The following is a 56685-nucleotide window of genomic DNA, read 5'->3' as shown; positions in this document are numbered from 1 at the left end:
TATTATTACTATTATATATTATGTATATTACTTGTGTTTCATCCAGACCCCTCCACTTCTATTGTTATTATTACTATTATTAGTGAATATATATATATATATATATATATATATATATATATACTGCATTTCTATACCACTCTTCTCAGCCCTCAGGGTGACTCAGAGCGGTTCACAACAACAATACAATACATAAAACATAATAAAAACAGTGAATATATATATACACATACATACATACATTCTATTATTATTATGTATATTACTTCTGTCTTATGTTTCAGTTAGGCCCTCTTCTATTATTATTATTACTATTATTATTACATATATATATATATATATATATATATACTGTATATGTTATGTATATTACTTCTGTCCTGTTTCATCCAGGCCCCTCCACTTCTATTATTATTATTATTATTATTATTATTATTATTATTATTATTATTATATGTATTATTTGTATTTTTCTCTGCCAAAGAAGTGGCAAAGAACAAAAACCACGACAATGTGGAAATTCAAACCTGCAGGCTTTAGAATATTCAATGAGTTTTTACACATTATAATTATCACCATCGTAGCTATGGCTTTAAGGCAGGCATGGGCCAACTTGGGCCTTCCCTCCAGGTGTTTTGGACTACAACTCCCACCATTCCTAACAGCCTACCGGCTGTTAGGAATGGTGGGAGTTGTAGTCCAAAACACCTGGAGGGAAGGCCCAAGTTGGCCCATGCCTGCTTCAAAGCATCTTGGATGGATTCCTACTTGTGGGTGTCAGAATTGGGGTTGGACTAGATGTCCTTTGGGGGTTCCTTCCCACATTTTCATTTATTTATTTATTTATTTATTTTCATTTATTATTCCCACCCACCCAAAGACCCATGGACCCAATTGTGTGGCCACTCCACCCACCCAAAGACCCCTCCCAAGACCCCCACCCACCCAAAGACCCAAGGACCCAATTGTGTGGCCACTCCACCCACTCAAAGATCCTTTCCCAAGACCCCCACCCACCCACAGACCCAATTGTGTGGCCATTCCACCCACCCAAAGATCCCAAGACCCCCACCCACTCACCCAAAGACCCAAGGACCCAATTGTGTGGCCACTCCACCCACTCAAAGACCCCCTCCCAAGACACCCACCCACCCAAAGACCCAATTGTGTGGCCATTCCACCCACCCAAAGATCCCAAGACCCCCACCCACCCAAAGACCCAAGGACTCAATTGTGTGGCTACCCACCCACCCAAAGACCCCCTCCCAAGACCCCCACCCACCCAAAGACCCAAACACCCAATTGTGTGGCCACTCCACCCACCCAAAGACCCCCTCCCAAGACCCCCACCCACCCAAAGACCCAAGGACTCAATTGTGTGGCTACCCACCCACCCAAAGACCCCCTCCCAAGACCCCCACCCACCCAAAGACCCAAGGACTCAATTGTGTGGCTACCCACCCACCCAAAGACCCCCTCCCAAGACCCCCACCCACCCAAAGACCCAAGGACTCAATTGTGTGGCTACCCACCCACCCAAAGACCCCTTCCCAAAAACCCCACCCACCCAAAGACCCAATTGTGTGGCCATTCCACCCACCCAAAGATCCCAAGACCCCCACCCACCCAAAGACCCAAGGACTCAATTGTGTGGCTACCCACCCACCCAAAGACCCCCTCCCAAGACCCCCACCCACCCAAAGACCCAAGGACCCAATTGTGTGGCCACTCCACCCACTCAAAGACCCTTTCCCAAGACCCCCACCCACCCAAAGACCCAAGGACTCAATTGTGTGGCTACCCACCCACCCAAAAAACCCCTCCCAAGACCCCCACCCACCCAAAGACCCAAGGACCCAATTGTGTGGCCACCCACCCACTCAAAGACCCCTTCCCAAAAACCCCACCCACCCAAAGACCCAATTGTGTGGCCATTCCACCCACCCAAAGATCCCAAGACCCCCACCCACCCAAAGACCCAATTGTGTGGCCACCCAAGACCCCCACCCTTCTTCCCACCCACCCACCCAAAGACCCCCTCCCACCCTTCCTTCCTCCCTCCCTCCCTTTTTCCCCTTGTGCTTACCAGGAAAGAGTCGCAGGATGCGGGGGGGCCACTCCAAGGCGGTGGTGGGGGGCGACCCCAGGAGGAAGAGCAGGAGGAAGAGGAGGAAGGCTGCTTCCCCCATCTCAACAGAGAGGAGAAGAGAGAAGACCCAGCCTGCTGCTTCTGCTGCTGCTCCCTCCGTTGCTCCTTCTTCTCCTCCTCCTCCAAGCCCCGCCCACAGCCAGGTGGGGCAGTGACGTCACTGGCCGCTCCTTTCCCCCTCCCTCCCTCCTTTTCTCTCTCTCCCAAGCCCCGCCCACTTGGCCACCCACACACACAGGTAGCCCTGGCCCCGCCCACTGATTGAGACAAGTAAATAGAGGATTGGCTTTCCTTCCAGGCAGGTGGGAAAGGGGAGGGGGGCTTCTCCTAAGGGAGGGGGGATTAGCAGCTTAAGCCCAAGCATTTCCGCTTAGCATAGAGTTGGGAAGCAGGGGGAAATTGCATTCAAAGCACTCCCGACAGATGGCCATCCAGCCCTTGTTGGAAAGCTTCCAAAGAAGGAACCTCCACCACACTCCCTCCAAGGCAGAGAGAGAGGGAAAGAGAGAGAGTTCCTGGTTGTTAGAATCCTAGAGTTGGAAGAGACCTCATAGGCCACCATCCAGTCCAACCCCATTCTGCCCAGAAGCAGGAATATTGCATTCAAAGCACCCCCGACAGATGGCCATCCAGCCTCTGCTTCAAAGCCTCCAAAGAAGGAGCCTCCACCACACTCCGGGGCAGAGAGTTCCACTGCTGAACGGCTCTCACAGTCAGGAAGTTATAGAATCCTAGAATCAAAGAGTTGGAGGAGACTTCATAGGCCATCATCCAGTCCAACCCCATTCTGCCAAGAAGCAGGAATATTGCATTCAAAGCACCCCCGACAGATGGCCATCCAGCCTCTGTTTCAAAGCCTCCAAAGAAGGAGCCTCCACCACACTCCAGGGCAGAGAGTTCCACTGCTGAACATAGAATCCTAGAGTTGGAAGAGGCCTCCTGGGCCATCATCCAGTCCAACCCCATTCTGCCAAGAAGCAGGAATATTGCATTCAAAGCACCCCCGACAGATGGCCATCCAGCCTCTGCTTCAAAGCCTCCAAAGAAGGAGCCTCCACCGCACTCCGGGGCAGAGAGTTCCACTGCTGAACATAGAATCCTATAGTTGGAAGAGGCCTCCTGGGCCATCATCCAGTCCAACCCTATTTTGCCAAGAAACAGGAATATTGCATTCAAATCACCCCTGACAGATGGCCATCCAGCCTCTGTTTAAAAGCTTCCAAAGAAGGAGCCTCCAACACACTCCCTCCGGAGCAGAGAGTTCCACTGCTGAACATAGAATCCTAGAGTTGGAAGAGACCTCCTGGGCCATCCTCCAGTCCAACCCCATTCTGCCAAGAAGCAGGAATATTGCATTCAAATCACCCCTGACAGATGGCCATCCAGCCTCTGTTTAAACGCTTCCAAAGAAGGAGCCTCCACCACACTCCGGGGCAGAGAGTTCCACTACTGAATGGCTCTCACAGTCAGGAAGTTCTTCCTCATGTTCAGATGGCATCTCCTCTCTTGACAGATGATCTTGACAGATTACAGAGATGGGCCAAAACTAACAAAATGAAGTTCAACAGGGACAAATGCAAGATACTCCACTTTGGCAGGAAAAACGATATGCAAAGATACAGAATGGGGGACGATGAGGCCTGGCTCGAGAGCAGGACGTGTGGAAAAGATCTTGGAGTCCTCGTAGACAGGAAGGTAAACATGAGCCAACAATGTCATGCAATGGCAAAAAAAGCAAATGGGATTTTGTCCTGCATCAAGAGGAGCATAGTGTCTAGGTCCAGGGAAGTAATGGTACCCATTCTCTATTCCGCCTTGGTTAGACCACACCTGGAATATTGCGTCCAATTCTGGACACCACAATTCAAGAGAGATATTGACTCTAAGCTGGAATGTGTCCAGAGGAGGGCGACTAAAATGATCCAGGGTCTGGAGAACAAGCCCTATGAGGAGCGGCTTAAGGAGCTGGACATGTTTAGCCTGAAGAAGAGAAGGCTGAGAGGAGACAGGATAGCCATGTATAAATATCTGAGAGGAAGCCACGGGGAGGAGGAGGGAGCAAGCTTGTTTTCTGCTTCCCTGGACACTAGGACGCAATGGAACAACGGCTTCAAACTACAAGAGAGGAGATTCCATCTGAACATGAGGAAGAACTTCCTGTGAGAGCCGTTCAGCAGTGGAACTCTCTGCCCCGGAGTGTGGTGGAGGCTCCTTCTTTGGAAGCTTTGAAACAGAGGCTGGATGGCCATCTGTCAGGGGTGATTTGAATGCAATATTCCTGCTTCTTGGCAGAAGGGGGTTGGACTGGATGGCCCATGAGGTCTCTTCCAACTCTTTGATTCTATGATTCTTGTAGTTTGAAGCCCTTGTTCCATTGCGTCCTAGTCTCCAGGGCAGCAGAAAACAAGTTCTCTCCCTCCTCCCTGTGGCTTCCTCTCACATATTTATACATGGCTATCATGTCTTCTCTCATCCTTCTCTTCTTCAGGCTAAACATGCCCAGCTCTTTAAGCCGCTCCTCATAGGGTTTGTTCTCCAGACCCTTGATCCTTTGAGTCGCCCTCTTCCTCTGGACACATTCCTGCTTGTCAACTCTCACATATGTATACATGGCTATCATATCTCCTCTCAGCCTTCTCTTCTTCAGGCTAAACACGCCCAGCTCCTTAAGCCACTCCTCATAGGGCTTGTTCTCCAGACCCTTGATCCTTTGAGTCGCCCTCTTCCTCTGGACACATTCCAGCTTGTCAGCTCTCACATATGTATACATGGCCCTCATCCTGTCTCCTCTCAGCCTTCTCTTCTTCAGGCTAAACACGCCCAGCTCCTTAAGCCGCTCCTCATAGGGCTTGTTCTCCAGACCCTTGATCATTTTAGTCGCCCTCTTCCTCTGGACACATTCCAGCTTGTCAACTCTCACATATGAATACATGGCCCTCATCCTGTCTCCTCTCAGCCTTCTCTTCTTCAGGCTAAACACGCCCAGCTCCTTAAGCCGCTCCTCATAGAGCTTGTTCTCCAGACCCTTGATCATTTTAGTCGCCCTCCTCTGGACACATTCCAGTATCAACCTGAGGCTGACAAGGTTTGGGTCGTCCATTTTTGAATCTAGATAAGGACCACATTGGTCCTCCTCCAATCTGTTGGGACTTCTCCTGAGGTTCCGACATAACTTCCGCTAGTTCCTTCAATACTCTTGGATGTAATTGATTTGGCCCTTGGGACTTGGATTCGTTTAGAGCGGACGACTTGCTTCCCAATTTGGGGTTGGATTCCCCCTATTCCTTCGTCCACTCCATGTTGTCGTGGTTGAGGACGTCTTCCCTTTTGTGAGAAGACCGAGGCAAAGAAGGCATTGAGTAGTTCTGCCTTTTCCCTGTCTGTCAGCATTACTCCATTTTCTCCTCACAGAGATCCTCTCGCAGGCCTGGGCCAACTCTGGCCCTCCCTCCAGGTGTTTTGGACTTCAACTCCCACAATTCCTAACAGCCAACTCGAATTCTGCAGCACTGCTGGTTACAGCTGACCTCCAGCTGGAGCGCTCAAGGGCCAGGGCTTCCCAGTTCTCAGTGTCTATGCCAGAGATTTTAAGGTTGGCTTTGAGCCCATCTTTCAATCTCTTTTCCTGTCCACCAAAGTTCCGTTTTCCGTTCTTAAGTTTGGAGTAGAGGTGGTGGTCAGGCATCCGGACAACATGGCCGGCCCAGCAGAGTTGATGGCAGAGGACCATCGCTTCAGTGCTGGTGGTCTTTGCTTCTTCCAGCACGCTGACGTTTGTCCGCTTGTCTTCCCAGGAGATTTGCAGGATTTTCCGGAGGCAGCGCTGATGGAATCGTTCCAGGAGTTGCATGTGACGTCTGTAGACAGTCCACGTTTCCCAGGCGTACAGCAGGGTTAGGAGGACAATGGCTTTATAAACAAGCCCCTTGGTCTCCTTACGGGTGTCCTGGTCCTCAAACACTTTCTGCTTCATTCCGAAAAATGCTGTACTCACAGAGCTCAGGCGGTGTTGTATTTCAATGTCAATATTGACATCTGTAGACAGTCCACGTCTCGCAGGCATATAGCAGGGTTAGGAGGACAATAGCTTGATAAACAAGCCCCTTGGTCTCCCTACGGATGTCCCAGTCCTCAAACACTCTCTGCTTCATTTGGAAGAATGCTGCACTCGCAGAGCTCAGGCGGTGTTGTATTTCAATGTCAATATTGACATCTGTAGACAGTCCACGTCTCGCAGGAATATAGCAGGGTTAGGAGGACAATAGCTTGATAAACAAGCCCCTTGGTCTCCCTACGGATGTCCCAGTCCTCAAACACTCTCTGCTTCATTTGGAAGAATGCTGCACTCGCAGAGCTCAGGCGGTGTTGTATTTCAGTGTCAATGTTGACATCTGTAGACAGTCCACGTCTCGCAGGCATATAGCAGGGTTAGGAGGACAATAGCTTGATAAACAAGCCCCTTGGTCTCCCTACGGATGTCCCAGTCCTCAAACACTCTCTGCTTCATTTGGAAGAATGCTGCACTCGCAGAGCTCAGGCGGTGTTGTATTTCAGTGTCAATGTTGACATCTGTAGACAGTCCACGTCTCGCAGGCATATAGCAGGGTTAGGAGGGCAATAGTTTGATAAACAAGCCCCTTGGTCTCCCTACGGATGTCCCAGTCCTCAAACACTCTCTGCTTCATTTGGAAGAATGCTGCACTCACAGAGCTCAGGCGGTGTTGTATTTCAATGTCAATATTGACATCTGTAGACAGTCCACGTCTCGCAGGTGTAGAGCAGGGTTAGGAGGACAATAGCTTGATAAACAAGCCCCTTGGTCTCCCTACGGATGTCCCGGTCCTCAAACACTCTCTGCTTCATTTGGAAGAATGCTGCACTCGCAGAGCTCAGGCGGTGTTGTATTTCAGTGTCAATGTTGACATCTGTAGACAGTCCACGTCTCGCAGGTGTAGAGCAAGTTTGGGGGGACCATAGCTTTATAGACAAGCCCCTTGGTCTCCGTACGGATGTCCTCAAACACTCTCTGCTTCATTTGGGAAAATGCTGCACTCGCAGAGCTCAGGCGGTGTTGTATTTCAGTGTCAATGTTGACATCTGTAGACAGTCCACGTCTCGCAGGTGTAGAGCAAGTGTTGTATTTCAGTGTCAATGTTGACTTTTGTGGAGGGGTGCCTGCCAAGGGAGCGGAAATGGTCCACATTTTCTAATGTTACACCATTAAGCTGTATCTCTGGCATTGGAGAGGGATTGGATGGTGACTGCTGGAAGACAACAACAACAACAACAACAACAACAACAACAACAACAGTGTGCCAGGCATGTCAAAGGAGGAAGGAAGCCATGGTCTGAATCAGGAGCGTAGTGCCTAGGCCAGGCCTGGGCCAACTTTGGTCCTCCCTCCAGGTGTTTTGGACTTCAACTCCCACAATTCCTAACAGCCTGCCGGCTGTTAGGAATTGTGGGAGTTGAAGTCCAAAACACCTGGAGGGAGGACCAAAGTTGGCCCAGGCCAAAGCCTTTCCTAGCAGTGCTCCTTCAGAGGTCTAGCTGGCACAAGTAGGCCCACTAACCACACATCTCCATGGTGAGAAGGCCTCAAGAGATGTGGGTTGGTTTTGTGATGGGAAACAACAGATTTGTGGGGACAAATCTCAAGTCCAAAAGGGCTTTCAAGGCCTTACAGGGACTGCTTTGCAAGTTGGCCCAAAACAAGGTGCACATGGCAATGGCCGCCTGCTTGGAATTGCTTGGTGTGAAGGCACCAAAGGTTCCCACCTATCGATGCTTCCCCAGCTTCTTTTGAGCATGAATTTTAATGTTGTGTTGTGCTTTAATCTCTATTTAGTGTATTTGAATATGTAATTTTAGAACTATGTTATAATATGTGTATTTGTAGAATGTTTATGCAATGTTTGTGTGTTTTAGTTTGAGTTTTTCTTGTGTAGACAAAAAGCGGGGTGTAAATAAACATAAAAAAACATAAGAAGAAGCATAATAATTACCTAATAAAATTAATAATAAGCATTATTATTGTTATTAATAATAATATTTCAGCATTATTAATAATAAATAATTTAATATTATTATTAATTTATTATTAATTAATTAATTAATTAATTTTCTTTGCTTATATACCGCTGTATCTCAAGCCCGAAGGCGACTCACAGCGGTTCACAAACAGTAAAATGTTAATATTGTTGTTAATAATAAATATTGTTATTAATAATTATTATTAATAATAATTAATAACAAGTATGGGGTGTAAATAAACATAAAGAACATAAGAAGAAGCATAATAATTACCTAATAATATTAATAATACGCATTAATAATAATAACAACAATATTTCAACATTATTAATAATAATAAATTTATTATTATTAATTTATTATTAATTTAATATTGTTGTCAATAATAAATATTGTTATTAACAATTAATAATAATTAATAATAAGTATGGATTAATAATAAGTATGGGTTGTAAATAAACATAAAGAAAATAAGAATAAGAAGAATAATTACCTAATAATATTAATAATAAGCATTATTATTGTTATTAATAATATTTCAACATTATTAATAATAAATAATTTTAATATTATTATTAATTTATTGTTAATTTTAATATTGTTGTTAATAATAAATATTGTTATTAATAATAATTATTAATAATAATTAATAATAAGTATAGATTAATAATAAGTATGGGGTGTAAATAAACATAAAGAACATAAGAAGAAGCATAATAATTACCTAATAATATTAATAATACGCATTAATAATAATAACAACAATATTTCAACATTATTAATAATAATAAATTTATTATTATTAATTTATTATTAATTTAATATTGTTGTCAATAATAAATATTGTTATTAACAATTAATAATAATTAATAATAAGTATGGATTAATAATAAGTATGGGTTGTAAATAAACATAAAGAAAATAAGAATAAGAAGAATAATTACCTAATAATATTAATAATAAGCATTATTATTGTTATTAATAATATTTCAACATTATTAATAATAAATAATTTTAATATTATTATTAATTTATTGTTAATTTTAATATTGTTGTTAATAATAAATATTGTTATTAATAATAATTATTAATAATAATTAATAATAAGTATAGATTAATAATAAGTATGGGGTGTAAATAAACATAAAGAACATAAGAAGAAGCATAATAATTACCTAATAAAATTAATAATAAGCATTATTATTGTTATTAATAATAATATTTCAGCATTATTAATAATAAATAATTTTAATATTATTATTAATTTATTATTAATGTTAATATTGTTGTTAATAATAAATATTGTTATTAATAATTATTATTAATAATAATTAATAATAATTAATAATAAGTATGGGGTGTAAATAAACATAAAGAACATAAGAAGAAGCATAATAATTACCTAATAATATTAATAATAAGCATTAATAATAATAATAACAATATTTCAACATTATTAATAATAATAAAAAAATTATTATTATTAATTTATTATTAATTTAATATTGTTGTTAATAATAAATATTGTTATTAACAATTAATAATAATTAATAATAAGTATGGATTAATAATAAGTATGGGTTGTAAATAAACATAAAGGACATAAGAAGAAGCATAATAATTACTTAATAATATTAATAAGTATGGGATGTAAATAAACATAAAGAATATAAGAAGAAGCATAATGTGTTTATGTGTTTAAATTGTTCTGTAACCTGCCTCGAGCTATGAGGAACGGCGGGTAAGAAATAAAATTTATTATTATTATTATTATTACTGATATTATTATTAACCCCCTTCTGTAACCCGCCTCGAGCCATGAGGAACGGTGGGTAAGAAATAAAATAATAATAATAATAATTTATTATTATTATTATTATTGATATTATTATTAATCCTCTTCTGCTTGCCTCCTAGGTCTGCGCTGGAGTCTTTGTCACCACCAAAGAGGTAGCCCGCCATTATCAGAAACCCACTAATTGAGGAGAAAGGCCTGGAGCCCAGGTAAAGCAATGCCTGCCACACCTGGGGAGCAGGTACAGATCCCCCACAGAGTGGGAAGACCTCTTCCTCTGGAGGAGCAATCTATATCACTCAGGCCTGGCCATGGGAAGACTCTCCTGCATTGCTGGTGCAAATTTATGGGTCCAAAGGGGTTTCACAACAACCTCCAATGTCCCAAACAGAGCACACAACATACAGAGACAGTAGCAAACACAGTAGGCAATACAGTCCCTCCATCCCTGTACCTGTGAATCCACCACCTGGACTTCCATCCCTGCTCACTATAATATCTATACTCTTTAATACCTTTCCATATAAATTCCTTAAATTGTTCCCCTTGCAGCATCCTTAGTGTCAACTTTTGACTTCTTTTCAAGATACGTGAAGGCCAGGTGCCATTTGTTTACAAATTATTATTTTTACCTCAAAGTCAGCTTGACCATTTGTATGTAAGCTATTAATTTTTAGGTTGTTGTAGATTTTTTCGGGCTATATGGCCATGGTCTAGAGGCATTCTCTCCTGACGTTTCGCCTGCATCTATGGCAAGCATCCTCAGAGGTTGTGAGGTTAATTTTTCTCTCCAATCTGTCTTGAATAGTCTCTTTTTCTTTTCCGTGGTGTCACTATAACTATTCTTGCTGCAACAAAGCTGTATTTCTTTATCTTCCTAATTAATACCCTCTCTGAATAGACCTAGAAGGCACGTTCCTGGGCTTTTCTTTACTATATTGGTGAGCATGTTATTTGTTTCCATATCTACCACTTTCCAAAATTGTCATACTATTGGACATGACCACCAGGAATAGAAAAAAGTGTGCTTTTGTTTTTGACATCCTCAGCAATCCCTTCTGTGGGTTTTATCAATTTTAGATAATAACTCTGAGGTTTTTTTATTTATTTATCGTATCAGAATCGGGTTGAGGGTACAATATTAACGTGTCAGGAGCAAACCAAACGGTTGTATTGCATTTTTAACAAACAAACAAAACACAGAGTTTGCAAGCTTGGTAGTTGATTAAATGTCCTTTGTCCAGTAGCTGGCCACTTCGAGTGCCTCTGGTGTCTCTGTGAGAAGGTCCTCCATTGTGGATGTGGCAGGACTCAGGTTGCATTGCAGTAGGTGGTCTGTGGTTTGCTCTTCTTCACACTCACATGTCATGGACTCCCCTTTGTGGCCCCTATTTCTTAAGGTTAGCTATGCATCTTGTGGTGCCCGAGCACAATCTGTTCAGCACCTTCCAGGTTGCCCAGCCTTCTGTGTGCCCAGAAGGAGTTTCTCATTCAATCTCAGCCACTGATTAAGGTTTTAGCCTGCCACTTTTGGACTCTCACTTGCTGAGGTATTCCTGAGGGTATCTCTGTAGATCTTCAGAAGCTATTTCTTGATTTAAGGCATTGGCACGCTGGCTGATATCCAAACAGGATGGGCTGGAAATGTCACTGCCTTGGTCCTTTCATTGCTGTCTGCTTCTTTCTAGCGGATGTCAGGTGGTGCAATACCAGCTAAAGAGTATAATTTCACCATTGATGTGGGACATAGACATCCTGTGATAGTGCGACATGTCTCATTAAGAGCCACATCCACTGTTTTAACATGACATGTGTTCCACACTGGGCATGCATACTCAGTAGCAGAGTAGCCAAGCACAAGGGCAGATGTCTTCACTGTGTCTCATTGTGATCCCCAGGTTGTGCCAGTCAGCTTTCATACAACATTATTTCTGGTGCCCACTCTAAGGTTATATAACCTTAGAGTGGGCACCAGAAATAATGTTGTATGAGGGGTGAATGAAAAGTAACGCCTCCAGCTTCGTAATTCCTCAACAGAGGGCAGTACTGGTATGCGGCAGGTACTGGCTTGTTCAGTAGACTCTCCTCTACAGTTCCATTTTGGCAGGTAACTTTTGTAAAGCATTTTGTGTGAGTCGCCTACTTTATTTTATTTTGGCTCTTTGCCTTTGTCCCTGCCTTGCAATCCCCATCATAGAATCAGAGAGTTGGGAGAGATCCCCAGAGGCCATCCAGTCCACCCCCTGCCATGCAGGAAAAACACAATCAAAGCACCCCCCAAGAGATGGCCACCCAATCTCTGCTTAAAAGTCTCCAAAGAAGGAGCTGCCACCCCCTAGGGCAGACATGGGCAAACTTGAGCCCTCTGGGTGTTTTGAACTCCAACTCCCACCATTCCTTAAGAGGCTGAGGGGGAAAAGGAAAGGGCCTGAAGCTGCTAGGAATGGTTGGAATTGGAGTCCAAAACACCAGAGGGCTCAAGTTTGCCCATGCCTGCCATAGGGCCTGCAATTAATGGGGTAAAGGGACAGGAATCACACCAACACTGTATGGTTCCTTGAGCAGCAACTCTCTATGATGTGTGATCTGTTTGCCTTACTCCAAGGTACGTTCATGAGTCTGGCATGTTGGGGACCCCCATGTAACCCCTTTGCTGCCTCCACATTACAAATATCATCAGAATTGAGTCTCCTTGCCCCATAGCGATCCATTGACAAGAGTTCCTTGCCCCACAGCCTCTCTAATTCTTATTGGCAGGAGGACTCACACTCAATCGCTTCCTCTAGTGAGTCCCCCAAGACCTGATACCATTGGTTTCCCAGAAATAAGAATGCCTAAACGCCACAGCAGTGTTTCCTTGCCAGCCGCTGCCTGTCTCTCACCAGCCTCGTTCCTTAATTGTTTTCTGGCTGCCACAGCAGGAATCATCCTTGGAAAGCTCCACGCGCCTCATTCCTCGCACAAGGCGTTCCCAGCCCAGAGGGCATCCCCTCCTGGTAGCTGTCAGCCTGGTGCAGTTATCTTGTCTTTTCCTTCTTAGACCGAGGAAAACGTGGGGAAGCAGTAGAGGCACATAAGCAATGAATATGTTGGCAGACTTACTTACTTACTTAGGTAATCCCTCGTTGTCCGAGTAGATCAGTGTCATAGTGTGTCCGTAGGTGATTGTGGAGCCCTATTCTTGACCTGCATGTTCTCCCACAGTGAGGGCATTGCTTTCCTGGTGGAAGGTGATCTCAGTTGGGGTTGGCTTAATGTGCCCTCCGCTTGGCACGTTTCTCCCTTTTGCCCTCCATTTGTGCCTCGTCAAATTCTACAGCACTGCTGGTCACAGCTGACCTCCACCTGGCGCGCTCAAGGGCCAGGGATTCCACAGTTTTTAAGGTTGGCTTTGAGCCCATCTTTCAATCTCTTTTCCTGCCCTCCAATATTCCATTTTCCGTTCTTGAGTTCAGAGTAGAGCAACTGCTTTGGGAGACGGTGGTCGGGCATTCGGACAACGTGGCCGGTCCAGTGGAGTTGATGGCAGAGGACCATCGCTTCAATGCTGGTGGTTTTTTATTCTTCCAGCACACTGACATTTGTCTGCTTGTCTTCCCAAGAGATTTGCAGGATTTTCTGAAGGCAGCGCTGATGGAATCGTTCCAGGAGTTCCATGTGACGTCTGTAGACAGTCCACGTTTCGCAGGCGTAGAGCAGGGTAGGGAAGACAATAGCTTTATAAACAAGCCCCATGGTTTCCCTGCAGATGTCCCGGTCTTCAAACACTCTCTGCTTCATTCAGGAAAATGCTGCACTCGCAGAGCTCAGGCGGCGTTGTATTTCAGTGTCAATGTTGATTTTTGTGGAGAGCTGGCTGCCAAGTTAGCGGAAATGATCAACGTTTTCTAATGTGGCTCGAGGCGGGTTACAACATAACTAAAAGCCAGAATTGAAAAGTCGACTACAGATTCCAAGCGTAGACTCTGCAAGGAAGCAGACGAAATGATGGATCCCATCCTCAGCTGCTTCAAGAAGATTGTGCAGACAGACTACAAGCAGAGGCACGACACCATTGCTCAGATGATCCACTGGAACTTGTGCCACAAATAACATCTGCCTGCGACAAAGAACTGGTGGGATCACAAGCCTGAAAAGGTTACGAAAAATGAATGCGTCAAACTACTCTGAGACTTCCAAAGTCAGACTGACAGAGTTTTGGAGCACATGACTCCTGACCTCATGATTGTGGGAAAAAAAACAAAGTTTGGATTGTCGATGTTGCAATCCCAGGTGACAGCAGATTGACAAGAAGCAATTGGAAAAGTTGACCTGATACGATGAATTAAAAATCGAACTGCAAAGACTTTGGCACGAGCCAGTCAAGGTTTTTTTTGTTTTTTTGTGGTGTCAGGAGGGACTTGAGAAACTGCAAGTCGCTTCTGGTGTGAGAGAATTGTCCATCTGCAAGGACGTTGCAAGGAGCGCAGTGAGTCAAACCCCTGTGCCAGCAGGACTGAAGACCGACAGGTCGCAGGTTCGAATCTGGGGAGAGGCAGATGAGCTCCCTCTGTCAGCTCCAGCTCCCCAAGCGGGGACATGAGAGAAGCCTCCCACAAGGATGATAAAAACATCAGATCGTCCGGGCGTCCCCTGGGCAACGTCCTTGCAGATGGCTAGTCAAGGTGGGTCTCAGTGGTTGCAGTACCTTGAGACCTTGGTCTGCACTTAAAAACAATCTGCGCTGACAAAATGTTGCGCTTTATCTCACAATTCAGCAGCAGATCAGTTGCACAACTTCAGTGCTTTCCAGTAGCTTCTTCCTGCACAGTATTTTCAGTCAACTGCTCCCACAGACTGCAGTCACTCTGGAACTCTCCACAGGCACTTGAGCACATGCCCGGCCATTGTCAGTTTTACTATTGTTTCCCCCTCAATCTAGATGACACTACAAACTTACCACAGCACAGTTATACCTTGTCTTAGCAGACAGGTTCCTTTAATAAATTACACAGAGCCTTCGGCAAACAGCATCACAGCACAAGGAGAGAGAATACACTGTACATGACTTCCTTATATACAATTCTGTACATTTACACATAGCAATCTCTGATTGGTTCCCAACTCATTGACTTAACTCAAACCCAGGATTGCATCATTCACAATCACCTGGACTAGGCCAGAACACATTCCCCAAATGATTCCCTATATACAGTTAATGCATGACTCAGCATTTCCAATAGAAGCCTATTAGCAGTGCATGACCCAGCTATATTACATTACAATACATTGTAAAACCTGACACAAAATTACCACCTTTCCGCTGCAAAAGGCCACCTTACTGGGATCTGCACGCATTATTCGCCGATACATCACACAGTCCTAGACACTTGGGAAGTGTCTGACGTGTGATCCAATTCAACAGCCAGCAGAGTGTCTGCTGTGGACTCATCTTGTTGTGTTTCAAATAATAATAATAATAATAAATTGACAAAATCACGATCTGTCAACTGCAAAAGGCTACCTGACTTGGATCTGAGCACGTCATTCGAAAATACATCACACGCTTGGGAAGTGTTCAACTTGTGATTTTGTGATACGAAATCCAGATCTCGTTGGCTGTGGCTTTGTGTCAGTAAAATAATAATAATAATAATAATAATAATAATAATAATAATAATAATAATAATAAAAGCCACCTGACTTGGATCTGAGCACGTCATTCGAAAATACATCACACGCTTGGGAAGTGTTCAACTTGTGATTTTGTGATACGAAATCCAGGATAGAGATCTCGTTGGCTGTGGCTTTGTGTCAGTAAAATAATAATAATAATACTAATACTAATACTAATAATAATAATAATAATAATAATAATAATAATAAAAGCCACCTGACTTGGATCTGAGCACGTCATTCGAAAATACATCACACGCTTGGGAAGTGTTCAACTTGTGATTTTGTGATACGAAACCTAGATCTCGTTGGCTGTGGCTTTGTGTCAGTAAAATAATAATAATAATAATAATAATAATAATAATAATAATAATAATAATAAAAGCCACCTGACTTGGATCTGAGCACGTCATTCGAAAATACATCACACGCTTGGGAAGTGTTCAACTTGTGATTTTGTGATACGAAATCTAGATCTCGTTGGCTGTGGCTTTGTGTCAGTAAAATAATAATAATAATAATAATAATAATAATAATAATAATAATAATAATAATAAAAGCCACCTGACTTGGATCTGAGCACGTCATTCGAAAATACATCACACGCTTGGGAAGTGTTCAACTTGTGATTTTGTGATACGAAATCTAGATCTCGTTGGCTGTGGCTTTGTGTCAGTAAAATAATAATAATAATAATAATAATAATAATAATAATAATAAAAGCCACCTGACTTGGATCTGAGCACGTCATTCGAAAATACATCACACGCTTGGGAAGTGTTCAACTTGTGATTTTGTGATACGAAATCCAGATCTCGTTGGCTGTGGCTTTGTGTCAGTAAAATAATAATAATAATAATAATAATAATAATAATAATAATAATAAAAGCCACCTGACTTGGATCTGAGCACGTCATTCGAAAATACATCACACACTTGGGAAGTGTTCAACTTGTGATTTTGTGATACGAAATCCAGATCTCGTTGGCTGTGGCTTTGTGTCAGTAAAATAACAACAACAACAACAACAATAATAATAATAATAATAATAATAGCCACCTGACTTGGATCTGAGCACGTCATTCGAAAATACATCACACGCTTGGGAAGTGTTCAACTTGTGATTTTGTGATACGAAATCCAGATCTCGTTGGCTGTGGCTTTGTGTCAGTAAAATAACAACAACAACAACAACAATAATAATAATAATAATAGCCACCTGACTTGGATCTGAGCACGTCATTCGAAAATACATCACACGCTTGGGAAGTGTTCAACTTGTGATTTTGTGATACGAAATCCAGGATAGAGATCTCGTTGGCTGTGGCTTTGTGTCAGAATAATAATAATAATAATAATAATAATAATAGTCGTGTCTGCCCTCGTGCTCTGCAAGGATGCTCTGCTGGCGCTACTCTTCTCTAGGCCGACAGAAGGCTGACAGGAGTGGGGAAGAGTCCCATTCCTCTGGATCACTCAGGCAGGAGAGGAGAACGTACCTGGAGAGCTGCCAGCTCCCTGCCGTTCTAATGAAGCCACTTAGAGCGAGCCTAATCCCACCCCCTCGCCTGCGGTATCACTCTCCCTCTTCCCTTCCAAGCAGCACTCCATTACGTCCGGGCACTCCCCCATCCCATTAGGGTCAGATGGTCAGCCCATCGTTATTAGATCGAATAGGCCAGAACATCCTGTGGTTTCCTTACCACAGCACAGGCAATTTCCCCAACAGAGATTGGTGCATCCGTCTCTCTTTCTTGCACACTCCACTCCCTGTGCCTGTCTGGGTGCATTTGTGGAGTGAGTGGAGAAGAGGGCTCCAGTGCATGACAGGGCACTTATGGAGTGCGGAGGGGTTAAGCGCCGTGTGTGTTTATGCGGGCAGGAGGGAGCTGGTCCTGAGCCGCTGGCACACAGCTGACCAGAGATTGCTGTCAAGCCGGGTGATGAACTAACTGGCCGATGCAGGAGCCTCCAGCGACGGCTGGGCCACTCTCCGCATTGAGATATATATTGGTTCGTACCGTTCTTCCAGCAGTCACTGGCCAATCCCTCTCCAATGCCAGAAATACAGCTTAATGGTGTAACATTAGAAAATGTTGACAATTTCTACTCTCTTGGCAGACACCTCTCCACAAAAGTCTTCATTAACACTGGAATACAACACTGCCTGAGCTCTGCAAGTGCAGCATTCCTCCGAATGAAGCAGAGTATTGTCGAAGGCTTTCATGGCCGGAATCACTGGGTTGTTGTAGGTTTTTTCAGGCTATATGGCCATGTTCTAGAGCCATTCTCTCCCAACATTTCGCCTGCATCTATGGCAAACATCCTCAGAGGTTGTGAGGTCTGTTGGAACTACACAAAGTCTACATTGACACTGGAATACAACAACGCCTGAGCTCTGCAAGTGCAGCATGTTTCCGAATGAAGCACAGAGAGTTTGATGATCGGGACATTCGTAGGGGACCAAGGGGCTTGTTTATAAAGCCATTATCCTCCCAACCCTGCTCTACGCCTGCGAGACGTGGACTGTCTACAGACGTCACATGCAACTCTTAGAACGATTCCATTACGTTGCCTCCGAAAAATCCTGCAAATCTCCTGGGAAGACAGGCGGACAAATGTCAGCATGTTGGAAGAAGCAAAGACCACCAGCATTGAAGCGATGTTCCTCCACCAGGCATATAGCCGGGGGAGGGGGGGGCTTGAGGGGCTTCACACCCCCACACCCCCAAAATTCTCATGGTGGTCCACGAGAAGGCCTTACTGGTACATTATTTAAACTGTTATGTTTATTCCGGCCATCATGATCTGATCACCATGCTCAATATATCCCATATGCATGGGGGTATTGGGGTAACGATACAAAAGGTTTGCTAGGCTAGACCCTCTTTCACTCAGACTCAGCCCCCCCCCCCGAATCAAACGTAGCCCCCCCCCCCCCCCGAATCAAAATCCTGGCTACGGGCCTGCTTGGAACGATTCCATCAGCGCTGCCTCCGTAAAATCCTGCAAATCTCTTGGGAAGACAAGCGGACAAATGTCAGTGTGCTGGAAGAAGCAAAGACCACCAGCACTGAAGCAATAGTCCGCCGCCATCAACTCCGCTGGACCGGCCACATTGTCCAAATGCCCGATCACTGTCTCCCAAAGCAACTGCTCTATTCCGAACTCAAGAATAGAAAATGGAATGTTGGAGGGCAGGAAAAGAGATTGAAAGATGGGCTTAAATCTAACCTCAAAAACTGTGGCATAGACACTGAGAACTGGGAAGCCCTGGCCCTTGAGCGCCCCAGTTGGAGGTTAGCTGTGACCAGCAGTGCTGCGGAATTCAAAGAGGCATGAATGGAGGACAAAAGGGAGAAATGTGCCAAGAGGAAGGCATGTCAAGCCAACCCTGACTGGGAGCACCTTCCATCTGGAAACATGTCCTCACTGCAGGAGAACATGTGGATCAAGAATAGGGCTCTACAGCCACCTAGAGACCCACCTCCAAGACACCACATCTGGAAGACATTCATACTCAAGTATCACACTGTTGGCTCCTGTTCAACTTGTGATCAGCTAAGACTCCTAAGTCTCTTTCACAAGGACTGTTCTCAAGCTAGACGTCTCTCATCCTATATCTGCATTTCTCACTGTTGACCTTTACTTGATGAGTTTGGGCCCACCTCCCTTCTTTCCCTTCTTTTTTCCTTCCTTCTGCAGGCATCCTCCTTTGGACCATGAGCTCAGGGGCCAGGCGCACTGGGGACACGGGGGATCCCGCTGGTGCCAAACCAGCCCTGCACTCCCAGCCTCCGCAGCCGCCACGGATCCTGGTTGTGGACGCCCGTCCTCCGCATTGGGCCCAGACCCGGCCCAAGCTCTGCAAAGCCCTGGAGCACGTCTTCTGCCTGGCCTGCAGCTTGGGCGGCCCTCCTCGCATCCCCCTCTTCAGCCTCTACGTGGCCCAGAACCAGCACGAGTGCCTCCTGCCCTTCGTGGTGAGTGGGGTTCATTGGGGTGAAATCATGGAGGAATTTAAAAGGGCCTGGTCCCAAAGGAGAGACCTCACCAAAGTTGAAGGAAGCGCCACCAAGATGATTTTATGGCGATTTAGCTGAAAAGGATGCAAAGCAGCAATATTTCGCCAAGCTAAGCATACAGTGTACAAAAATAAAGGCCTTTTTATACATAAAACAGAGCTGCCAGGTTTGAATCTCCCATTCCCTGCCCCCCTGCCGGCTCAACTATGATTGGCTGGCGCTCTTCAGCTGGGAGGAGGCTTGGCCTTCTCCTGAGCGCCAGGGCCAATCGATGGGCTTCTGCTGCCTCGGCTTCCTGACGAATCAGGAGAGAGGGAGGCGGGACGAGAGGAAACAATGCATTCTTGAGTGGATTATGGAGATTAGGAAATGTCCAAGTGACCAGCGAGTCCTAAGGGCCTGCGAGCCAATCTGGCTATTTTCACTGAGGGGTTGCAATAAACATTGAATCCGGATTTTTCCAGTGCTGAGACATAGGAACAATGGGGGAACTTTGGTGGAAGTTTCGATGAGAAAAAAAGTTGAATGGGTGACAGATTAGGACGGGGTGCGGCTTTCCGAAGGCCTCCTCTGTCCTATTGAGATATGATCAAAATACCAAGTGACCGCTTCCTCTGGGGGGCCAACTCCGAGGCCAGAGGTCACGATCCTTTGTTATTGTCCATGCAAATAGTGTCTTTTGATAAGGGTACTTTCCAACTGAGGACTTCCTCCTTTCCAGGGTCACAGGGGTGGCTTCTTATATTTTTATACATCTTTTCAATAAAGGGGGATTGGGTCAAAGGGGTCAGGAAAAGGTCAGATACACAGGGAGGAATATAGAAATATAGAAATCATGTTATAGAAAACATACTCACTTATCCCTCCCACCAGAGTCCCATAGAAGTTCAAGAGAGCACATAAGTGGAAAGGGAGGTGGTTTCTCAGTAATAAATGTGCTACCTTCTGCTATCTATGAAACCTAGGGCATAAAACCTTGATTAAATGTACACACTATCTGTTCTGTCGCGCACTGGGCTTGAAACGAATTGCTTTTAAGACAGGACGTGCAACTTTAGCCCAGCGGGAAGCCAGGGGTTTCCCTTAAGAAATTCTTAAGGATTTTCACCATAAACAGTCTTTAGAGGGCTTGTGAAATATAACAAAGTCTTTTATTGGTGAGCAATCAACAGAAACTTCTTTTGTCTTCAAAAGTTAAACAAATGCTTCCAGGCTTTGTGCTACTGGTGGCTTCTGTTACTTTACTCTAAAAGAAAATCCCTTTCCAAACTTCTCTCAGGCTAACTGTGAACCTAAACCTAACCGATGTGGGATCCACTACCAGGTTGAACTGCGTCTCAAAGCACTGAGTGGACCTACCAGTAGGCCTGGACATCTAAGAACTCCAGCTGGAGTTCTTAGATGTCCAAAGCTGTTTTTCCCTCCAAAGTTCCTCAGAGCTTTAGGGCTGTTTCCCTGGGAATCTTTGGGAATCCTTTTGCTCTTAAGACTGGTCTCCCCCGGGAGGTCTTAAGGGTTGAAACCTTTGTACAGGAGAAGTCTGTATACGTCCTGTACATTGACTTTCCCTGCTGAGACTGACTGAAAATGGCTCTCTTCCCTTCACAATTGTCCTGAACAGGGGGCGGAACCAAACTTAACGATGATGGACAGGGGGCCTGCCCTATAACTGCAAACTTTAACAGGAAGCCACCCTTCTGCTGCAAGCAAACACTTAATACAAGGCAAATAAAGTGGGAGCTTCTGGTACAGCTGTACCAGCACACTATCTAACATGGGAAGGGTCCTTGTTGTTAGTGTCTTGGCAAATTGACCAAGGCTTAACCCTTATTATCCAGTCTGGTGTCCTTGTCCTTAGCAAAACTATAAGTTACTATCTTTTATAAGAGGGGGGTCATGTTCGACTTCAGGGGGAGTTCCTTTGCTGGCTACCAGAGCCAAGGAGACCCCACTGCTGAGGAGCTTGCTCTGTCCCAGGAGCCTCCCCTTCCTCCAAAATGGTTCAGAGGGACCTCTCCCTCGCTGATGCTCCTTCCAGGGCTTTGGGATGTAGGTGGGTCACTTTTGGAAGCCAAGGAGCACCAGAAGCATTATGGTTTTGTGGTGCAGTGGCTCCTGATGTTCTGCTTCTGTTTTTACTGTCTTCCACGCAGCCTTCTCCCCTCTTTCTCTGAGAAGCACTGGTTGCCACGTGGCAGCTCTTCCTCCTGGTTGCCTAGAGACCAGAGGGATGGACGGGTGCCACAGGTAGGCCACAGAATGTGGGTCAGGAGGAGAGAGAAACCAGGTGGTTCTGTGCTCAGCATTCAAGGTGGTCCTGTTTTGCATGAGTATGCAAAGCCGCTCTCATCGCCTCTACTCCTTGCCTTACCTCCCTCATTTCCATGCTCTCCCCCACAGCCTGCCCATTCTCACCAAAGCAAAGCAGCACCTGAATCTATGTTGAAGGCTTTCACGGCTGGAATGAATTTTTTGGCTTGCATCAGTAGGATTATACTGTCTAGATCCAGGGAAGTCATGCTCCCCATGCTCTATTCTGCCTTGGTTAGACCACACCTGAAATCACACTGTGTACCATTCTGGGCACCACAATTGAAGGGAAATGTTGATAAGCTGGAATGCATCCAGAGGAGGGCGACTCAAAGGATCCAGGGACTAGAGAACAAGCCCTATGAGGAGCGGCTTAAAGAGCTGGGCATGTTTAGCCTGCAGAAGAGAAGGTTGAGAGGAGACATGATTTATTTATTTATTTATTGTGTCATCCGCAACCAGAACATTGTATTACATTTCTAACAGAACAAAACAAACAGATAAAAAAAACCCCCCACAAATTTTGCAAACTTGGTAGCTGATTAAATGTCCTTTGACCAGTATCTGGCTCCTTGGAGTGCCGCTGGTGTTGCCGCAAGAAGGTCCTCCCTTGTGCATGTGGCAGGGCTCAGGCTGCATTGCAGCAGGTGATCAGTGGTTTGCTCTTCTCCGCACTCGCATTTTGTGGATTCCACTTTGTGGCCCCATTTCTGAAGGTTGGCTCTGCATCTCGTGGTACCAGAGCGCAGTCTGTTCAGCGCCTTCCAAGTCGCCCCGTCTTCTGTGTGCCCAGAGGGGAGTCTCTCATTTGGTATCAGCTATTGATTGAGGTTCTGGATTTGAGCCTGCCACTTTTGGACTCTCGCTTGCTGAGGTGTTCCAGCGAGTGTCTCTGTAGATCTTAGAAAACTATTTCTAGATTTAAGTCGTTGATGTGCTGGCTGATACCCAAACAGGGGATGAACTGGAGATGTCTCTGCCTTGGTCCTTTCACTATTGGCTGCTACTTCCCGGCGAATGTCAGGTGGTGCGATACCGGCTAGACAGTGTAATTTCTCCAGTGGTGGAGGGCGCAGACACCCCGTGATAATGCGGCATGTCTCATTAAGAGGCACATGTTCTGTTGTAGTGTGGTGAGATGTGTTCCACGCTGGGCATGCATACTCAGCAGCAGAGTAGCTGAGTGGGCACGCCCAGTAGGAGACATGATAGTCATGTATAAATATGTGAGAGGAAGTCCTAGGGAGGAAGGAGCAAGCTTGTTTTCTGCTGCCCTGGAAACTAGGACGCAATGGAACCATGGCTTCAAACTACAGGAAAGGAGATGCCACCTGAACATGAGGAAGAACTTCCTGAGTGTGAGAGCTGTTCAGCAGTGGAACTGTCTGCCCCGGAGTATGGTGGAGGCTCCTTCTATGGAGGCATTCAAACAGAGGTTGGATGGCCATCTGTCGGGGGTGCTTTGAATGCGATTTTCCTGCTACTTCACAGGGGGTTGGGCTGGATGACCCATGAGGTCTCTTCCAAATCTATGATGGTATGATTCTTCTGAAAGAGAGGAGGGGTGTCGATGACCTAATTTCCCCGGGGAGTGAATTCCACAGGTGAGGAGCCACCACCGGGAAGGCCCTGCTCCTCGTCCCCACCAATCTCACTTGTGATAGAGGTGGGATCGAGAGCAGGGCCTCCTCAGATGATCTCAAACTCCGGGGTGGGACGTAGAGGGAGATGCGTTCGGACAGATACGCTGGGCCGGAGCCGTATAGGGTTTTGTAGGTCAAAACAAGCACTTTGAATTGTGCTTGGAACTGGATCGGCAGCCAGTAGAGCTGACATAACAGAGGGGTGGTATGCTCCCTCTATGACGCTCCGGTGACTAATCTGGCTGCCGCCCGCTGGACTAATTGAAGTTTCTGAACAGTCTTCAAAGGCAAGCCCACGTAGAGTGCGTTGCAGTAATCTATTCGGGATGTAACAAGAGCGTGGACCACTGCGACCAGATCTGACTTCCCAAGGTACGGCAATCCTCTCAACCTATGAGGATGCCTGCTATATATATATATATATATATATATATAGGTGAAATGTCTGGAGAGAATGCTTCTGGAACATGGCTAGACAGCCCAGAAAACTCACAGCAACCCAGGAACTTAATCTCTTCCCCGAAGGCTGCTGGTCAGCAAATGGTGCGGCTGGAATGAAGCAGAAGGTCCTGGGGGACTGGACCGTTCTGCAAGAGAGGCCCGCCCTTCCTTTTCTCGCTTGGAGGTGCAGTGCCCAGGTGTTGCTGCAGCCATGCATTCTTAATGACAGCGCCAGCCCAGCCCTCAGGCAGCAGATTTGGGCGGCTCTAAAAATAAGGTGTTTCTAGGTTGTTTTGTCTGTTTCAAGAGCTGTGGATGGGAGGGTGGCTCTGCTGGCTTTCGTGCCTCCTGATGCACGGATCCCCTCTAGGCTCTGCGTCAGGGACAGTGTGGAGTCTTAGGTTGGCTCGTACTCCAAGCCCATCGAGGTGAGTCATATGTGGCCCCTAAGAAATATGCCAATTAGTAATTCAAAGATCAGCCTGTATTAGTAATACAGTTGTGGTTTTCTGTATTCATAGAATCCTAGAGTTGGAAGAGACCTGATGGGCCATCCAGTCCAACTCCTTTTTGTCAAGAAGCAGGAAAATCGCATTCAAAGCACCCCCAACAGATGGCCATCCAGCCTCTGCTTGAAAGCCTCCAACAAAGGAGCCTCCACCACACTCTGCAGCAGAGAGTTCCACTGCTGAACAGCTCTCTCTCACAGTCAGGAAGTTCTTCCTCATGTTCAGGTGGAATCTCCTTTCTTTCTTGTAGTTTGAAGCCATTGCTCCATTGTGTCCTAGTCTCCAGGGCAGCAGAAAGAAAGCCTGCTCCCTCCTCCCTATAACTTGAGCGGCTGAGTGGGGAAAGGAAGGGCCTGAGGCTGTTAGGAATTGTGGGAGTTGAAGTCCAAAACACCTGGAGGGAGGGCCGAAATTTGACCTTGCCTTGTCTAGACACTAGACTTCTCTTGATGCAGCCCAGAATCACATTGGCTTAAAATGAAGTAAAAAATAGCAGGTTTTAAAAAGATGTACTTGATTCAGAGTATGTGGGGGATTAATATGATATTGAAACAGAATTTTGCTTGAAGAAAAGGTAAATGCATGGCAATTCTAGTTGTATCAGAAAGAGTTCTGTGTGAGGGGTGCACTCTCTCGTATCAGAAAGAGTTCTGTGTAAGGGGTGCACTCTCTCAGCCTTTCATAGCTCATTGAGATAGATGTTGGGAAGGGATCTACCAATGACAACAAGAGAAACTTCAACTGTGGGGTTATGCAAACCAAGTTATTTTGGGTGCTAGATGGTTCTGGAGTGTTTACAATGGACATTTTTTGAGTCTTCACATGTTCAGAGGACATTCAGCATGATTTAAGCAGTGGTTCTGAACCTGGGGTCCCCAGATGTGTTTGGCCTACAACTCCCAGAAGTCCCAGCCAGTTTACCAGCTGTTAGGATTTCTGGGAGTTGAAGGCCAAAAACATTTGGGGACCCCAGGTTGAGAACCTGGGGTCCTAGTCCTCCTCCTGGTCCTCCTCTCCCACTAAGTGGGGCTCCAAATCCCTCTTGTGACCCCTCTCCCTTCCTCCTCTGCAGGTGGTGAAAGGAGGCTTTGCCCGGCTCCAGAGCTGTTTTGCAGAGCTACGTGCCATAGCGGCCGAGGGGGCTTTCCGCCCTGGGGAGGATGCTGCTGTGGTGCAGGCCATTCGGGATGGGCTCCAGCAGTTCAAGCAGTACACCGGGAGAGGGATGGCCGGCGCCCCACTCAGCAACTGCGCCATTGAGGTAAGGGGGGGGGGGTCCCTCGATACCTACTTCCACTCACAAGAAGTAGGGCTGAGGAGAAAGGAGTGGGTTGTATGCACGGGACATGGACAAAGACAGAAGCCTTCCTGGGATCCACCTGAGACTTCAGAGTGTGGACACTTTGGGCTGTTTGCATTTGGTATTTCCAAATTGGTATTCAGGTGTGTTTGTCATCCACAGAGAAAGAAGACAGTGTAAGGTGAGTGTGCTTATTAAAAAAAAGACCCTCCTCATGAATGCACAGCAGAGTGACTTATCGACAGCATGACCAGTAGCCCAAAGTGATAAAAAGAACAAAAACACACCAACCAATGTTATTATCTGTTGCAAGCCATATCAGAAAACAAGACCATAAGATATTAATCCACCACACTTGACTGTGGGAAAAAACAATCCTTTTTTATTGATGAAAAATGGTTACAAAATAGAGGAAAAGACAAAGTCAAAAAGCCACAGTAAAATTCAGCGGCCAGGAATATCTCTGAACTAGATCAAAATTCCAAAAGTAACACTATAAAAACCTGGAACCTGTTAGCATTTTACTAACCGTACTTGGAAACTAGAAGCCTCTGGGAATGCAGGCCATGGGAAACGGGAAACGGGAAATCTGCCAAGGTATTGCCTCAGTCTAAACGATGCTTGATCTAACGAGACAGCCCGGGGAGAGACACTTTAAACTGAAGAAACTGTTTCGGGACACGCCTCCAGGCTTTGAAGCTTGTGCCTCCCTTTCCTTTAATCTGCTTGACCTTCGCAGACTCTGCGATTCACTCCTGTTTTTCCAAATCTGTCCTTTCCTATCCTCATTAAAAAAGGCAGGTGTTAGCTCCTCTGGAGAGCTATCACCGCTTGATTCTGAAACATTCCCATCAGGAAATGTAGTTTCACTTTCCAAGCCACTGACCTCAGAATCAACAGTTTCCAAACCATCAGGGGGAAAAATATTTTCAGTAGCCTGTTCAGTTGCATCAGGAAATACAATCAGAGAATCAGGTTCAGGGTCACACGCAGGCTGAACCCCAACATTATCTCTTCCAGAGGAGGCTTTTCTTTATAGCAAAATAATATGGTTGTGCTATTTACAACAAGGTTTCCATGACACAAATAAAGTTCTTTATACTTCCTTCTTTGCTTCCACACTGGGCTTCTTTCTCATGCAGGTAAACAGCTTCACTCTCACAGAGCCTGTTCTCACACCAAAGTTACACAGGAGCTTCACACAGTAGCTTTACACACACATGATGGCCTTTAACCCGGGGCTTCTCTCACAGAAGCTTCTCACACCAGATCTTCTCATGCTGAGGCCTACTAACACTGAGGCCTACCTCACACTGAGGCCTTCTCACACTCTCAGACTAAGGCCTTTCTCACACTGAGATGAACTAACACTGTGGCCTTCTCATACTTTAACCCGGGGCTTCTTCACAGAAGCTTCTCACACCAGGTCTTCTCATGCTGAGGCCTACTAACACTGAGGCCTACCTCACACTGAGGCCTTTCTCCCACTGAGGCCTTCTCACACTCTCAGACTAAGGCCTTTCTCACACTGAGATAAACTGTGGCCTTCTCATACTGAGGTCTACTAAGACACTGAGGCCCTTCTCCCCCCCAGAAACTTCTCACAAACTGAGGCCTACTAAGTTACAGACACACCTGCTTATATTGAACTGCAGCTTTTTCTGAGTAATCACATTTATTTATTTATTTATTTATTTATTTATTTATTTATTTAGTATATTTGTATACTGCCCCTCTCAGCCTTCCGGCGACTCGAATATTAAATAAATAAATAAACAAACAAACAAACAAATAAATAAATGTGATTATAGTTTACAAGGCAAAATTCAATGCCACCAAGAACACAATTACAATATAAAACGGCAACATAAATAGAATAATAATGCTATAATAAAACATAATTCAATAAATTTAACCTTTTTAGTGCTTGACTCACATTTTTGTAATTAAAAACACCTATTTTTTAATATTTCTGACACTCACCTGCTGGCACCTTCCTTTGTCGTTATATCCACAACCGTTGTCCTGTTTTTCGTACTATCAGCCTACTCTCTCACATTTTCTGCTTTGAACTAGATTATATTGCAGTGTAGACTTATATAATCCAGTTCAAATAAATAATGTGGATTATCTGCTTTGATAATCTGGTTTATTTGGCACTTTAGAAGGTCAGGCCAAAAATGCTCAGGGTCAAGAGGTCAAGGAGCTTCACACAGTAGGTTTACACACGGCAGCCTTCACACATGATGGCCTTCAACCCAGGGCAGGCATGTAGCGGGGGGGGGGGAGCTTTAGGGTCTTCAGCACCCCCCCCCCCAATTCTCATGATGGTCTGCGAAAAGGGCTTAGTGGTACATTATTTAAACTGTTATGTTTATTCATATCATCATCTGATCACCATGCTCAATATATCTCATATGCATGGGGGTATTGGGATAACGATACAAAAGGTTTGCTAGGGTAGACCCCCTTTCACTCAGACTCAGCCCCCCCCCCCCGAATCAAACTCAGCCCCCTCCCCCCCCCCCCAAATCAAAATCCTGACTACGGGCCTGACCCAGGGCTTCTCATGCTATTTATTTGTCATGTCAGAGCAACCAGTCCATTATATTACATTTCTAACAGAACAAAGCAGACAAACAGACAAAATACAAAACTTGTGAGTTTGGTAGTTGATTAAATGTCCTTTGACCAGTATCTGGCCACTTGGAGTGCCTCTGGTGTTGCTGCAAGGAGGTCCTCCATGGCGCATGTGGCAGGGCTCAGGTTGCATTGCAGCAGGTGGTCAGTGGTTTGCTCTTCTCCACACTCGCATGTCGAGGACTCCACTTTGTGGCCCCATTTCTGAAGGTTGGCTCTGCATCTTGTGGTGCCGAAGCGCAGTCTGTTCAGTGCCTTCCAGGTCGCCCAGTCCTCTGTGTGCCCAAGAGGGAGTCTCTCATTTGGTATCAGCCATTGGTTGAGGTTCTGGGTTTGAGCCTGCCACTTTTGGACTCTCGCTTGCTGAGGTGTTCCAGCGAGTGTCTCTGTAGATCTTAGAAAACTATTTCTTGATTTAAGTCGTTGACGTGCTGGCTGATACCCAAACAGCTTATCATGCTGAGGCCTACTAACACTGAGGCCTACCTCATACTGAGGCCTTTCTCCACTGAGGTCTTCTCACACTGAAGGTTGTCTCAGAGTGAGGCCTTTCTCACACTGAGATATAGTAACCCTGTGGCCTTCTCATACTGAGGTCTACTAACACACCAAGGCGCAGAGAAGGATTTCAACCAGGGTCCCCCCTTCATCCAGGCTGTCTTCCGTGTACTCAATGGCCAAACAGTGCTACTGATGGTTGGGAATAAGCCAAAGCAGGCTGGACACTGACCAAGATGCCTATCCTTTTGCCCCTGGCCTGGCATAAATGGGAGCCCAGGCCCCACCGGTGTCACTGACCAGTGACCTCTCCTTCTCTTCCAGATTACCATTCTAACCAGCCGACCCAGCACAGAAGTGGCCTGTCAGCTGGAAGCCGGCCTCCGGGGCATTGACCTGGTCAGTCTGCGCCAGCTGCAGGTTGTGGAGGTTGCCCCAGGAGGGCTGCAGGAGGAGCCGTGGCTGGAGACTGGTGGAGGAAGTAGTGGCCACAGCGAGAGCCTCTTGGAAGAGGGTGAGTGGCCACCTACGATGCGTATCCACCTCAGAGTCCTTCCTTGGAAGCAAATGCTTCTGGATGCATTTCCTCAAAGCTAAAGTGCAATGCTTTAACCCAGGCATGGGCAAACATTGGCCCTCCTCCAGGTGTTTTGGACTTCAACTCCCACAATTCCTAACAGCCGATAGGCTGTTAGGAATTGTGGGAGTTGAAGTCCAAAACACCTGGAGGAGGGCCAAAGTTTGCCCATGCCTGTTTGGACACAGAGTTCAAAAAGCAGTTGTTTTCTCAGCAGGAAAACAGCTGGGCAAGTGTCCAGCCCACTGGGCAAGCGTCCAGCCTTCTTCGGCCTCATTCTCCAGGACTGTGGGTGGGTGGCGAAGGCAAGGCTGGTGCCACCTGCTGGGCAGAGGAGCCATGGCTAGCTGACTAGCTGTCCACCCTTCTCTTCTCTTTGTTCTGGACTGTTTGAGCCAAGACAGATGGCTGCTCCTAATCCGGAGCCTCATGGGGGGCTCATCGGCACTTGATCCCTCCCTCTGCTCATCCAGATTAGCCCCCCTCCTGCTCCTCCCAGTCCTGCGACTGGTGCGCTTCTCTGTTGCTAGCCAGCTGGGCCCACAAGCCTGCCTCATTCCCCTGCCTGCCTTCCTTCCATCCCTCCCAAATTTAATCTAAGAGGTTTAGGAGGACCTAATCCTCACCGATAGGCAGATGAGCCTGAGCTGGAGGGAGGGGGGGGGGTACGTGTGCCGAAAGAGCCGTCCACATCAAGGCTTGCCCCCTCCCATCTCTGTGACCCAGATGTGTCTCCTTCCTCTCTCTAACTCCCTTGCAGAAGCTGCTGCCCCCCTCCTGGGCCCAGAGGTGGACCTCCAGGTGGTGGAGAACGAGGTGGTGGCACTGGAGGGCACCTTCAAAGCCTGGCTCCAAGGTCATGGCATCTTTGATAGCCTACTCTGTGACCCAGATGTGTCTCCTTCCTCTCTCTAACTCCCTTGCAGAAGCTGCTGCCCCCCTCCTGGGCCCAGAGGTGGACCTCCAGGTGGTGGAGAACAAGGTGGTGGCACTGGAGGGCACCTTCAAAGCCTGGCTCCAAGGTCATGGCATCTTTGATAGCCTACTCTGTGACCCAGATGTGTCCCCTTCCCCTTCCTCTCTCTAACTCCCTTGCAGAAGCCGCTGCCCCCCTCCTGGGCCCAGAGGTGGACCTCCAGGTGGTGGAGAACGAGGTGGTGGCGCTGGAGGGCATCTTCAAGGCCTGGCTCCAAGGTCATGGCATCTCTGATAGCCTACTCTGTGACCCAGATGTGTCTCCTTCCTCTCTCTAACTCCCTTGCAGAAGCTGCTGCCCCCCTCCTGGGCCCAGAGGTGGACCTCCAGATGGTGGAGAACGAGGTGGTGGCACTGGAGGGCGTCTTCAAGGCCTGGCTCCAAGGTCATGGCATCTTTGATAGCCTACTCTGTGACCCAGATGTGTCCCCTTCCTCTCTCTAACTCCCTTGCAGAAGCTGCTGCCCCCCTCCTGGGCCCAGAGGTGGACCTCCAGGTGGTGGAGAACAAGGTGGTGGCACTGGAGGGCATCTTCAAAGCCTGGCTCCAAGGTCATGGCATCTTTGATAGCCTACTCTGTGACCCAGATGTGTCCCCTTCCCCTTCCTCTCTCTAACTCCCTTGCAGAAGCCGCTGCCCCCCTCCTGGGCCCAGAGGTGGACCTCCAGGTGGTGGAGAACGAGGTGGTGGCACTGGAGGGCGTCTTCAAGGCCTGGCTCCAAGGTCACGGCACTGACCAGGAGCACCTCCACCTCCTCCTGCCCAAAGCACCCCTCGGCCCACAGAACAACCTAGGTAAGGGCCCTTCCTTGTTTGGAGGTGCCAGTTGTGGGGCAAAGGTAGAGGCTCCTCGCCCACAGCCCCCTGAGGACTCTTTACCTGCCCGGACAGGAGCCCCTGGTGGCACAATGGGAGAACCAAGTATGGGGAACACAGGCCTGGGGGCTGGATGTGGCTCCTGGGGCTCTTTTCTCAGGCCCTCCTCTCTCGCACCATCTTAGCCTTCCTTCCTTCCTCCCTCCCTCCCTTCCTTTCCTTCCTCCCTTCTTCCCTTTTTCTCCTTCCATCCTTCCTTCCCTTTCACCCTTTTGTCCTTCCTTGTCTTTTCTTCCTTCTTCCATCCTTCCCTTCCTCCCTCTTTCTCCTTTCCTCCTTCCTTCCCTTCCACTCTTTTGTCCTTCCTTCCCTTTCCTCCATCCTTCCCTCTCTCCCTCTTTCTCCTTCCCTCCTTCCTTCCCTCCCATCCTTCATTCCTTCCCTCTTTTTTCCCTCTTTCCCTCTCTTCCTTCCTCCTTCCTTACCTCCCTCTTTATCCTTTCCTCCTTCCTTCCCTTCCATCCTTTTGTCCTTCCTTCCCTTTCCTACATCCTTCCCTCTGTCCCCCTTTCTTCCTTTCTTACCTCCCTCTTTCTCCTTCCATCCATCCTTATCTTGCATCCTTCCTTCCTTCGCTCTCCCTTTCTCCTTACCTCCTTCCTTCCCTCCCACCCTTTTTTCCTTCCCTCTTTCCCTCTCTCCCTTTCTCCTTCCTTCCTTACCTTCCTCTTTCTCCTTCCCTCCTTCCTTCTTTCATCCTTTCCCTCTCTCCCTCTTTCTCCTTCCTTTCTTCCCTTTGCCCCCTCTTTCCCTCTCTCCCTCTTTCCCCTTCCTTCCTTACCTCCCTCTTTCTCCTTCCCCCTTCCTTCTCTTACACCTTTCCTTCCTTCCCTTTTTCCTCCCTCCTTCCCTCTCTCCCTTTCTCCTTCCTTCCTTACCTCCCTCTTTCTCCTTCCCTCCTTCCTTCTCTTACACCTTTCCTTCCCTCTTTCTTCCCTCCTTCCCTCTCTTCTTTCTGTTTCCTTCCTTCCTTCCATCCCTTCCACCCTTCCTTCCCTCCTCCTCCCTCCTTCCCTCTCTCCCTCCTTCCTTCCCTTCCACCCTTTTGTCCTTCCTTTCTTCCCTTTTGTCTTTCCTTTGTTTTCTCTTCCTCCTAACCTTCTTCCTTCCCTTCCTTACTTCCCTCTTTCACCTTCCGTCCTTCCTTCTCTCTTTCCTCCCTCCCTCCATTCTCTTCCACCGTTCCTTCCTTTCACTCTTCTCTTCCTCCCTGTCTCCCTTCTCTTTTTCCTGCCTCCTTTCTTCCTGGGGATGTTCAGCTGGGAGAAGGTAGAGAGGGAACATGAGAACCATGTTTCAGGACTTCAAGGGGTGTCCCATTGAGGCAGGCGGGCAGGCAGGCGGGGGGGGGGGGTGACTTTCCCCTGCTCTAGAGACCAGGGCACAAGGGAGCAATGGGTTTGAATGGGAGGGAAAGAGATTTGATTGACAAGATGAGGAAGAACTTTGTGGAAAGTGCCATAGGCTGCCCAGGAGTGTGGTGGAGTCTCCTTCTCTGGAGGCTTTTCTGCAGAATCTGTCTATCGGGAGTGCTTTGGTTGTGCCTTCCTGCATGGCAGGGGGTTGGACTGGATGACCTTTGGGGGTCTCTTCCAGCTCTAGGATTCTATATCAGGAGTGGGCAAGACAAGGGTCTCATGGAGACACTTTTTCTCTCCCACCCACCATCTTATCCTGACTAAGGCCAACCCTTTTGGGATCCAAACGTTTCTAATCTTTCCTTCACTTTCTGCCTCCGAAAGAGAAGAGGAAGGGGAGGACAGGGTAGGGAGGGGGCTAGGGGAGAACCCCTTCTCTCCTGACCTGCCTGCCCACCCCACTCTGGCCCGCCATGTGGCCCCTGAGTTAGAAAGTTTGCCCATACCTGAAACCCTTGTGCCAGCAGGTTGGCAGTTTGAATCTGGGGAGCAGGGTGAACTCCCATGTGTCAGCTCCAGCTTCTCATGCGGGGACATGAGAGGAGTGTTCCATAGGATGGTGAAACATCAGGGCATCCCCTGGGCAACATCCTTGCAGATGGCCAATTCTCTCACACCAGAAGTGACTTGCAGTTTCTCAAGTCGCTCCTTGTACAGAAAAAAAACCCCTGCCCAGATGGAGGGCACAGCAAGGGCCTGAGAAACACCCTCTACCATCCATGGAGTGGGGAGGAAATACACCTGTAGACATAGGAGAGGGCTAAACCTATTGGGGAACCCACCCAGACCCACTGGCACAGGCTTGGTTAGCAAGCTGGCCAGCCAGTTTGGGAAGGACTGTCTTAAGGGTCTCTTTAACAGATTGTAGTTGTATCTTCCTGCCTGGCAAGAGATTGGGCAGCCCTTGTGGTCTTCTTGGGTTCTAGGAGTCTAGGATTCCATGCACACACAAGTGAAACACACCTGTAGCAGAGGGTCTGTGTGCCTCCGTCCTCTTCGGGCTCCCTCTGGTCGTCCGGCCCACAAGCTGCTGGAAGCTGACTCTCCCTGGGTGCAGGACTCTCCCTGGGTGCAGCTCTGGAGGAGCATGGGGCTTGCTGACAGAGAGAACTGGCCCTTCCTTCTAGACCAGGCATGGGCAAATTGCAGTCCTCCTCCAGGTGTTTAGAAGTCCCAAACACCTGGAGGAGGGCCTGGCTGCTCTAGGTATTCAAAGAGGCAGCCTCTTCCTTCCTTGTCTGTGAGCCCCTCATATCTCTCCCCTTGCCCCTTGCAGCATGTCTGAAGTGTGATGTCCAGGAGCGGCTCCTCAGCCCGGCTCTGCTTCCACCGCTGGGTCCCAGAGAAGACCAGGCAAGAGCCAGCCATGCCACCACCAGCTGCTTCTGGATGGAACCCAGACCAGGCTTGGCTCCGCGACGGCTCAGGGTCCTCAGGTACTTCTCTCTGGGGCAGGTCTCCAACAGAGGGAAGGGGCAGCATAGGTGGCACCTACCTGAAGACCACGTTGGCCAACCTCAAGCCTGTCCTCAGACACAGAGTGAAGGAAGAGACACTTTGAAGGCTCTCATCTCTTTCCTGGTTTGCTTTTCTGGGGCCAAGTCAAAGGGGCCCTTGGAGGCCAAGCCTGTGTCCACCATGACCCAACCCATAGGTTCTCAGACTAGCTGGTTTCCGTTGTCATACCTGGGGGCAAGATCTGACCGATGCACCAAAAGACCAAAGTTGGGGTTGCTTTGTAAGCCATGGGGAGAAACTCCATTGACCCACCTGCATGGAGAGACAGGGTGCAGGTCTCTTCCAGGTGTCCAAAATCATCTACGGCAAACAAAATTGGACCTCACAACCTCTGAGGATGCTTGCCATAGATGCAGGCGAAACGTCAGGAGAAATGCCTCTAGAACATGGCCCTATAGCCTGAAAAAACCTACAAGAACCTAAAATTGGGTCTCTCTGGAGGTCTGACATGAGCCCCCTTCCCCCTTGTCACTGGTCTTGTGCCTGCAGGGCGCTCAAAGCAGAGGGTCTGTGTGCCTCCGTCCTCTTCGGGCTCCCTCTGGTCGTCCGGCCCACAAGCTGCTGGAAGCTGAACTGGGACGAACTGGAAGCCAACCAGCACCGTTTCCAGGCCCTCTGCTGTGGCTTGCGGGTGAGGAGCCCAAGGGAGAGGCAGCAGGGAGTCTCAATGGCAGGCATCCTCCAACTGCAGCCCTCCAACTGGCTAGACGCAGGCATGGGTCAACTTCAGCACCCCAGGTATTTTGGACTTTCACTCCCGCAATTCCTAACAGCCCAATGTTAGGAATTGTGGGAACTGAAATCCAAAACACCTGGAGGGACAAAGTTGGCCCTGTCAGAAATATTCAATATTAGCTAGGTATTTTTAACACCAAAAATGTGTGTCAAGCACTGAAAGGGCTAAATGGACAGATGCAACTGACTTAGCAAAAGCTGCAGTCTATATATATAAATTTGTTAGGGGCATCCAACAGGGAAACAAAACTCAAAAACCCCCCAACGAAACTTAACCAAAATTCCCACAAAACGGCAAAACAACAAAACTCAAAAAATCCCCCAACGAAACGTAACTAAAATCCCCGTGCCCATAACACAACCCACAAGGTACAAACATACCTACTCAAAATGAAAAACAACACAACAACACACTCACAAAACGGCAAAACAACAAAACTAAAAAATCCCCCAACAAAACTTAACCAAAATCCCCGTGCCCATAACACAACCCACAAGGTACAAACATATCTACTCAAAATGAAAAACAACACAACAACACACTCACAAAACGGCAAAAGAACAAAACTCAAAAAAACCCCAACGAAACTTAACCAAAATTCCTATGCCCATAACACAACCCACAAGGTACAAACATATCTACTCAAAATGAAAAACAACACAACAACACACTCACAAAACGGCAAAACAACTGAGCATGCGCATTGGCGCCCAGCCGCAAGTTCCCTGGCGCGCGCACATGGCCTTCCGGCCAACGTTCCCTCTGCGGAAACCATGCCCACTCCCGCACACACACACCCCCTGCCGCACACACACACGCAACCCCATGCTCCATCACTCCCCCCGCCACCGCATACACACACGCAACCCCACTCCCCCGCCGCCACACACACACACGCAACCCCACGCTCCATCACTCCCCCCACCGCCGCACACACACGCAACCCCACTCCCCCCGCCGCCGCACACACACATGCAACCCCACGCTCCATCACTCCCCCCGCTGCCGCATACACACACGCAACCCCACGCTCCATCACTCCCCTGCCCCAATCTTACCTCCTTTTACTTCACGCCACCTCCAAACCCCACCCGGCCCCTTCCCGCCCTGTCAAAATCTAGGAAAGACAGGAAGGAAGGAAAGAAGGAAGAAAGACAAAGGGAGGTAAAGAAAAAGGGGGAAGGAAGGAAAGTTAGAGGAAGAAGAAAAGGAAAGAAAAGGAAAGATGGAAGGAAAGAAAAGAGAGACAGCAGAAGAGAAAGAAAAAGGGGGAAGGAAGGAAAGAGATAGAGACAGAAAAGGGGAAGGAAAGATGGGAAGGAAGGAAGGAAGGAAGGAAGGAAGGAGGGAGGGAAAGAAGGAGAGAAAGAGGGAAGATTGGCCACAGCAACACGTGGCGGGTAAAGGTTGTTATTTCTATTATTATTATTCTGCTATTGTTCCTCTGAGACCCTTTTAGGGGGAATGGGAGAGGTGTCAGGTCCCAGAGGCAATGCATTGCATTATTGTTATTGTTATGATGGTGGTGAAATAAAAGGAAATAAAAAGTGAAAGAAGGAAGCAAACAGGGAGGGAAGAAAGGCAAAGGAAGAAAGGGGGAGGGAATGAAGGAAAGAGAGAAGGATGAAACCAAGTAGTGAAAGAAGGAAAGAAAGAAAGAGGTAGAGAAGGAAGAAAGGAGAGAAAGGGGGAGGAAAAGGGGGAAGGAATAGGTAGGGACCTCTCTTTCATAATAGTCCAGATATCTACCTCAACTTTGATAAGTTTTACTATAGGCCACAGCAACGCGTGGCAGGGCACAGCTAGTTCTATATAAGCAGGTGTGTCTGTAGCTTAGTAGGCTTGTGTGTTAGTTTGCCTCAGTGAGAGAAAAGTCTTAGTGTGTGAGAATGCCTCGCGGGTGTGAGGTAAGCCTTAGTCTGTGAGAGAAGGCCTCACAGTGTGAAGTAGGCCTTTGTGAGAAAAGGCCTCATTGTGGGGTAGGCCTCAGTCTGTGAGAGGCCTCATCATGTGAGATAGGCCTTAGTCTGTGAGAGAAGGCCTCACAGAGGTAGGCCTTTGTGAGAAAAGGCCTCAGTGTGAGGTAGGCCTTAATCTGCAAGAGAAGGCCTCACCGTATGAGATAAGCCTTAGTCTGTGAGAGAAGGCCTCACAGTGTGAGGTAGGCCTTAGTCAGTGAGAGAAGGTCTCACCGTGTGAGGTAGGTCTCAGTCTGTGAGAGAGGGCCTCACAGTGTGAGGTAGGTCTCAGTCTGTAAGAGAAGGCCTCACAATGTAAGGTAGGCCTTAGTCTGTGAGAGAAGGTCTCAAAGTGTGAGGTAGGCCTTCGTCTGTGAGAGGCAGGCCTCGCAGTGTGAGGTAGGCCTTAGTCCGCAAGAGAAGGCTTCAAAGTGTGAGATAGGCCATAGTCTGTGAGAGAAGGCCTCACCATGTAAGGTAGGCCTTAGTCTGTGAGAGAAGACTGCAGTGTGAGGTAGGCCTTAGTCTGTGAGAGAAGGCCTCATCGTGTGAGGTAGGCCATAGTCTGTGATAGAAGGCCTCACAGAGTGAGGTAGGCCTTAGTCTGTGAGGGAAGGCCTCGTGTGAGATAGGCCTTAGTCTGTGAGAGAAGGCATCACAGTGTGAGGTAGGTCTCACTCTGTAAGAGAAGGCTTCACAATGTGAGGTAGGATTTAGTCTGTGAGAGAAGGCCTCACCATGTGAAGTAGGCCTTAGTCTGTGAGAGGCAGGCGTCACAGTGTGAGGTAGGCCTTAGTGTGAGATAGGCCTTGGTCTGTGAGAGAAGGCATCACAGTGTGAGGTAGGTCTCACTCTGTAAGAGAAGTCTTCACAATGTGAGGTAGGCTTTAGTCTGTGAGAGAAGGCCTCACCATGTGAAGTAGGCCTTAGTCTGTGAGAGGCAGGCGTCACAGTGTGAGGTAGGCCTTAGTCTGCAAGAGAAGGCCTCACAGTGTGAGGTAGGCCTTAGTCTGCGAGAGAAGCCCTCACAGTATGAGGTAGGCCTTAGTCTGCAAGAGGCCTCTCTGTTTGAGGTAGGCCTTTGTGAGAAAAGGCCTCAGTGCGAGGTAGGCCTTGGTCTGTGAGAGAAGGCCTCATCGTGTGAGGTAGGCCTTTGTGAGGTAGGCCTTAGTCTGTGAGAGAAGCCTGTGTGTGAGGTAAGCCTCGGTATGAGAAGACCTTGTGTGAGAAGCTCCATTGTGAAGGTTAAACTTTGTGTCATGGAAACCTTGTAAATAGTGCAACTATATTATTTTGCTATAAAGAAAAGTCTCCTAAGGAGTTGGCCCTAATAACCAGAGAGCTGTACTTTGAGGAGGCCTCCATTATGGAATTGGGGGGGGGGGGGGGGCTTTTTCACCAAAGAACAAGTGGGGGGTGCTGCTGTTTTGACCCCCTCCCCCACTCCACCCCACTCCCCATTTTTCTTCCAGAGCAGAGAATGGCTTCTTCTGGCCCAGTACGAACCACAGGAGGGTCCCGTTCCCCGCAGAGAGCCCCCCACCGCTGCCCCCATTGCCTCCCTGTGGGCCCTTCTGCCCGCAGCCTCCTGCTCCTCCCTCCTCCTGCGCTCCGTGGCCCCCAGAGAGCTCCTCCTGCCGGGCTCCTTCCACGCTCCCCCCATGGAGCCCCCAGACACAGCGCTCAAGGACATGGAGGCAAGTGGCTAGGGTATAGGGGGGCTGAGAGGGGGTGCTCCTGGACCAGGCTCCTCAAGGCACACACTCCCTTTGCACTGAGGAGGGGTCCAAGGATGTCTGGAGAGAGTCCTCTGCACTTAAGAAGAGTGCAGGAGCTCAGTCAGGGCTCCGAGGGCTACTGAAGCCCTTCTAGGGGAATCTGAGGCCTCTACCATTGGCCCCCCTCCTCTGCAATGAATTGTACCCTCTTCTGCTTCTTGGGGGTCCAATGGGATCCTCATGCTGGGAGGAAGGACTGTTCAGCAGTGGAACTCTCTGACCTGAAGTGTGGTGGAGGCTCCTTCTTTGGAGGCTTTTAAACAGAGGCTGGATGGCCATCTGTTGGGGTGCTTTGAATGCAATTAATGCTTCTTGGCAGGGGGTTGGACTGGATGGCCCATGAGGTCTCTTCCAACTGGGCCTGGGAGTGGGCAGGGGAGCCCCTCTATACCTTACCCCCTTTCTTAGTGGAAGCCAGGTGACTGACCAGGGGATGAGGGGGGAGGGATACATTTGGATTGCCCCCTGCCCCAAGTTACTTTGCACTGAAGCAGTGGTTCTGAACATGAGGAAGGACTTCCTGACTGTGAGAGCCGTTCAGCAGTGGAACTCTCTGCCCCGGAGTGTGGTGGAGGCTCCTTCTTTGGAAGCTTTTAAACAGAGGCTGGATGGCCATCTGTCAGGGGTGATTTGAATGCAATATTCCTGCTTCTTGGCAGAATGGGGTTGGACTGGATGATGGCCCAGGAGGTCTCTTTCAACTCTTTGATTCCATGATTCTCAACCTGTGCGTCCACAGATATTTTGGCCTTCGAACAGCTGAGATTTCTGGGAGCTGTAGGCCAAAACACCTGGGGACCCCACAGGTTGGGAACCACTGCTCGGAAGCAAAATACACCTTCTACCTGTCCCTTCCTCAGAGCATCCTGGAGGGCCTCAACGTGGAGACGGCCTTCGACCCCCTGAGCCTGGAGACCCACCTGTACCAGGCACTGCGGGCCCGCTTGGCCCAACCGCTGGCCCCTCGCCCAACTCCGCGCCCCGCTGAACGACACCTGCCTCGCCAGGTAGGATAGGGAGTTGAGTGGGGGGGATGCATTGGCATCTGCACCCAGTAATTCCCAGTGACTGCAACAGTCTGCATGCAACTCCAGCCCCGTTCTCTGCTTTCCGCAGCAAGCCGGCCAACGACACCCCAGCAGGGCCCGAGCCACGGTGGCCCCCCTGCGCCTGGCCCCATCCCCCAGAACCAACCGGGCAGTGCTCTCCCTGTTCTCCAGCGAAGAGGATGAGTTCCCAGATGCCATTTAAGAGGAAGAGCTGCCAAGCCCAGGAAGGGGCCCACTCCAAAAGTAGGCCCCTGCATCCCTGGTCAATTGCCTGAATCCAGCAAGGTGGAGGGGGGGGGGAGGCATGGGGGTCTCCCTTTGACCCTTGCCCACTCAGCAGCACCATTGACACAAGTGCCTCAACCCCCCCCCCCCCAAAAGAAACTAGTTTGTTTTCCCTCCTCCGCAAATAACCTGCTTCTCCTTTATCTCACCCGAGATAATTAGTTTTTCTTTTAATTAGTTTTTCTTTTAATCATTACATGTAGGGTAATGATTATTGTCACTGTGATTGTGCTTATTGCCCATTAGTCACTGTGATTGTGCTTATTGTCACTGTGCCCTTAGTGCCCATTGTCACTGTGCCCTTAGTGCCCATTGTCACTGTGATTGTGCTTATTGTCACTGTGCCCTTAGTGTCCATTGTGCTTATTGTCACTGTGCTTATTGTCACTGTGCCCTTAGTGCCCATTGTGCTTATTGTCACTGTGCTTATTGTCACTGTGCCCTTAGTGCCCATTGTCACTGTGATTGTGCTTATTGTAATTTTTATATTGTTATGTATTCACATGTTTTATGCAATTATGATGTTGCTGTTTATTGTTTGTGTTTTCAGTTTGCATTTTCGGTTTTAACTCTGTTGTAATTTGTTGTTTGGGCTTGGCCTCATGTAAGCCGCCCCGAGTCCCCATCGAGGAGGTGGTGGCGGGGTATAAATAAAGATGATGATGATGATGATTATTATTATTATTATTTTCTTTCCTCTTTCCTGGGGAATTCCCATTCTAAATGGGGAGGAGGCTTCAGGGTTCGGTGTGGGGAGGACTTGTTATTATTATTATTATTATTATTATTATTATTATTATTATTATTATTTTCTTTCCTCCTTCCTGGGGAATTCCCATTCTAAATGGGGAGGGGGCTTCAGGGTTCAGTGTGGGGAGGGGGAGTATTTCCAACCCCCCTACCAGCCCCTCCCTCTACAAACGTCTTTGCAGCAGCAGTCTGTCATTGCCCTCCCCCCCCCCCACTTCTCACTCAGCCTTCCTTCCTCTCTCTCCCACCCACGCACTGCTGTTGCAAGCTCTCAAAGAGGAAGCAGCCCTCCCTCCCACCAGCCCTACTTCCTCTTCAGCTGACACGAGGGAGGAAGTGCTGAAGATGGCACGAACTGGGAGACAGGCATTTGCAAGAAGGGGGGGGGGGGGTTGCAGCCAGTTCTCGCCCATCTCAAGCAGAAAGAGGCTTGAGACCCTTGCAAGACCCTTTTGCAAGACCCTTTTCCTCCCAACTCCCCACATATGGGGGTGCCTGCTCCTGGGGAGGGAGAACACGCATCCCCACACAGGTTCTCGCCCATCTCAAGCAGGAAGAGGACTTTGCAAAGACCCTTTTCCTCCCAACTCCCCACATATGGAGGTGCCTGCTCTTGGGGAGGGAGAACACGCATCCCCACACAGGTTCTCGCCCATCTCAAGCAGGAAGAGGCCTTTGCAAGACCCTTTTCCTCCCAACTCCCCACATATGGGGGTGCCTGCTCTTGGGGAGGGTGAACACACATCCCTACACAGCCCAACCCCAGTTACCCCCCCCCCAAGCCTTTGCATTGACCCCCCAAACCAAATACCAGCACCCCCACCCTGGCACAATCAGCATCGCTAAAATGGCAAAAAACTTTAATAGCAAAATAAAACTCTCTAGAAAAATAGCTTTGTGAGCGCTCTCTGTGCATGTGCAGGAAACACAAGGCAGGAGAATGGTGTGTGTGTGTGGGGGGGGGGGGGGGAATGGGGGTCATATCTCCCCCAGGTCCTCGTATACGGCGGAGGCCGGGCGGCTCTTGTCCACCGACTGCTCCTCCTGCCCGGGAGGTCGGGCACCGCGGAGGGGCTTCCTCACCTGGCTGTAGACAGGTTCGCTGGGCTGGTTGCCACCACTGTTGTTGCTGTTGTTATTGTGGTTACTTTCCTTCTGGGGGCCGCCCGGCTGGGAGGGGCTCCTGTGCCCGCGGGGGGGCTTGGCCATGGGGCAAGGCTTGGGGGCCTTGGGGAGCCTGCCCTTCTGCTGGAAGGCGGGCACGGCGTACTCCCCGGTGCCGGGCAGGTAGGGCAGCTCATATCCGGCGGGGCTCTCCAAACCCTGGGTCCTCCACGCTTCGGAGGGGAGACGGGCCTCATCGTAGATGGCGGTAGTTGCGCTGGGGGCGGGGAGCGGTTGCGGCCCCCGCCCCTCCGGTTCATCATAGATGTGCCCCACCTGCTCGTAGAAGCGTCCTTCGGGGCTTGGCGGCTGGACGCGGCTGTCCACGGGGTCGGCGTACAAGGGGTCCGGCCCAGAGAGGGAACCCCTCACCACGTCCAGGGGCTCCGAGTACACGCTGGCGATGGAGGGCTCTTCCTGGGGGGGCGTCAGTGGGGGGCCAGGCAGCCTGGGGAGTGGGCAGCGGGCCGCAGAGTCTCGCAAGGCTTGTCCCTTTGGGGTGGTCCTGGACCCCTCGTTGCCCTTCTCTGGTGCAACTGAGACAGAACTGGTATTACCCATTAAGGCGCTCCGTGGCAGACCCCCCTCCCTCCGCTGACCCTCCCCGTCCAGGCTCAGAGAGGTGGTCAGGGCAGAGTGGAGGTGGCCCAGTGCCGAAGGACCCTCAACCGAGTCCGTGGAGGCCGCGCTACGCCGGTTCTCCTCCGCTTGGGCCTTCTGTGACTGGATGGCGGCTTCCACCAGGCGGAAGATCTCGTTGCCCTGAGCCGTCTCGAAGGTGAAGTTGCCAGGACCTGACTCGCAGCGCCGGCCTGCCTCAAAGGAGAACATCACCTGCGCAGAAGGAAGAAGATACACAATGTTGTATGTCAGCCTGTTCAGCCTGTGATTGTGTCTGATGTTCATGTTGAATTTTGCTTGGGCTTGAGTTAAGTTCAGAAGAGAATCCTGAGCTGGCTCAGGAAGATTCACAAGGCCACATTCCTGGGAGAGACCTTTCACCGCTTGTCTCAGAGCAACTGTCTGAAAATGAACCTGGGATTGATTTGTCAGGTGCCAGAGTCAGTGAAGAAGAGGACAGTGAAACCTTGGACAGAAAGGTTTCTTTATTAATGGACATCTTTATTAATGACTTAGATGAAGGGCCAGAAGGCATGATCATCAAGTTTGCAGACGACACCAAACTGGGAGGGATAGCCAAGACTCCAGAGGACAGGAGCAGGATTCAAAACGATCTTGACAAATTAGAGAGATGATGGGCCAAAACTAACAAAATGAAATTCAACAGTGACAAATGCAAGATACTCCATTTTGGCAGAAAAAAATGAAATGAAAAGAGACAGAATGGGGGACGATGAGGCCTGGCTCGAGAGCAGTACGTGTGGAAAAGATCTTGGAGTCCTCGTGGACAACAAGTTAAACATGAGCCAGGAATGTGATGTGGCGGCAAAAAAAGCCAATGGGATTTTGGCCTGCATCAAGAGGAGCATAGTGTCTAGATCTAAGGAAGTAATGCTCCCCATGCTCTATTCCGCCTTGGTTAGACCACACCTGGAATATTGTGTCCAATTCTGGGCACCACAATTCAAGAGAGATATTGACTCTAAGCTGGAATGTGTCCAGAGGAGGGCGACTAAAATGATCCAGGGTCTGGAAAACAATCCCTATGAGGAGCGGCTTAAGGAGCTGGGCATGTTTAGCCTGAAGAAGAGAAGGCGGAGAGGAGATATGATAGCCATGCATAAATATGTGAGAGGAAGCCACAGGGAGAATGGAGCAAGCTTGTTTTCTGCTTCCTTGGAGACTAGGATGCAATGCAATGACTTCAAACTACAAGAGAGGAGATTCCGTCTGAACTTCCTGACTGTGACAGCCGTTCAGCAGTGGAACTCTCTGCCCCGGAGTGTGGTGGAGGCTCAGTCTTTGGAAGCTTTTAAACAGAGGCTGGATGGTCATCTGTCAGGGGTGCTTTGAATGCAATATTCCTGCTTCTTGGCAGAATGGGGTTGGACTGGATGATGGCCCAGGAGGTCTCTTCCAACTCTTTGATTCTATGATTCTATGACTGTGAGAGCCGTTCAGCAGTGGAACTCTCTGCCCCGGAGTGTGGTGGAGGCTCCTTCTTTGGAAGCTTTTAAGCAGAGGCTGGATGGCCATTTGTCAGGGGTGATTTGAATGCAATATTCCTGCTTCTTGGCAGAATGGGGTTGGACTGGATGATGGCCCAGGAGGTCTCTTCCAACTCTTTGATTCTATGATTCTATGAGGGCTTGCTTGGGCCTGAGTTAAGATCAGAAGAGAGGCCTGAGCTGGCTCAGGAAGATTCACAAGGCCACATTCCTGGGAGAGACCTTCCACCGCTTGTCTCAGAGTAACTGTCTGAAATTAAACCTGAGATTGGTTTGCCAGGTGCAGGAGTTAATGAGGAAGAGGATAGTGAAACCTTGGACAGAAAGAGAAGTTTTCGTAAACAGAGGCAGAGCTTTCAGAGTCATAGAATCATAGAGTTGGAAGAGACCTCATGGGCCATCCAGTCCAACCCCATTCTGCCAAGAAGCAGGAATATTGCATTCAAAGCACCCCTGACAGATGGCCACCCAGCCTCTGTTTAAAAGCTTCCAAAGAAGGAGCTTCCACCTCACTTCAGGGCAGAGAGTTCCACTGCTGAACGGCTCTCACAGTCAGGAGAGTCTGAGGTGATCACTTCATCTACAGCCAAAGAAAGATAACAAACCTTTATCTGGGGGGAAAGTCAAGAAGAATGCTTTCCTTTCAGTTTTGAGATCTCAAAAAAGGTTTATAATTATTCATATGAGAGAGTCATCTCAGTCTAGTCAACGCTGTTATTTTATCACGGTCTTGCTTTCAAGTGCTCTGAGTTTCATGTATCAAGTTTTTGCCAAGTCTACGTTTTGCCTATAGCAGTGGTTCTCAATGCTGCGACCCCTTAATACAGTTCCTCACGTGGTGGTGACCCCCAACCATAACATTATTTCCATTGCTACTGCATAACTGTAATTTTGCAACTGTTATGGATCGTCATATGAATATCTGAGACGCAGGATGTATTTACATTCACTGGACCAATTTTGGCACACATACCTGATACGCCCAAATTTGAATACTGGTGGGGTTGGGGGGGGGATTGATTTTGTCATTTGGGAGTTGTAGTTGCTGGGTTTTATAGTTCACCTAAATCAAAGACCATTCTGAACTCCACCAATGGAGGAATTGAACCAAACATGGCACACAGAACTCCCATTATCAAGAGAAAATACTGGAAGGGTTTGGTGGGCACTGACCTTGAGTTTTGGAGTTGTACTTCACCTACATTCTGAGAGCACTGTGGACTCAAACAATCGTGTAACTGGACCAAACTTGGCACAAATACTCAATATGCCCAAATGTGAACACTAGTAGAGTTTGGGGGAAATACACCTTGACATTTGGCAGTTGTAGTTGCTGGGATGTATAGTTCACCTACAATTAAAGAGTATTCTGAACCCCACCAATGATAGAATTTGGCCAGAGTTCCCATACAGAACCCCATGACTAACAGAAAATACTGTGCTTTCTGATGGTCTTTGGCAACCCCTCTGACACCCCGTCACGACCCCCTTCGGGGTCCCGACTCCCTGGTTGAGAACCACTGGCCTATAGGATTTTCCTGTTGTTTTGGTTCATGGTTTCAAGTGCCTTGCTTCATAGATTCCTATGTACTCATGGATCTTGTTTTCCTTTGAAGCTTATGGACAATATTGGACTTTTACTGTTTTGCTATTTTTTTTACTGCTTTGCCCACATATATTTTACAACAAGCTGATTTTACAAAGTTGGTGTTGTGTTTAAGATCAGAGACATTTTTGCTCTAGTGTGCGACACACAATTCTGTCGTGGTGAGGCCTCTTTACCTGGAATAAGAACCCTGTGCCCAGTTCTGGACAAAGCAATTCAAAGAGGAGATGGACAAGGTGGAAGGTGTCCAGAGAAGGGCCACCAAAGTGGTCAAAGATCTGGAAGCAAAGCCCAGGATCAGCTTAGGAAGCTGGGTCAGCCATATTTGAATATTTCAACAGATGTCCCATTGAATATTGTGTCCAATTCTGGGCACCACAATTGAAGAGAGATATTGACAAGCTGGAATGTGTCCAGAGGAGGGCGACTTAAATGATCAAGGATCTGGAGAACAAGCCCTATGAGGAGCGGCTTAAGGAGCTGAAGAAGAGAAGGCTGAGAGGAGATGTGATAGCCATGTATAAATATGTGAGAGGAAGCCACAGGGAGGAGGGAGCAAGCTTCCTTTCTGCTTCCATGGAGACTAGGATGCAAGGGAGCAATGGCTTCAAACTACAAGAGAGGAGATTCCATCTGAACATGAGGAAGGACTGTGAGAGCCGTTCAGCAGTGGAACTCTGTGCCCCAGAGTGTGGTGGAGGCTCCTTCTTTGGAAGCTTTTAAACAGAGGCTGGATGGCCATCTGTCAGGGGTGATTTGAATGCAATATTCCTGCTTCTTGGCAGAATGGGGTTGGACTGAATGATGGCCCAGGAGGTCTCTTCCAACTTTTCAAGCTTCTAAAGACTTTGTATAGGAAAATCCTTAGGGCCTCTCAGCTGAAGCACCCCGGCTTCCCACTGGGCACACAAAGAGCATGTCCTGTTCAAAAGCCAATTGCTATAGGCCCAGCGCGTGACAACACACAAGCCTTCCCAACAGATTGCCATCCAAGCCTCTGTTGAAAAACCTCCAGAGAAGGAGTGGATTCCCCTGCTATGAGATTCCTTCTGAAGTTGAGGTGGGACTTCTTCCTGCAATTGCCATTCATTGCTCAGTGTCCTAGTATTTCGGCAACTTGCCCGCTCCTCAATGCAACATCCCCTCAACTATTGAAACATGGCTATGACTCCTGACACCAGGATAGCCATGTTTCAATAGTTGAGGGGATGTTGCATTGAGGAGCGGGCAAGTTGCCTGTTGAGGTTCCAAGAGGGGGGAGATGGGCAGGAAAAGTGTATAAAAGGAAGTGGTGGTGGGAAAAAGTCAGTAGTGTCTTTCCTTTCTGCAGAGATACAAGCAATATATTCATTTCCAAGCAAAACCGGCTTGTGAGTGATCATTTAATATTGCTATATAAAACCTAAGGTCCTACACCTGGCCCCTCTCCGCTTTCTCTTCTCCAAGCCAAACCTGCCCAGCCCCCTAACCTGCTCCTCCAAGGGGTTGGCTTCCAAACCCGTAATCATTTTGACTGCCTTCTCTGGACATGTTTGTGCTTGCCAACCTGACCTCGTCTCCCTCCATGCACACACAAAGACACAACTCCATCCCCACAAGGAGCTCACCTTGTCCCGTCCGTATCTGCGGAGGAGGCGGTAGGGCCAGGAGTAGAGGGTCTGGCCGGAGCAGGGGTCAACAAGGAGGAGCCCGTCCCGGGGGGCCTTCAGCAGGTAGCGTCCGTGCAGCCCGCAGCGTTCGGCCGCTTCCGTCTTCTGTGCCGTCACCCAGAACTCGCTCACTGTAGCCACAGAAGAAAGTCACATCTGTGCAAGGAGCAGCCACCCCACGGAGCCCACTCCCACCTTGCAGGCCTGTTGTTTCATGGCTGCTCCACTCCCAGTGCCAAGCCCTTCCTACCTTCGTCTTGGGAGTAATATATGGAATTTGTGGCCATCTCCCACGGCGGCTCTCCGGCCTGGTTGGCTGCCAGCTGGGACCCTTGGCCTGGGTTCTGCTGCTGCAATGAGATGAGGGAGGGGGGAGTGAGTGCGGGATTTGGGGAGGGGTCATTTCCCAGGCAATAGGGCACCCACCTCTTCCGGCCAAAGCCGAGAGCAGACAGTTTCCCAAGGCAGAATCATAGAATCCTAGATTTGAGAGAGACCTTCAGGGCTATCCACCCTGGAACACCTCAGCAAATATAAATATAAATATAAATATAACAACAATAACAACAACAACAGCTTCTGGGGAAGGAGACTCCACTAGAGGGAACCCACCTTACAAATGACTCATAGTTGAGAACTTGGCGCTAGAAACAATATCATACGAAAGCTGACTGGCACAACCTGGGGATCACAACCAGACATAGTGAAGACATCTGCCCTTGTGCTATGCTACTCTGCTGCTGAGTATGCATGCCCAGTGTGGAACACATCTCACCACACTCAAACAGTGGATGTGGCTCTTAATGAGACATGCCGCATTATCACGGGGTGTCTGCGCCCTACACCACTGGAGAAATTACACTGCTTAGCCGGTATTGCACCACCTGACATCCGCCGGGAAGTAGCAGCAAATAGTCAGAGACATCTCCAGCCCATCCCTATTTGGGTATCAGCCAGCACGTCAATGACTTAAATCGAGAAATAGTTTTCTAAGATCTACAGAGACACTTGCTGGAACACCCCAGCAAGCAAGAGTCCAAAAGTGGCAGGCTGAAACCCAGAACCTCAATCCCTGGCTGATACCCAATGAGAGACTCCCCCGGGCACACAGAAAACTGGGCGACTTGGAAGGCGCTGAACAGACTGCGCTCTGGCACCACGAGATGCAGAGCCAACCTTAAGAAATAGGGCCACAAAGTGTGTCAGCCATAGCAGAGCACCTGATGAACCAACCTGGACACAGCATATTATTGGAGAACACAGAAATGCTGGACCACTCTCACAACCACCATGTCAGGCTACACAGAGAAGCCATTGAAATCCACAAGCATGTGGACAATTTCAACAGAAAGGAGGAAACCATGAAAATGAACAAAATCTGGCTACCAGTATTAAAAAACTCTAAAATTGCAACAGCACAACAACAGAGAGGAAACAAACAAGGACATCTAATCACCTCTCAACAAAAGATTGCTCCAGGCACTGTCAGGCTATTATATGCTAATCAAGGTGGTCAGTTGAAACATTCACACCTAGCTCCTTTGTCCCACCCTGGTCATTCCACAGATATATAAACCCTTTTTCCTGGTTCCAACAGACCTCACTACCTCTGAGGATGCCTGCCATAGAGGCAGGTGAAACGTCAGGAGGGAATGCCTTTAGAACATGGCCATATAGCCCCAAAAAAACCTACAACAACCCAGAATACTTTCATGCTGAGAAAGTATATTTAGTGAGCTGATTGAAGGCAACCTTTTGTCAGTGCAACTTCAGCGAACACCCTGATAACTTCTCTGGATTGCCTGGGCTTTTGGGCAATGCTTTTGGCTTCTTGGGACTTTGATGTGGATCATGGCTTCTTGGGACTCTGTCATGCTTCCATGGAATCTTGTTTGATCAATGCTTATGGATTATGCTTCATGTTATTGGCCTTTGGACTTTGGAAACTCTGCCTTTGCATTTAAGACCCTGTTTGACTATTGAACTCTAGCAAGTTTACTTTTGTGTTTTCGACTTTCTTTAATAAACTACAAAACTTACAGCCTTGGTGTGTGTGGTGTTCTGAGCAAGGTGAATCTATCCTGAGGTGTGACATAATCCAATCAGAGAAGTCAGCTGTAGCAGAACCCTTGATGAACCAACCGGGACGCAGCATATTATCTGAGAACACGGAAATGCTGGACCTCTCTGACAATTATTATGTAAAGACAACACAGAAAAGCCATTGAAAGCCACAAGATGCACATGGACAATTTCAACAGAAAGGAGGAAACCATAAAAAGGAACAAAATCTGGCTCCTAGTATTCAAAAACACCCAAATCAAGAAAGTAAATAATGAACACCACTCAGAAACAGGGGAACTCCAGACAGCAAACACTGAAGTGCCAGTGGACACCTCCCAAACAGAGAGTGCCTCCAGACAACAGAGGCAAGGCTACCTCTGTGCAGATACCCTAACTGATTGACTTTGCAGCTTCATGGCAACTCAGTCCATTAAAGGAGATTCCACCTGAACATGAGGAAGAACTTCCTGACTGTGAGAGCCGTTCAGCAGTGGAACTCTCTGCCCCAGAGTGTGGTGGAGGCTCCTTCTTTGGAAGCTTTTAAACAGAGGCTGGATGGTCATCTGTCAGGTAGATTTGAATGCAATATTTCTGCTTCTTGGCAGGGGGTTGGACTGGATGGCCCATGAGGTCTCATCATGGTCTCACAATATATTCCATACCCATTTTGTCACATGCTGTCTTGACATTACATCCTCTCCATAAACTGAAACGTTTCCCGAGGAATCGCACTAGCATTCATGTCCTTAGCATTTAGGTAGCGTATTATAGCACAAACTTCACACTTGGAGTGAAACGGAATGAGGACACTCATCTCAGACCTTCAGCACAATGCCAGTTGATGAGCTACTGGCGACTGGCACTGCTCGTTTGCTTCCGCTGGCTTCCTGCTACACAGCAGAGATACCAACTTCCCCTGTGAAAATTACCTGCAAGAGCTACATTCTTTGTAGCTTTACTTTCCAGATAACTTTTTTACAGCATGAATTTCACACTTGGAGGGAAACGGAATGAGGACACCCATCTCGAACCTTCAGCACAATGCGAGTCGATGAGCTACTGACTGGCACTGCTTGTTCGCTTCCACTGGCTTCCTGCTACACAGCAGAGATGTCAACTTCCCCTGTAAAAATTACCTGCAAGAGCTACATTCCTTGTAGCCTTACTTTACAGATAACCTTTGTACAGCATGAATTTCACACTTGGAGGGAAAAGGAATGAGGACACCCATTTCGGACCTTCAGCACAATGCCAGTCGATGAGCTACTGACGACTGGCACTGCTCGTTCGCTTCCACTGGTGATACCAACTTCCCCTGAGAAAATTCCCTGCAGGAGCTACGTGCCTTGGAACCTTACTTTCCAGATATATCCACTCCACTTGCCTCACTGCTAACAGAAGCTCTGAAGATGCCATTAGCTACAGATGCAGGCAAAACATCAGGAGAGAATGCTACTAGAACATGGCCATAGAGCCTGAAAAACTTACAGCAACCCAGAACCTATCTTGGTCATAACTTGGGGACTGCCTGTATTTGGCGGTGAAAAAATATTATTATTATTATTATTAATAATAATAATAATAATACTTGAAACACAACAAGATGAGTCCACAGCAGACACTCTGCTGGCTGTTGTATTGGATCGCATGTCGGACACTTCCTAAGTGTCTAGGACTGTGTGATGTATCGGCGAATAATGCGTGCAGATCCTAGTAAGGTGGCCTTTTGCAGCTGGCAGATGGTAATCTTGTCAGCTCTGATTGTGTTTAAGTGCAGGCCAAGGTCTTTAGGCGCTGCACCCAGTATGCCGATCACCACTAGGACCACCTTTACTGGTTTGTGCCAGAGTCTTTGCAGTTCGATCTTTAAATCTTCATATCGTATCATCTTTTCCAGTTATTTCTCTTCAATCCTGCTGTCACCTGGGATTGCAACACTGACAATCCATACTTTGTTTTTTGACACGATTGTGAGGTCAGGAGTATTATGCTCCAAAACTCTGTCTGTCTGAATTCAGAAGTCCCAGAGTATCTTGACATGTTCATTTTCTGTAACTTTTTCCGGCTTGTGATCCTACCAGTTCTTTGTCGCAGGCAAATGGTCTTTGTGGCACAAGTTCCAATGAATCATCTGAGCAAGGGTGTTGTGCCTCTGTTTGGAGTCTGTCTGCGTGAACGTGATCTTCTTGCAGCAGCTGAGGATGGGATCTATTGTTGGTATTATTATTATTATTATTATTATTATTATTATTACTACTACTACTACTACTATCAAGGAGGCTCAAAAGGGGCCCCCACTCACTCACCGGGAATGCGATCTCGCAGAGGCGGGCCACCCACCCGGCTGCTTCCTGGGCTTCGGCGGCCAAGAGATAGACGCGCTGGCTGGTCTCCAGGCGGAAGGCGGTCATTCCCTCCTTGGGGCTGCACTCGGGGGCGGGGGCCACACTCACGCATTCGGCCAGACGCACGGTCTTCTTCTCAGGCCGCTTGGTGGCCGTCCGGGGGTCAGCCCCCATCCCCAGAGAGCCCTCCTTGCAGTCGAAGAGCTCCAAGCGAGCCACACCGTGCGCACTAGCCGGGAAGAGGGCGCACCAGCTCTTCTTCCAGCGCTGTGGGACAAAAAAAGGTTTCAATGGGAGTGGGAAGGACTGCCTTTAGGCAGGAAAAAATGACATTCATCGTATGGGAAACAATACCTGTGCGAAAGGGACCTAGGAGTCTTAGCACAAGCTCAACATGGGCCAATGGTGTGATGCTGCGGCCCAAAGAGCCAATGCCATTTTAAGATAACCTATTTATAATAAAGAATGTGCAGATATGGGATGGGGGCACTGTTAGGGAAAAGTTCCCCCAAAAATAAGCAGAGCATCCAAAATATAAATAGGATACTAAATGGAAGGGAAACCCTGAGGCTACTCTAATGCTAACTAAACTGTTTCTCATTGAGCACTTGAGACTTGGGTTGTGTCATTGAGATGTAGGGGTCTTTGTGGTGTTGACCCCTGAGGTTGTTCTGTATTTCTGGAAATCTAAGGAGATGGGGCTGCCACAGAAAAGGCCCTGAGCCCAGCAGGAGAAGGAGAAGGGAAAGTCCACAAAAAATTCCCTTGGAGAGGCAGAAGAGGCGCATCCTGCATATAAACACAAAGACACTCCCCCATCTGAAAGGGCTCAGGAAATGGGAGGGGCAGTGCCTTCCTCTTCCTTCTCTTTCTTCTCTTTTTCTTCCTCTTCCTTCTCTTTCTCCTCTTTTTCCTCCTCTTCCTAGCTTCAGCAGAAATCTTCCCCAACTCTTCCTATTCTTCCTCCTCCTCCTCTCCCTAAGTTTGGCAGAAAACACCTACAGCTCTTCCTCCTACTCTTCTCCCCCCCCCTCCTCTTCTTCCTCCTCTTCCTAACTTCAGCAGAAATCTTCCCCAACTCTTCCCACTCCTCCTCCTCTCCCTAAGTTTGGCAGAAAACACCTACAACTCTTCCTCCTCCTCTTCTCCCCCCCCCCTTCTCCTCTTCTTCCTCCTCTTTCTAACTTCAGAAGAAAACTTCCTTAACTCTTCCTCCTCCTCCTCCTCCTCTCCCTAAGTTTGACAGGAAACACCTCCAGCTCTCCTCTTTCTCCCCTTCCTCCTCTCCCTAACTCCGGCATAAAAATTCCCCAGCTCTTCCTCTCCTTCCTCTTCTTGTTCCTCCTCCTCCTCTCCCTAAATTTGGCAGGAAACACCTCCAGCTCTTCCTCCTCCTCCTCCTCTCCCCAACTTTGGCAAAATTCAGATTAGAACTTCCTCTCCTCATCCGCCTCTTCATCCCCTCCTTCCTCTTTCTGTACTTCTTCCTCTTCCTCCTCTTCCCAACTTTAGCAGAAAACTTCCCCAATTCTTCCTCCTCTCCTTCTTTCTCTTCCTCTCTCTAACTTGGGCATAAAGCTTCCCCAGCTCTTCCTCCTCCACTTCTTCTCCTTCTTCCTCCTCTCACTTTTCCTAACTTTAGCAGAAAACTTCCCCAATGCTTTCTCCCTTTCCTCCCCATATTCCTCCCTTTTCTCTCCCTAAGTTTGGCAGAAAACACCTCCAGTTTTTCCTCCTCTTCCTCTTCCTCTTCTTCTTCCTCCTCCTTCTTGCCCTAACTTTGGCACAAAACTTCCCTAACTTTTCCTCCTCTTCCTCCATCCTCTTCCTCACTTTAGCAAAAAACTTCCCAAACATTTCCTCCCTTTCCTCCTTCCTTTCATCTCCCTAAGTCTGGTAGAAAACACCTCCAGCTCTTCCTCTTCCTCCTCTTCTTCCTCCTCCTCCTCTCCCTAACTTGGGCACAAAACTTCCCCAACTCTTCCTCCTCCTCCTCTTCTTCTTCCTCTCCCTAACTTTGGGATAAAAATTCCCCAACCCTTCCTCCTCCCTTTCCTCTTCCTAAATTTGGCAGGAAACACCTCCAGCTCTTCCTCCTCCTCCCCTCCTTTCTGCTCTTCTTCCTATCATCAGAAGAAAACTTCCTCAACTCTTCCTCCTTTTCTTCTTCTGCCTCCTCTCCCTAAGTTTGGAAGGAAACACCTCCAGCTCTTTCTCCTCCTTCTCTTCCTCCCCTCCTTTCTCCTCTTCTTCCTAACAGCAGAAGAAAACTTCCCCAACTCTTCCTCCTCCTCTTCCTCCCTCTCCTTCTTCCTCCTCTCACTCTTCCTAACTTTATCCGAAAACTTTCCCAACGCTTTCTCCTCCCTTTCCTCCCCTTCTTCCTCCTCTCCCTAACTTGGGCACCAAACTTCCCCAACTCTTCCTCCTCCTTTTCCTCTTCTCCCTTTCCTCTCCCTAAGTTTGGCAGAAAGCACCTCTAGGTCTTCCTCCTCCTCCTCCTCCTCTAACTTGGGCACCAAACTTCCCCAACTCTTCCTTTTCCTCTTCTCCTCCCTCCTCCTCCCTTTCCTCTCCCTAAGTTTGGCAGAAAGCACCTCTAGGTCTTCCTCCTCCCCTTCCTCCTCCTCCTCTCCTAACTTGGGCACCAAACTTCCCAACTCTTCCTCCTCCTTTTCCTCTTCTTCTTCCTCCTCCCTTTCCTCTCCCTAAGTTTGGCAGAAAACACCTCTAGGTCTTCCTCCACCTTTTCCTCTTCTTCCTCCTCTTCCTAACTTGAGCACCAAACTTCCCCAACTCTTCCTTTTCCTCTTTCTCCTCCTCCTCCTCTTCCTAACTTGAGCACCAAACTTCCCCAACTCTTCCTTTTCCTCTTTCTCCTCCTCCTCCTCTTCCTAACTTGAGCACCAAACTTCCCCAACTCTTCCTTTTCCTCTTCCTCCTCCTCTTCCTAACTTGAGCACCAAACTTCCCCAACTCTTCCTCCTCCTTTTCCTCTTCCTCCTCCTCCTCCATTTCCTCTCCCTAAGTTTGGCAGAAAACACCTCCAGCTCTTCCTCCTCCTTTTCCTTTCTCCTCCTCTTCCCCTCCCTAACTTGGGCACCAAACTTCCCCAACTCTTCCTCCTCCTTTTCCTCTTCCTCCTCCTCCTCCATTTCCTCTCCCTAAGTTTGGCAGAAAACACCTCCAGCTCTTCCTCCTCCTTTTCCTTTCTCCTCCTCTTCCCCTCCCTAACTTGGGCACCAAACTTCCCCAACTCTTCCTCCTCCTTTTCCTCTTCCTCCTCCTCCTCCATTTCCTCTCCCTAAGTTTGGCAGAAAACACCTCCAGCTCTTCCTCCTCCTTTTCCTTTCTCCTCCTCTTCCCCTCCCTAACTTGGGCACCAAACTTCCCCAACTCTTCCTCCTCCTTTTCCTCTTCCTCCTCCTCCTCCATTTCCTCTCCCTAAGTTTGGCAGAAAACACCTCCAGCTCTTCCTCCTCCTTTTCCTTTCTCCTCCTCTTCCCCTCCCTAACTTGGGCACCAAACTTCCCCAACTCTTCCTCCTCCTTTTCCTCTTCCTCCTCCTCCTCCATTTCCTCTCCCTAAGTTTGGCAGAAAACACCTCCAGCTCTTCCTCCTCCTTTTCCTTTCTCCTCCTCTTCCCCTCCCTAACTTGGGCACCAAACTTCCCCAACTCTTCCTCCTCCTTTTCCTCTTCCTCCTCCTCCTCCATTTCCTCTCCCTAAGTTTGGCAGAAAACACCTCCAGCTCTTCCTCCTCCTTTTCCTTTCTCCTCCTCTTCCCCTCCCTAACTTGGGCACCAAACTTCCCCAACTCTTCCTCCTCCTTTTCCTCTTCCTCCTCCTCCTCCATTTCCTCTCCCTAAGTTTGGCAGAAAACACCTCCAGCTCTTCCTCCTCCTTTTCCTTTCTCCTCCTCTTCCCCTCCCTAACTTGGGCACAAAACTTCCCCAACTCTTCCTCCTCCTCTATTTCCTCTCCCTAAGTTTGGCAGAAAACACCTCCAGCTCTTCCTCTTCCTCCTCCTCTTCCTCTCCCTAACTTGAGCACAAAACTTCCCCAACTCTTCCTCTTCCTCCTCCTTTTCCTCTTCTCCTTCCTCCTCCTCCCTTTCCTCTCCCTAAGTTTGGCAGAAAGCACCTCTAGGTCTTCCTCCTCCCCCTCTCCTAACTCTCCTAACTCCAAACTTTCCTAACTTTTCCCCAACTCTTCCTCCTCCTCCTTCCTCTTCCTCTGACCTTGGCGCCCAGGCGGAGTCCCGCCGTTTGCTGGACCAGGAGGGTCCCGGCTTTCACCGGGGGGTCCATATCCGGAGAGAGAGAGAGAGAGAGCGAGCAAGGCACCGGGAAGACAGACACACTGTAGCAGCCACACCAGCCACTCCCGCGGGTGGAATCGGAAGCAGGAGCCGCCCCGCCCCAGAGAGCCTCTTCGGAAGGGGAGGGGCTTCCTCCCCCCCTCCCTCCAGGCGCGTCACTGGACACACACACACACAGGGCGCCTCTGGGCATGTGCAGAGTGCCTGGGACGCTTTGGTGCAAGCCTGGGCCCTCCCTCCAGGTGTTTTGGACTCCAACTCCCACCATTCCTAACAGCCGGTAGGCTGTTAGGAATGGTGGGAGTTGGAGTCCAAAACACCTGGAGGGAGGGAGATAGGGAGGGCCCAAGTTGCTTTAGTGCCTGAGCTTAACGAGGGGAAAACCCACCCCTCCCTCCAAGAAAAGGAAGCTTGGCAGGTGAGGACAGGTATTTGGGGGGGCGGGGGGGGTAGTTGTGGCGCATGCGCAGGAAGAACTTTTTTGGAGGGA

The 56685-nt window shown here is 48.4% G+C and overlaps 3 protein-coding genes across 3 annotated transcripts in view; 1 reads left to right on the top strand and 2 right to left on the bottom strand.

The window, feature by feature from the left end:
• The window catches only part of SEMA4F (ssemaphorin 4F), a 62235-nt gene extending 59928 nt beyond the window's left edge, over positions 1-2307 (bottom strand). The window contains exon 1 of the mRNA XM_067468452.1: positions 2087-2307. Coding sequence (XP_067324553.1) covers positions 2087-2189 — 103 coding nt within the window. The 5' untranslated portion in view covers positions 2190-2307. The remainder of the gene's footprint in view (positions 1-2086) is intronic.
• Positions 2308-18053: 15746 nt separating this feature from the next.
• Positions 18054-41304, top strand: M1AP (meiosis 1 associated protein). Its single transcript, XM_067468371.1, has 10 exons — positions 18054-18087; positions 19338-19615; positions 25633-25821; positions 29323-29512; positions 31178-31345; positions 34121-34280; positions 34852-34993; positions 38529-38753; positions 39695-39841; positions 39951-41304. Exons 1-10 carry the CDS (start codon positions 18054-18056, stop codon positions 40083-40085), a joined length of 1668 nt encoding a protein of 555 aa, XP_067324472.1. The 3' UTR covers positions 40086-41304.
• A 457-nt stretch (positions 41305-41761) lies between these two features.
• DOK1 (docking protein 1) lies at positions 41762-56303 on the bottom strand. Its single transcript, XM_067468451.1, has 5 exons — positions 56116-56303; positions 51837-52142; positions 47717-47816; positions 47425-47597; positions 41762-42916 (listed from the first exon to the last, which is right to left on the bottom strand). Exons 1-5 carry the CDS (start codon positions 56182-56184, stop codon positions 41897-41899), a joined length of 1668 nt encoding a protein of 555 aa, XP_067324552.1. The 5' UTR covers positions 56185-56303; the 3' UTR covers positions 41762-41896.
• Between the last annotated feature and the right edge of the window lie 382 nt (positions 56304-56685).

Source organism: Anolis sagrei, chromosome 5 (assembly GCF_037176765.1).
Source record: "Anolis sagrei isolate rAnoSag1 chromosome 5, rAnoSag1.mat, whole genome shotgun sequence".
NCBI lineage: Eukaryota > Metazoa > Chordata > Lepidosauria > Squamata > Dactyloidae > Anolis > Anolis sagrei.
Note: the sequence above shows the minus strand (reverse complement) of the source record. Positions and strands in the feature narration are given on the sequence as shown.

What these genes read in the sequence shown, in the direction of transcription:
- M1AP (XM_067468371.1), top strand. Translation starts at nt 18,054, where the DNA reads ATGAAGCACAGAGAGTTTGATGATCGGGACATTC. An exon ending in CGAGAGCCTCTTGGAAGAGG is followed by an intron (nt 29,513 to 31,177) that starts GTGAGTGGCCAC and finishes ACTCCCTTGCAG; the next exon opens with AAGCCGCTGCCCCCCTCCTG. An exon ending in CGGCCCACAGAACAACCTAG is followed by an intron (nt 31,346 to 34,120) that starts GTAAGGGCCCTT and finishes TGCCCCTTGCAG; the next exon opens with CATGTCTGAAGTGTGATGTC.
- DOK1 (XM_067468451.1), bottom strand. Translation starts at nt 56,184, where the DNA reads ATGGACCCCCCGGTGAAAGCCGGGACCCTCCTGGTCCAGCAAACGGCG. An exon ending in TCTGCGAGATCGCATTCCCG is followed by an intron (nt 47,817 to 51,836) that starts GTGAGTGAGTGG and finishes ATCTCATTGCAG; the next exon opens with CAGCAGAACCCAGGCCAAGG. An exon ending in GCAGATACGGACGGGACAAG is followed by an intron (nt 42,917 to 47,424) that starts GTGAGCTCCTTG and finishes CCTTCTGCGCAG; the next exon opens with GTGATGTTCTCCTTTGAGGC.